The 72,089-nt window shown below is 36.8% G+C and overlaps 2 protein-coding genes across 3 annotated transcripts in view; both read left to right on the top strand.

Moving 5' to 3' along the window:
• The first annotated feature begins 18,054 nt into the window (after nt 1-18,054).
• On the top strand, nt 18,055-52,079 carry LOC140146191 (trafficking protein particle complex subunit 5-like). Of its 2 annotated transcripts, none has more exons than XM_072167966.1 (7): nt 18,055-18,163; nt 25,062-25,150; nt 29,051-29,177; nt 30,512-30,569; nt 32,169-32,228; nt 48,004-48,068; nt 49,000-52,079. In XM_072167966.1, the coding sequence occupies exons 1-7, from the start codon at nt 18,098-18,100 to the stop codon at nt 49,096-49,098; spliced, it is 564 nt and encodes a 187-aa protein (XP_072024067.1). In that variant the 5' UTR covers nt 18,055-18,097; the 3' UTR covers nt 49,099-52,079. The 2 variants fall into 2 exon arrangements, with proteins under 2 accessions (XP_072024067.1, XP_072024068.1); XM_072167967.1 differs by having other exon boundaries at nt 32,169-32,232; nt 48,008-48,068.
• A 5,616-nt stretch (nt 52,080-57,695) lies between these two features.
• The window catches only part of LOC140146189 (sushi, von Willebrand factor type A, EGF and pentraxin domain-containing protein 1-like), a 24,193-nt gene continuing 9,799 nt past the window's right edge, over nt 57,696-72,089 (top strand). Inside the window, exon 1 of the mRNA XM_072167965.1 lies at nt 57,696-58,441. Within this exon, the coding sequence (XP_072024066.1) occupies nt 57,749-58,441 (693 nt within the window). The 5' untranslated portion in view covers nt 57,696-57,748. The remainder of the gene's footprint in view (nt 58,442-72,089) is intronic.

Raw genomic sequence — 72,089 nt, 5'->3', positions numbered from 1 at the left:
TGATATGAAATTGTTTAATTGCGTACAAATGCGTCACGTTAGCGCGGATTCAATCGATCAATCAATCAACCAATCAATCACCCAAACAATCAATCAGACAATCAATCAATATATCAATCAATCAATATATTAATCAACCAATCAATCAACCAATCAATTAATAAATTAACCAATTAATTAATTAATAAATCACTCAAGCGACCGATCGATCGATCAATCAATCAATGAATCAAATAAACAATCAATAAAAGTAATTGTATCAATCAACCATACATGCATTAGACTTCTTTGAGTGCACTTGCCCATGTGAGTGTCATAGGCTAGGCCTACTCCCAAAATGACCTAAATTTTGTAGGTCTTTGGGGGAAATGTGTACCTTCAATAAGGTCAAAATTTTAAATGATCGTCGGCTTTTCCTCCCAGCTACGCATACACATATCAATTATCATTAGATTTATGAAGTTTACTTCGAGGACTGTGAAATATCAAAAATTTTAAAAAAATGCTATAACATTTGTACTATAGCGAATTTAAAATAAATCAAAATTAGGCCCTATTTGATATCAGAAGGACATTCCTCGTATTCAGAATGTAATTCGATATGTGCTCTCATGTCCCAGAAAAAAAATACTGTGCAAACGTTGCTATCCCAGCCCTTAACTGGTAGATCCCCATATCAAAATTGTTTTAGTTTAGTGAGCCCGCATTATAGTTACATGCCAATACACTGCATTCGATAACATACGTATACTTAAGTTACTAATTATATAAACCTTATTTTAAGACCATTTATTGAATACTTTACTTGCGATAAACACAGGGATAAACATCACTATATTTTCAAGTTTAAGTGAATGCGTTCATCATGATTGATAATATATTCTTTTATTTATCAAAAATCGACTATGGCATAGTTTATACACGCATGTGAAGTGAAGCGTATGAAACATAATTATCGAGATGAAATTTGCCATAGGTTTCAACATAAAAAAGTCCAAAGTTTTGAGATATTTTCTCAAAATATCAAGAGCTCACTTAAAAACCACTGAACCAATACTAGGCTTGTTTGTACTCATTTTAATGCATTTTTCATGCTGGTTCCAAATATGGTCATGAAAATTTACAATTCTGAAATTTTTGAATTTTAAAAACGTTTGAAACTTGTCGTCTGCAGTTGTCACCCGCGTACAGAGAGTTGAAATTGCGAATAGCGCCTTGCGGGGCTGTATTGTGCACGGAAGTAGTTGGCATTTTGAACTGACAACAATAATTATGAAAAAAAAAGTAGCACAGCTGTGATTTCTTGTTTATATTTACATAATATCGTCAGCAAATTTCAGTCTTATATGTTATATATTGAAATAATTTTCAGTTGAATTTAGGCCTTCGGGTGAACATCACCTCCAAGCACGGAAGACACAGTTTGTAAAACAGGAGACATCAGCATCACAAACTTCCGACCACGAAACTCTCAGAAAAACATAAAATGTCAAATTTAGCAATAAACAGTTATTAAAAACAATGGTTACAGAGCCAGCGAGCTTGCTCTGAGCATCAGCACCTGTCGTTCTGAGGAAGTGGTTTGCAATATTATTCAATATTATCAATGTACGTTAAACAGATCCAGTGCGATAAATAGATTTATGAGCCGAAGATGTTGTTTTGCTATCTACTGTAGACGAGTCTTATTTAAGTTATTCACTACTATACGAGCCAAAATGGTATCGGATTTCCAGCGGCATAATTCTTTAACCTGCATTTAACAACCATACCTCAAAATTTAACCTCGATTTATGGGGACAAGTTTTTGTACCCATCCCGATTAAAGGTCATATTTGTATATGTAGGCTACAAACATATTGGGGTTACAGAACTGTGTCATATGGTCGATGAGAATGTACGAGCCTATAGTCATAAGCCTGAGGAGAGCGTGGCGAGTGGGCACACGGGGTCTCGGGTTCAACCACCGGAAGTGGCTACAGCTTGCAGCTAAAATGCAGTGGTGATGGCTTGAAAAAAATAGGTCGAGGACTCATCACACTTTATTTGGACAAAAATGAGATTTTGGTACCAAATTTTACAGAAAATAATGGGCGTGGCAAGAAAGATTGGTGTCCGTCTTCAACGGCAATGGGCTATTATACAGTTGAAATCCACACTACCCCAGTGGAAGATGTTTTTTAAATCTAATTGGTCAGGATTAATCATTTTGAAACCCATACTCCCTCTGGATTATGTCCTTGCCACTGACAAAGACCTATAATGTGGGCAGAATTCTTACGTAATTTTCTCAAAATGGCTAAATGGAGACCGAGCGGTCGATAAAATATTTTTATAGACTGCCACGACGCCTACTGTCACTTGAGGAGCTTTGTGCGGTCAGTTTTATGCTCAATTTATTGCTCATCGCTATGATTATTGGTTTATAATATCTTGAATATCGAAATAAAATAATTTCCAATAGAAGAATCCGTTTTAGACCCGGAGGTTATTTAAGTTGCTCGGAATCTTAAACGGATTATTCCAGTTGAAATCCTTACACCCCCTATGGAAGACATGATCTTAATCGTCTACAAAGGGAGTGTGAATTTCAAATGGGGTTACCTGAATGGGTGACTCCATTTGAAATCTACACCCCTGTGTGGAAGAGTAAGGTCATGTCTTCCACAGGGGGTGTATGGATTTCAACTGGAATAGCCTACGGTAATGGTTAATGTACCACAGTTTTGTACACATCCTACACATTTTAGGGCGGGTTAAAAACGGTTAAGCTAATCAATAATCGCCACGCCACGCGTCACTAACAGATGATTGCAATTAACATGCTCATTTGGAATGTAATTTGGTTGCAAATGCACAAAGAATGTGAAAACTGGGGGCTGGAGAAAAGGTAAATTTTGCCGCCCCTTCATCAACAGCCCGAAAAGGTTGACAGAATTGTTTTCAATGATTAGAAAAAAAAAAAAAAAAAAAGGTTATAGGCGCTAGCGTCCAAAAGCACAATGTTTACCATTTTTGCCGCCCTTCTCCTTCTTCCGCCACCCCTGTTTTGCCGTCCCTGTTTACCCCCAAATCCCCTCCAAATACGCGCATGATCAAAGGTATGTTTCTACTTGTTTATGTTTCTACTTGTGTTTATGTTTCTACTTATGTTTATGTTTCTACTTGTGTTTATGTTTCTACTTGTGTTTATGTTTCTACTTGTGTTTATGTTTCTACTCATGTTTATGTTTCTACTCGTGTTTATGTTTCTACTCGTGTTTATGTTTCTACTCGTGTTTATGTTTCTACTTGTGTTTATGTTTCTACTTGTGTTTATGTTTCTACTTGTGTTTATGTTTCTACTTGTGTTTATGTTTCTACTTGTGATTATGTGTTCAATCCTTTCCACGCGGATGTCGATGCAGACGATAAGTTACACTTTTTGGACTTAAAAATTGCAGAATTGTAACTTGTCATGACCATATTTTTTCGATATAGTTCTTGATATTTTGAGAAAATATCTCAAAACTTGGGACTTTTCATGTTGAAACATATGGCTCGCACGCAGAGCATTAATTACTATGCATTATATACCTGATTACCGCCATGCATTAGAGTAGACCTTTTGTTCACGTCCTTTTTTTTTGCTAATTCTGAATTGTTTGATGATGGATGACTTTGCATTTTTCATAAGTACGTCATAATGATATCGTAATAGTAAAAGTGTGTATCTTCTAGTTACATCACCAACAATGGGCTATTCCATTTAAAATCCACACCCCTTGTGGAAGATTTTGGAAATATTTTCCACAGAGGGCGGATGTTTTTCAACTGTAATTGGTCAGGGTTAATCATTTTGAAACCCATACTCCCCTTGCTTGTATTTACCGATCTCCCACAACTGGAGTAAGTATTTCAAATAGAAGTTAGGCCTACCCAATTGTCTATTCTATTCATATCTCATACTCCCTCTGTGGAAGACTCTAGCTAAATCGTCCACAGGGGCAGTGTGGAATTTAAATGGAATAGCCCAATTTACTTACTTTTGTCATTATTTTTAATTTTTTCTATTATTTTACACATGTGGAGAAAAGGTAGGCCTATAACATACAAAAAAATCAAAACAATGGGACATTCTGAAATCCATACACCCCGGCCCCCTATGGAATACTTGACTTTAATCTCACACACAGAGTGTGTCGTACTTCAAACGGAGTCACCCATTCAGGTAACCCCAATTGAAGAGTCACACTCTATGTGTGGAAGATTAATGCTCTGCCTGCTGGCCATGCGCTTCAACGGAAAAAGTTCAAGTTTTGATTTTTTTCTCAAAATATCAAGAGCTATCTTAAGAACTACTCAACCAATACTAGGCTTGTTTGTACTCATTTTAATGCATTTTTCATTCTTATTCCAAATATGGTCATGAGAAAATACATTACTGAAATTTTTGAATTTTAAATTTTTTTTGAAACTTGTCGTCTGCAGTCGACACCCGCGTGAAGAGAGTTAAGCTAGGACATATTTTCCATTATAGGGGTGTATGGATTTCAACTGGAATAATCCAATGTTACTGCCTTTTACTAAGTTACTCACTGTATGACACGTACTTTGGTAAAATAAAGTATATTCCTCTTACTGTCTTTACAAGTTACATCTTTGGTCATCAAAAAGGTCATCAAAAAATTGACCAAAGCAATGGCAAAAGAAGTAACGTGGCAGTGAAATAAATACAAGATACACCCGTTTGCCATATCCCATCACCACATACATCGCAGCATACTTTTTGGATATCAATTCTGAGAATTAATACATTTATTTTTACGACATTTTTCCTAATTGCTGTTTTAATTTCATGCTATTTTCCTAATGACGTACGTACGTTAGTACATCATTAGTTCCCTGCATTTTCTATATCAATCTTCTTTAACCTAATATTTCTCACATGTCATTATTGTATTCGCACCATGATCGGTTTGCTCTTTCATTGTATTATAACTTTGTCCATTTATTCTTCTATTTTATTTCCTTTTTCTTTTGATTCTTATATTCAAAGGCTATTGTGTCATGTATATATTCATGTAGTGCCATGTACAGAGCACTGGTCTCGCAAACCAGCTATATCTACTGCTGATATACTGGTATTGGTGAAGTAGCTAACTACTGCTGATACTGGTATTGATGAAGTAGCTATCTACTACTGATACTGGTATTGATGAAGTAGCTATCTACTGCTGATACTGGTATTGATGAAGTAGCTATCTACTGCTGATACTGACATTGATGAAGTAGCTATATACTGTTGATACTGGTATTGATGAAGTAGATATCTACTGCTGATACTGGTATTGATATGAAGTAGCTATCTACTACTGATACTGGTGTTGATGAAGCAGCTATCTACTACTGATACTGGTGTTGATGAAGCAGCGATTTCTTCTTCTGATACTGGTTTTGATGAAGTAGCTATCTACTGCTGATACTGGTATTGAGGAAGTAGCTATATTGTTGATACTGGTGTTGATGAAGTAGAATTCTACTGCTAATACTGGTATTGATGAAGTAGCTATCTACTGCTGATAGTGGTGTTGATGAAGTAGCTATCTACTGCTGATACTGATGTTGATGAAGTAGCTATATACTGCTGATACTGGTATTGATGAAGTAGATATCTACTGGTGATAATGGTATTGATGAAGTAGCTATCTACTACTGATACTGGTGTTGATGAAGTAGCTATCTACTGCTGATACTGATATTGATCAAGTAGCTATCTACTGCTGATACTGATGTTGATCAAGTAGCTATCTACTGCTGATACTGGTATTGATGAAGTAGCTATCTACTGCTGATACTGATGTTGATGAAGTAGCTATCTACTGCTGATACTGATGTTGATGAAATAGCTATCTACTGCAGATACTGATGTTGATGAAGTAGCTATCTACTGCTGATACTGGTATTGAGGAAGTAGCTATCTACTGCTGATACTAGTATTGATGAAGTAGCTATCTACTGCTGATACTGGTATTGATGAAGTAGCTATCTTCTGCTGATACTGGTATTGATGAAATATCTATCTACTGCTGATACTGGTATTGAGGAAGTAGTTATATTGTTGATACTGGTGTTGATGAAATAGATATATACTGCTGATACTGGTATTGATGAAGTAGCTATCTATTGCTGAGTGGTATTGATGAAGTAGCTATCTACTGCTGATACTGGTGTTGATGAAATAGCTATCTACTACTGATACTGGTATTGATGAAGTAGCTATCTACTGCTGATACTGGTATTGATGAAGTAGCTATATCTATAACTATATCTACTGCTGATAGTCGTGTTGATGAAGTAGCTATCTACTGCTGATTCTGGTATTGATGAAGTAGCTATATACTGCTGATACTGGTATTGATGAAGTAGCTATCTTCTGCTGATACTGGTATTGATGAAATATCTATCTACTGCTGATACTGGTATTGAGGAAGTAGTTATATTGTTGATACTGGTGTTGATGAAATAGATATATACTGCTGATACTGGTATTGATGAAGTAGCTATCTATTGCTGAGTGGTATTGATGAAGTAGCTATCTACTGCTGATACTGGTGTTGATGAAATAGCCATCTACTACTGATACTGGTATTGATGAAGTAGCTATCTACTGCTGATACTGGTATTGATGAAGTAGCTATATCTATAACTATATCTACTGCTGATAGTGGTGTTGATGAAGTAGCTATCTACTGCTGATTCTGGTATTGATGAAGTAGCTATCTACTGCTGATACTGGTATTGATGAAATAGCTATCTTCTGCTGATACTGGTATTGATGAAGTAGCTATCTACTGCTGATACTGGTATTGAGGAAGTAGCTATATATTGTTGATACTGGTGTTGATGAAATAGCCATATACTGCTGATAATGGTATTGGTGAAGTCAGCTATCTACTGCTAATACTGGTATTGATGAAGTAGCTATATCTATAACTATATCTACTACTGCTGATAGTGGTGTTGATGAAGTAGCTATCTACTACTGATACTGGTATTGATGAAGTAGCTATCTACTGCTGATACTGGTATTGATGAAGTAGCTATATCTATTAATATATCTACTGCTGATAGTGGTGTTGACATGATGAAGTAGCTATCTACTGCTGATTCTGGTATTGATGAAGTAGCTATATACTGCTGATACTGGTATTGATGAAATAGCTATCTACTACTGATACTGGTGTTGATGAAGTAGCTATCTACTGCTGATACTGGTATTGATGAAGTAGCTATCTACTGCTGATACTGGTATTGATGAAGTAGCTATCTTCTGCTGATACTGGTATTGAGGAAGTAGCTATATATTGTTGATACTGGTGTTGATGAAATAGCTATATACTGCTGATAATGGTATTGATGAAGTAGCTATATCTATAACTATATCTACTGCTGATAGTGGTGTTGATGAAGTAGCTATCTACTGCTGATTCTGGTATTGATGAAGTAGCTATCTACTGCTGATACTGGTATTGATGAAATAGCTACCGTATCTTCTGCTGATACTGGTATTGAGGAAGTAGCTATATCTATAACTATATCTACTGCTGATAGTGGTGTTGATGAAGTAGCTATCTACTGCTGATTCTGGTATTGATGAAGTAGCTATCTACTATACTGATACTGGTATTGATGATGTAGCTATCTACTACTGCTACTGGTATTGATAAAGTAGCTATATTTATATCTACTGCTGATACTGGCATCGATGAAATAGCTATACTGCTGTGCTGATACTGGTATTGGTGAAGTCAGTTATCTACAGCTGATACTGGTATTGATGAAGTCAGTTATCTACTGCTGATACTGGTATTGGTGAAGTCAGTTATCTACTGCTGATACTGGTATTGATGACGTTATATCTACTGTTGATACTGGCGTTGATGAGATAACTAGATACTGATGATGAAGTACCGTAGCTATCTACTGCTGATGCTGGCGTTGGTGAAGTAGCTATATATACTAATATAACCAAAATCCGGCTACATGCCCATTTTTCTTTATAAATCGGAATGCAACATATAATGGCAAATCACTTGAGTTGAGAGGATATGAAATCATATTATTTCATCTGGTTTTAAAATGTCAATTTTCATTTTGGACGGCAGCTGTTGGCATGTTTTCATCAGTGTGTGTCTGGTGATATTTTATTTCATTTTTATATAGATTTGTGAGCGTTGGTGATTAATATTTTTTTCACGATTTATAAGCGATATAAGCACACTCGTTCTATCTCTTCGCTCATCTCTCTCCTCCCTCCCTCTCTCCTCTCTCTACCCCTCTCTCTATATATATATCTCTCTCCGTCTCCTTTTATTGTTTAACTTTAACTCTTACCAATTGCTCATTTTTATAAATAAAAATTTCAGAATTGTACATTTTTGTGACCATATTTGGAAGCAGCATGAAAAATGCATTAAAATGAGTACAAACAAGCTTAGTATAGGTTCAGTGGTTCTTAAGATAGCTCTTGAAATTTTGAGAAAATATATCAGAACTTGGATTTTTTTATGTTGAAGCCCATGGCTAGCACACAGAGCATTAATTTTGTCTGTTTCATTTTTGCTCGCGGGAAAGCTTGCTACAGAGGTCGGTCGGTTGACACTAACTCGCTACCGCCCACGCTCTACACCATACATAAAGCTAGTCTAGACTTCAGGTGCATTTTTAGATTTTTTACTACTCACTACTACTACGACTATAGACTGTCTCATAAAAAGCAGAAAGCATCTAACAATAAGCAGTACCATAACATATATTTTGATACAAGATACCACTAAAGGCGCACCGACGGGGGAGGCAATTCCCCCCCTTGAACCCCATTGGTTTTACATGGGGTTCTTTGTAGAACAACATGGTTATTTAGCCAAAAAGTCTTTGTGCAGAACCGCTTGTAGAACCTTTAAGAAACGCTTAATAAAGAAGAATCATTCAAGGGTTCTTTGTCGAAAAGAAACAAATCTTTAGCCAAGAAAGTGGTTTTGTAGAACAACTTTTCACGACGTAACGGGTCCTTTAATTAATTAGAAAGTACCTAGGCCTATTTAAATCTTTAAGGTTCTTTATAGAACTTTTTAAGGTTCTTTATAGAACCTTAACATTGCTTAGGGTGCTGTATAGGCCTACGAGACCAAAAAGGTTCTAAGTTGCACTTTTTCTAAGAGTGTAGGCTATCCTATCCCTAACCGTAACCCTAATGCTCCCTAACTCTAACCCTTTTAGGACTAACGACCCTTCTGACTAGGCTATTTAGAGGTTAATAACTGCGCATTGGTTATTTGGAGGGCATTGTGAAAAATCTAAACCTTTTGCCTTTGGAACCGAGGAATATCCCGAGGGGCGCAGCCCCGAGGGATATTCCGAGGTCCAAAGCAAAATGTTTAGATTTTTCACAATGCCCGATATATAACCGATGCAAAGTTATTAACCTCATTCATAACCGTCACTTTGATCAATTAACTTTACAAAATAACACAAAATTTTCCTCAAAAGTTTGTAAAAATAAACAATTTTTACATCTTCCCTTCCCCAAAATCGATCAGGCTAAAACAAAACGACCAATAACAAAAGTGCGTATCAGAGTCTGTGCAAATATGGTAGCGCGCAATCCAAATACGGCAGCCAGCGCGTGCGCAGTTCGTTGGACGCAAAATACGGCGCACGCAGAAGTCAATTGTGTGCGACTTTGGAACAATTACGCATTTTGCGGTCAATTGTGAGTTATTAATGACCTCGATTTGCGTTCGCGTTTTCACAAATAACTAAATGTAATTGGATCGCACGCATCGCGTTTATTAATGAGGTTATGAATCACCATAACATCATGGGATATTCCATTTAAAATCCACACTATCCCTGTGGAAGATTTAGCTAAAGTCTACCACAGAGGCAGCATCAATGTTGAATAGAATAGACAATTGGGTAACTTCCATTTGAAAAACTCCAGTTGTGGATCATAGGTAAAGTCATAATACAGGTGGAGTATGGGTTTCAAAATTACATTTGCTCCCCCCGTGGATGGGATATTTGCAGATTCTTCCACAGGGTAGTGTGGATTTCAACTGGAATAACCCAGTTTGTCGATTTTCCAAGGCTTTGCCTCCCTCGCACTAAAATCCTGGCTACGTTACTGGTTCTTAACGCTCGTACTGGTTCTTACGTTATATATACAGCCTGACATTATTGACGGTGAATTAAAAGTTTAACCTTTCTCTCTGATAAGTACCGGTACAACATATTTGAAACAGTTTGTATAACTACGCATTTACAGCGTAGATATAAAAGCATTCTCGCCTCCGGTTATACATACGAGCTGACTGGCTGGTGCTGGCTGGCTGCACGGTTGTGAAATTAAACCCCATTGATGAAATAAATTACTACGTTATATTATACTACGAGCGTTTATGTGACTGCAACCAAAAAAAGCTCTAAAAATTAAACAGGCCTACTACCTAACACTACACTGTAAATACAGATGAACAATATAATCAGAATAAGATTTGAACGTTCGTTCGTTCGTTCGTTCGAAGGTTAGTTCGTTCGTTTATTCATTCGTTCATTCATTCATTCATTCATTCATAATTCAATTCGTCGTTCTACATTCATTCATCGTTCATTCCTTCGTTCGTTCCATCATTCCTTTCTCCATGCATTAATTCACTCACTCTAGTATAGTGAGGCATCTTTGTAGTTCAGAATTTCGTGCGTCATTTTTAGACACCGATTTTAAAATAAGGCCATGCAAAAAGTAGCCCCTATATATAGCGTTTCCCTGGAATAATACTAAAACAATCAAATCTATAACTCAATTGAACCTCAAAGCATATCCAAAAGCGTGGCACTAATTATGATCATACGCGTATCAATATGTGCTATCTACTGTAGATAGCATTGTTTTGAACTCTCTCCATGCATGCATGCGGGTGTCGACGACTGTATAGATGACAATTTTTTTAATTTAAAATTTATAGAATTGTAAATTTCCATGAACATATTTGGATTCGGTATGAAAAATGCATTAAAATGAGTACAAACAAGCCTTGTATTGGTTCAGTGGTTTTTGAGATAGCTCTTGAAATGTTGAGAAAATATCTCAAAACTTGGATTTTATGTTCAAGCCTACATTATGGCTAGCACGCAGAGTATTGGAATTTACCCTGCATATTAACAGTGTATCCTTATACTAAGCCATATATAGCTTGCAGCATATATACATACACATAATAAAGGTAAGCCAGGGAATTGACAGACATTTTCCAATTTAAACCAGCTAATTTGGTTTTGTCTGGAGATCTTATTACTATCTGAAGTAAAAAGGTGTCAGTTACCGAACCCGAGAGAAGTAAAAGCCCAGTGCAAACTCATTAGCCTATATATAGTACTTTCTAAAAGTTTATGTTCGCGTGTTGGCCATAGGCTTCAACATAAAAAGTCCAAGTTTTGAGATATTTTCTCAAAATATCAAGAGCTATATCATAAGAACCAACCACTGAACCAATACTAGGCTTGTTTGTACTCATTTTAATGCATTTTTAATGCTGATTCCAAATTCTTTCTTTTATTCTTTCTTTCTTCCTCTTTCTTTCTTTCTTTCTTTCTTTCGTTCGTTCGTTCTTTCTTTCTTTCTTTCTCTCTTTCTTCCTCTTTCTTTCTTTCTCTCTTTCTTCCTCTTTCTTTCTTTCTTTCTTTCTTTCTTTCTTTCTTTCTTTCTCTCTTTCTTCCTCTTTCTTTCTTTCTTTCTTTCTTTCTTTCTTTCTTTCTTTCTTTCTTTTCTTCCTATCATAAAATTCAATATGACTACATCCGATCATGACTGCAACATCCTAGTGCATTTCAATCTGAACAGAGACACAGAATGGTTGATCGAGTCTTACGTAAGCTGTCAATCACACACACTTAAACCGGGCCACTGGAATAAATTTGATAAAAGTAGGGGCCTAATCCAATGTTTTGATTTTAAAATTACCGTTCACCTTCAGTTGAACCCTACACATATACCAGCCTGACTTAATTTCGTTTCAATATTACTACAAAGTTAAAATGCTTTTATGAAATTAAATTTCATTTACATGTTTGGCACCGATGGGCTGTTCCAATTAAAATCCATACCCCCTATGGAAGACATGACCTTAATCTTCCACACAGGGAGTATGAATTTCAAACGGAGTTACCTAAATGGGTGACTCCATTTGAAATCTACACACCCTGTGAGGGAGATTAAGGTCATGTCTTCCATAAGGTGTATGGATTTCAACTGAATAGCCCAATTAGATATTTAAGGGGTACTACACCCTCGATAAATTTGTGTCTATTTTTTGCATTTTCTCAAAAACTAATAACACAGTGGTAACAAAAGTTATGTATATTATAGGGCAAGGAATCCAATTACTACACTGGAATTTCAGTGACTCAAGACAAGGGGTACGTTATTTATGATAAGAAAAGAGGTACCGCTAGGATGTAGCCTACCTCATTTCCTATCATATATACTGAACCGCTTGTCTTGAGTCACTGAAATTTCAGTGTAGTAATTGATTCCTTGCCCCAATAATATACATAACTTTTGTTACCAGTGTGTTATTATTTTTGAGAAAAATGCAAAAATAGTCACAAATATACCACAGGGGTGTAGTACCCCCTTAAGTTAAACATGCCTTTACGTCCGCCTACGTTAACTGAAATGTTGTGATGACCCACATAAATCACGTATCAGCCTGTTTTGGCAAAACCTCGTAACTCAATAGCTGCTATGTGTTTAAAATGTACAGTATTGTAATATTGTATTGTACATAATTAACACATAGCAGCTAGTGGAGTTAACGAGTCCGAAACTGAAAACCACTGCGCTAGTCCGAATCTGGAAAACACTCCTTCAGTCCGATAGGCCTACTGCGCTAGTCCTAATCTAAAAACAAAACAAAACACTGCGCTAGTCCGAAACTGAAAACCTGCGCTAGTCCGAATTTGAAAAACACTGCGCTAGTCCGAATCTGAATTTGGGAAACTAGTCCGGTAGTCCGATATTCGGACTGTGGTTTTCAGTTTCGGACTAGCGTTATGGATTTCTGTATCGGACTAGCGTAGTGTCGGACTGAAGAAGTGTTTTCCAGATTCGAATTAGGGCAGTGTATTTCGGATTCGGACTAGCGGCGTGTCGGACTGAAAGGTGTTTTCAGATTCGGACTAGCGGCGTGTCGGACTGTTGTCAGTGGTTTTCATTTTCGGACTAGCGCATGCTTTTTTCGGACTATCGCAGTGTTTTTCATTTTCGGACTGACGCACCCCTAAGTATAGGGAATTTGTGTAGTCGGACTAGCGGTCCAGTGTGTCGGACTAGAGACGTGTCGGACTAGTGGCGTATCATCATCATCATCATCATCATCATCATCATCATCATCATCATCATCATCATCATCATCATCATCATCGACATCATTTCATCGTCATCATCATCATCATCATCATCGTTGTAATTGTCATCTTCATCTTCATCGTCGTCGTCCTTGACCTTCTTCTTGGCTACTCCACCAGTGGTCAGTTATGTCACTGTTTCATCCATTACGATTCATTTTTGCTTCATTGGACACTCCACGCGACGTTTCAGTTTTATTTAATTAGTCAGTGCATAGACTGGAAAAAAGGTCGGTAGATACATACGCTACATCGCCACAGACCAACAGCCACAGACCATAGTAATCGTTGCAATTATTTAAAACACATCGATTTATAATGACAATTTTCTCAAAATTGTCAAAACCACAAGAGCATGAACACCTTTAAATGTTGATCATATCTGAGACTAGACGAATATAACTAAATTCGTTTCAGGTTTATATTATACTCCTGGTATGCATTTAACATTTTACATTTGTACCGATTTGTTTTGCACGTTAATCGAAACAGCATACAATTGTCGAAAGTGAGGGGTTAGTCGGCAAAAATTCAGCTTGGTTTCAAGTCACACATTCTGTATGTACTGATGTATAACATGTTTAAAGGCTTTTTGAATCGGTTCCAAAAAGGCCTATGGGATTTAACGAATTTTGTAATGGAAATTTTGTGAAGCAATTGCTAACCAAGCAAGCTACACTATAATTTGCTCAGTAAGAAACTGAAAGAACACATACGAAAATAGCGGAATAGATAAATTGATGAACTACGTCTAGCTAATCCACAAATCACCAATATTTGCTGGCATTTTCAATATCACACATGCTCGAATCTCAATGCTTGATGCGTAGATTTTGATTTGTGTGGGAAATTCCATTTGAAATCCACCGTCACTCCCCCTGTGGAAGATGTGGTAAATATCTTCCACAGGGGGAGTATAAATGTCAAATGGAATGAACCCATTACTTAAGGCAGCTCCATTTCAATTTCATACACCCTATGAGAAAGAAATAACCTGACTCTTCAACAGAGGGAGGGTGAGTTTCAAATGGAGCAGCCTAAAGTGTTCATTCCATCTGAAATTCTTACTCCCTCTGTGGAACATATTTCCAAAATCTTCCACAGGGTAGTGTGCAGATTTTAAATGGAAAAGCCCAATTGATTATTTTTTGATATCTCTGGTTACTGACCCTCTCCCCATCTTTAACGCCTTCGCAATAATTTCAAACTTTCGCTGTTATTTCTCGTCTCATATATTTTAATATTTAGTATTACATCTCGGTTTTTTATATATCTGTCTATGGTGATGATGACCGCGCAGCCTTGACTGTGAAGTTCAGACGGCCGATAATAATGTGATTGCCGATCGTGCTTCAACTTCAAGCTCTTCTGTCGATTTTGCTTTGAAACCCTTTAATTGCGAAAATCGTGTACTGTTTGTTTACATTTTTATCATGAAATTTAATACAAAGATTTTATTATGTTTACTTTAGACTACTAATATTCTGATTCTACTTAATTAACGCGTTTCATCTGATCAATTCAATATCACATCGGGCAAAACATTTTTGAGATAATGACCGTAATTAATTTCACCTGTGGGATAATTTGCGCGCCAGACAAATCCGTACTCAAAGGGTTAATTTCATGGCGTGATAAACAGTAATGCTGATTGGTCGATGTAAATTATGGTGCGTATCAAAACGAGGCTCGGTAATGTTTAATGTAGCAGGGAAAATTTCCCGCTCTTTTCTTTCACTATAGTCTGCTCCTGAAAGTTCAACTAGAATTCATGCTTCTTTCACATAACTTTTTCATTGAAAATCTTGTTACTCCGGCAAAAGGCTAGAGCAAAAATATTGTACCTTTCAAAAGACGTAGGCCTAACCTAAAAGTCTTACAAAATGACATGTCCAAAAAGACAACCCCTGAGCTCCTATTATGGGTTGTGACAGTGAAGTTCTATCATTTAAAACATGTAGGTCTACCAAACAAATAAACATGATTTATGCTAAGTGATTGCTATTTTGAATTTAAACGCAATTTAAAAGCAAAAAAGTATAAATAATAAAAATAAAATGTTGGTATTTATAGAGCGCTTTTCACATGTGAACATGTATACCAAAGCGCTTTACATTTATTCCGCCGTCGTTAGAATATGTCAGCTGCCATAAAATGCCCAAGGCATTCTCATACCTTTGGGCGGCGCTCAATGGACAGTATTCATAACAGCTCCCCATTTCACACCTGGGTGGAGTGGAGTAATCGAGATAAAGTGCCTTACTCAAGGGCACAACACGATGGCTTCGCCGGGGCTCGAACCCGCAACCTTCCGATTATGAGTCGTAGCCCGTTCCGCTCGGCCACCGTGCTCCCACAAATACAAGTAGCCTATATATGCCATGCTTTAATAGGCCTATTTACTCAAAGCCGAAATTGAGTCTGGTAAACGACCATATCGTATCATGGTATAGCATTATGTAACAAAGCGGTCATACCGTAGTTCTTATACGCTGGCGAAGTTACGTAATAATCGGATTAACTACCATAGCAATAGGTGAAAACAATTTTTGAATAGGCCTATACCGCGCTGCACTGATACTTTCACGCGGTACCTCTGCATTGAACCCTATCTTGCTAATCACTTGCACCTGTAAGATTAGTATCTATGAAAAGACCTGTATTGTGTTCAATCTATGATTGCAGACATACACAGGTGATTAGTTCAACCTGCTTGTAGTGAAGCGCGATATGTTCAAAATTGTTTTCACCTATTGCTATGGTAGTTAATCCGATTTATTACGTAACTTCGCCAGCGTATAGAACTCTTTAACCCCCCGGACACTACTGGTCATCTAACATCATTTCTGATTGGTTGATAACTTGAAAATTGAAATGCTTATTTCAATTGTCAATTATGACTAGGCTTTAAACTATTTATGGTCAAACTTGCATTGCAGATGATTTTATTAATACCCTCCTTGATTGGTTCAAAATTGGACACAATATTCATTTTGGCCAATCGGCAGGTAGGGCCTAGTTCTCATTGAATGGAATGGAGCAAAAATCAAATAACAAAAAGAAGATGATATTACGTGACTGTCAAATCATATAGCATACTCAAACATAAGTATTAACTCTCTTCACGCGGGTGTCGACTGTAGACGACATGTTTCATCATTTTTTTTTAATTCTAAAATTTCAGAAATGTACATTTTCATGACCATATTTGGAATCAGCATGAAAAATGCATTAAAATGAGTACAAACAAGCCTAGTATTGGTTCAGTAGTTCTTAACATAGCACTTGATATTGAAAATATTTTAAAACTTCAACTTTTTCCGTTGAAGCGCATAGCTAGCACGCAGAGCATTAAACATGATTAACTAATAGGCCTATAACACAAAATATGCAATTAAGTTACACAGTCTAGGCAAGTTCACGATGCGCGTGCGTCAATGGAAGATGACATGTCTGTCACATTTTACCCCAAGAATAAAGTACATCTTGAATTCCTAAATGCACTAATATAATGATTTAATGTTTAACAACCTGACTTGACATAAACTACGTGCCGCATTTGTACTAAGTAATTTGTCTGGCTCACAGTCAACTCAAGTAAAATATATAGTAACATAGCTATGTGCACTGTATCGTCTGATATCAGCCGAGGGTTGACCAATTAGCCTATATCTTACAGCATTTTCCCCTTAAGTCTGTCTGGGTATAAATGAAAGAAAATATATAACATATCTAAAAAGAGAGAGGTACTAGAGGCATGGGAGTGATGGTAAGGCCTTTCTCTTTCACCAACTCGCAGGTGAGTTGCACTTGATCGCATGCACCTACTATATAGATTCTACCGACATCGACAGTCTTTGTAATGAAGTGTAAATGAAATAAAAAAGTACAAAAGCACTAAAGCTTGGAATGCTATGTAAAATCACATCATGCGATTGGTGAAGCACAAAAGCCCTGATGAAAACATGACCGGTCACTAATGTTTTGGTTTGAGTCTCGGCTCAGACGAGTAGGTTGTACTACATGCCTTTGATCCATTTCGTCTGTAATCTAAAACTTATAAATGGGTGCTCCGTTGAAAACGATACGACCATAGGCATTGTACTATTGTAGAGTGAAACCGCGCCAAAATAAGCTCAATTACATTAAAAAATAGGTCAAAAACAGTAACTCCTAATATTTTTTTTAAACGGTGAAAATTTGTTGAAAATTGAACATCCACGGCTTACAAAAATGCCGGCCGGCGTTTACAAAATTATAATTTTGCTGGAATTGGGGTAACAATTTAAAAATAAAATAAAATTAGAAAAGAAAATATTGTACTTACAATTCAGTAAGTAAAAGTTGCAGTTTTTCCACCGAAAGACTAAGAGATTTAGTGCGAATATGTTTTCTACTGGTACCTGCCTCCGACACACCCAAATGCCCAAATACTACAATGTTATGGTTTTTACTAGACGTAGTAAAATTCAGTGACGAAATGAATGAATGAATGAAATTATAGTAACGCATGCGCAGATTGCTTTGTAGTATTGTATTGCGGCTGCGCAATCCAATTAGTTGGTCTTTTTGGGTGGTTTCCGCTCTAATGGAAATGTTGATGTACAAGAGAATAAAACGGGAATATCACCTGTCACCGAAAGTAAACATGGCGGATAGGAAAGTACAAAAAGCGAGTGTTGTTGATCGGCCGCTAAGCAAAGGAAAAGGAGAGGTGAGTTTTTGTTCGACGAATTCAATAGTGTATTATAAGTAAACCAGTTGTGGAAATTTCAGTCACCACAATGCAGCGTTTATTCATTTTCAGCTGTCTGAAAGTTGGACACCGAATCGTAGACTGCAAAATTCAACACCCTTGCAAAATTTGCAATGGCTTGCACTATTCATTGTATTTTAGTATAAGTTGCAGTTGCACGATATGAATTAATGTATTTAAATTTTAGTATTTTGCAATGACTTTCGCACTGGGCCAAATTAGCACAGGCATGCAGGCTCTGTGCTGTACTCTATCCCTATTCCACCACCTCGGCCTTGCTACGCTTGGTGCTCGCTTCGCTCGCTATTCATGTATTCGAGAGGCATAGCAGTTTGTGTAGGTAACCTAGGCAAACCTTAGTTAACACATTTACTAGTCAGCGAATTCGCTGAGACCGGGGCCCCAACACAATGCATATTTACATAGAAATTTGAATTTTTTTCGAGAATAGGTGGGTGAAGGAAACCTACATAAATATGTTTTCTATACTTCACTTGACCCAAATATATGATTTTTATGGTGATAATCAAGTCGCACATGGAATTTTAGAGGATTTTGATAGCAGTTCCATTAAAAAAGCTGCTATCGCCATGAGACTAAGATCTGGTCGTATGTCATGAACTGGGTACAAAAAATATTACACACTGAAAAATGACATAAACGTCACTAATAATATGTACTGAAGTAAGCATAACTTTTATTCCTTACATTTAAAGTGTATACAAGTATACATTTTTGGAAAGCTTATACTACATGGATGTTAGATATGGCAAAAAAAGATCCAATATTCAGGGTGGGTAAAATTCCTATAGGGTGTAATATAAAAAAAATACATATTTTGTAATTTTGATATACCTGGGTCATCTTTTTTTTTTTTTTTGTGCATGTCAAAACAGATGTGGATATTGAAAGATAGGACAATGGCCCACAAAAAAAATAATAAAGTGGGCGACTGGTGGTGTTCTGTGTTGAACATACAGGGTGGTCAAATTTGCCTAGATATTAAAAAAAAAAAAAAATTATTTTGAAGATTAACTTCTTTATTCAAGGAGCAGTCCTATATTTCATCACTGAAAATGTAAATTAGAAAGAGAAATACATATGTCATGGGTTTCTGCCCACAGTTATACTCAAATATTAAGTATACAGGGTGATCAGCATATTATACAGGGTGATCTGTGTATGTTTGACTCGTTAGTACGAAATTCATCAAAATCAAACAGGTTTAATGTAGTAAGTGTAGTTATGGAATATACAAACTTCATTTTCTTCTATGTAATTAAATGGCTCTTTGTACACGGTGCAAATTGTCATCTCTATGCAAAATGGTACTATACAGGGTGACTTTAAATATGGTATATTATTAGGCGGATATTGAGCACATAAAATTTCTTCATGGTCTTGAACCTGAAGTACAAATTTATTGTTTTCATGTATCATATATATCTATTCCAACATAAAGAACACAACCTGTTGGAATAACCACATTTGAATCATGCTTAGCTTGATACACCCTTTCCTGTTACATACTGAATTCCCTACACTTGTCGCTCAAATGCAACAGATTTGATCTCAGGTGACAAACAACTTCCACTGGTCATTAAATTTGATAATAAATGCTTAATTCTTTATCTTAAATATTTTAAATATCAAAGTAATTAAAAGGAGATGGATTTTTATGAAATAAAGTTAAAATCAAGTTAATCCAAGCTTCTACATTGTTTTGTGGGATATGTGTGAGCGCAGAATGGCCGGACAAGGCGGACATTGCCAAAAGGTGGTCAAAATTTGTATCTAATTAACATCCAATTAACTAATTAATTAATTGCATTAATGCACATTATGTTTGCATCATAAGTTAGATCTATCATTCAGTGAAGTGCATGTGAAATCAGAGCCCCACAGGTGTTTCACTTCTCTACTTATGTAAATTTATAGGCGACTCATTTTAGCCCTGTTTGTGTGCAATGTCTATGGAATCCCCACTGCCGAATCCCCCACTGCCAATCCCCGTTACCTAATTGAATATTTGTTACTATAACTCTCACAATACTTGTCCAAATGGGCTGCAAATGGTTTTATTTTGTAGAGCAGACTTCTAGGAAAACATTGATACCAAATACTTTGAACATAGCCAAGTACTTTAAGAATAAACTAGAACGAAACTTGAAAAAAAAAGTTGAATTGTAATGAATCCCCCATTTTAGCGTACCCAGTTCATGACATACGACCATCTAGAAACACCCCCGAAATGCCGTTTTGGGGAATTTTGCTAGCTGAATCTTTTTGATGAAAGTCAATCTTTGAGAAGATGTAACTTTGCTACGGAAAGTGCTATGAAAAAAAGGTTTTCAGTTTTGGCTTAGTTACTCAAGGGCTTTAATTTGATATATAAAACGATGCAATTTGATGTCAAATTTGAATTCACCTAGTATACCTAGTTTGTGGAACGGGGCTAGTTCTAGTCCAAATCACGCGATGCTAGACAGCCAGTGTTGAGCTGAGGGATTGTCATAGCATATGCATGCCATAGCCACCCATCATGCCCATATTTCGCAACACAAACTTACATGACTTTAGGCCCAATCAGTGATTTTCTCATCCGGACGATTGTAAAAATCATCAAAATTCAGATTTTGGTACCGTACCTTTGTCATTGTCATAAATGTAGGTATGAGTCTAGTACAAGGAACTTATACGATGTCCTCATTCACAAACTGATACTATCTGTCCATCGTATAAGCCTGTTACCGTACAATAATGTGGTGAAGGAATATTACACAGTCAAGAATAGGCTCCATCATTTTTTTGTTCTGATCCCTCCCAGTCTCCCAAAACATCAAAATATCAAAAGCGTTGCACATTTACTTCTACTTAAGACTGTCCTTTTCATATAACGCAGACAAAGTAGGGCCAAGCTACCTAGAAATGGTCAAATTTTGGCAAGAAATATCTCTGTGTAATCCTATGTAAGTCCCATATCACATCGTTATCGGCGATCATGTTTTTTTTCTGAAGTTTGGCTGGTACCTACCAGCGCGGCGTCATGCACATGACGTGACACAGCTAAAATAATCGACCGGGAATCAGGGATCATTAAAACGTCAACGAATTTCAAAACATAGAAATCAGTAAACTTAATGGCGAGCGGTCCGAATTTTGAGCCATACAAGTTTACGTGGTGAACTAGTATGAGTCATGAGAGGCAAACCTTTAGGCATGATCACAAAATTTTCAAGTAGGTTTTTTCACATGGAAATTATTTTGTTAAAAAAGTGATAATTTAACTTAAAAATGATGGGTCAACCATGTCTGTAGCTCAAATATCAACAAAGTTATGGGCAAATGTCTGTTTTTAACATTTTTCATTTTTCTGCGGCCATCATTGATGACAATGCCTTACAATGACTTACTGTACAAAAAAGCAAGTATTGCATCATTTTTCACCACGGCGATCCGTTTTACACAAAAGGCGATTTTATTTTATGAAATTATCTAACTATCACTGCATGATGACTTCTGTATCAAGGATAAAGTACCGGCACTTTTTAGACTACGTCTCCAAGTTTCTGTTGTCCAAATTTCAAAATTTTGTATTTTCCTATTTATAGGGATTACACAGTTAAGCCATTTCCTGTGGTCGCAACTTTTTGAGCTTTTTGATTTGAACGTCGCCCTCTATAATAAGCAATGTGGACATACCTACCTTAGTTAACACATTTGCTAGTCAGCCAAATTCGCCTAGACCGGGGCCCAAACACAATATATATTTACATAGAAATTTAAAAGAACAGATTGGACAGGCTGGTCAATCAAGGAAACCTGTATACCGTATATGTTTTCTATACTTCACTTGACCCAAATATACAATTTTTATGGTGATGAGACACCAAGACATGGAATTTTAGAGGATTTTGATAGCAGTTCCATTAAAAAAAGCTACTATCATCATGAGACTAAGATCTAGAAACACCACCAAATGCTGTTTGGGGAATTTTGCTAGCAGAATCTTTTGATGAAAGTCAATCGTTGACAAGATGTAACTTTGCTACGGAAAGTGCTATGACAAAAAGTTTTTCAGTTTTGGCTTTCTTTACTCAAGGGCTTTAATTTGATATAAAATGATGCAGTTTGATTTCACCTAGCATACCTACATGAAATAAAGTGTTAAATTATGCTGCTAGTGGTTCAGCCGAAAGCTGTGTATTTAAAGGTCATATATTGCTTGGACAACATCATATCATTGGCAAGCTAATATTATGAGGACAATGAAAATGACTCTTTTTTTGAGAAAATAAGACATTTAAAATTGATATTCCGCAAAAACCAACTTAAGGGATCTAAAATGAGCGTTTATTGCGTTTCGACAGTATTTTCTGTGGGACATGAGAGCACCTCAGACCTATCGAATTGCATTCTGAATACGGAGCATGTCTTTCTGATATCAAATAATTTTCATTTTTTGAAAATTACAATATAATACAAATTTTATGACAAATTATAAAAATTTATATTTTTCATATATAACAGTCCTCGAAGTAAATTATATAAATCTAATGATATATTCTTAAAGTGTATGTAGCAGGAAGGAAAAGCCGACGGTCAATTGAAAATTTTGACCTTTTATATTGAAGATATGGATTTTTTCCCAAAAAGACCTTATTTTTTTTGGGTGTTTTGGGAAAAAAATCCATATCTTCAATACTGAAAGGTCAAAATTTTCAATTGATCGTCGGGCTTTTCATCCCACCTACATACACTTTAAGTATAAATCATCAGATTTATAAAGTTTACTTCAAGTACTGTTAAATATCAAAAATATCAATTTTTAATGATTTGCCATAAAATGTGTATTAAATTGCTAATTTCAAAAATCAAAATTATTTGATATCAGAATGACATTCTTCGTATTCAGAATGCAATTCGATATGTCTGATGTGCTCTAATGTCCCAAAATAAATACTGTCCAAACGTTCATACCCCAGCCCTTAAAGCGATGAGTTCCTTCGAACGAGACAGATTTGACCTAGAAAAAAGTTGACGTCATGAAATGAGATGTGCCTGCTTTGCAAGAAGGGACTATAAACATTCTCAATGCACAGAACATATACTGTTGTTGTTCACAGAAAAAAACTCTGTATTAAGTACTACAAATTTAATGGTTTTAAACATATGGATAAAATCAGCGAATCTTTTTTATATATTAGTAAATTGTGATATTACAATTCATATACCATGAGAAATATTTGGACTAAAAAATAAAAAAATAATTTGAGCTTAGAATTTCAGCGTGATCAATCTGAGACTAGCATATAAACCGTGTTAAGTCTACAAACTCATACATCTGATTTCCCTGTGCGATATTGCAATGCTAAATATATTTTGTCTTCAATTTTCTTTAATTGATTTTATAAAAGGGGTCAAAACCTCCAACATATCTAAAAATCATTTTTTGGTAAGTTTTTGGCCTGTAACGCAAAATGGACCACCTTATGACATGCGACCGTTTAAAGTTGTAATTTTGTGTTTCGATGGCAAAGATCGGATATTTTTATTCCCGATTCGAATTCTGCACCCTTTGCAAGGGTGCCAAAAGGCAAGCACATATTATAAATGCATGGAAAGCTAATGCATTTTAATATGTATGATATGATTTTATTGGCACAAAATCGCGGCCCGGAGGCCGAATTACATTGTACACAAAGTATAAGCAGAAAACAACAATGAGAAAAGCAATATATATATATAACAACATAATAAATAAATATAAACAACAAATGAGGTCAGAACTCAAGGCAGCCAAAAAGAAACAGGATCCACAGCAAAGCAATGCAAGGGATGAACCAGGATTAGGATGGGTTGCTGTATATTTTTTCATATACTAGTCCAAGCCAAACACACCCACGCGTAGACGCCTCGATAGCCACCAGCCATCCCTCCCAATGCCACTGTTGATGTGATGATCGCTGATGAGCGATCATCACATCAACAGCAGCCATCGAAACGTCTGCACGCAAGTGCGCTCAACCTGGACCAGTATATGAAAAAATATACAGTTTTATGGAACAGTCCTGATGAATTTGATCAAGAGGATGGGTTGCTGTTTAGCAGCCTAACAAAGTAAGGAACTGGACTCCTAGCAAACCTGTCAGTACGGGCACGGAGTTGGGAGAGATTGAGAGAGAGCCTGACCTCTGCTGGGAGGAAGCAACTTGGTGGTCCGATCACACTTGGACAATGTACGAGCAAATTTAAGGCAATGTTGCTCCCTCCTATCAGACAGCTTATCAAGATTACACACAACAAGAGCATTGTCATAAGATACATAATTGGACCCAAGGATAATTCTCAGAGCTCTTTTCTGGATGTTCTCAAGCTTGATGGCCTGCTTGGAAGTGAGAGTGGAGTGCCAAATGACATCGGAATATTCAACCAGGGGTCTAATATATCCTCTGTAAACGGTCACTAACTCATATGTGATAGATGAAGAGGTATAAACATTACGTTTGTGGTTTGCATATTAAGAATAACAAGTTTGTTACAGTTTACTGTAATTTTTTCGTAATTTTTTTCCAATTTTTTATTCAAATTAACTGTGAATGATCCTAGCACTTCAGAATAGGTCCAGTGGTTCTCCAAAGTCGCCGAAAACTTTAACAATTTTTTTTTTTAATCTGATATTTTTTTTTACCAATATCGGACCGGATATTGGCCGATATTTAAAAAAATGGATATATCGGTAGACAAATGCCATATCGGTTGAGCCCTAGTATGGATTTGAACTGGAATAACCCATTTAATTTCAAGACATTAATTGACTGATATTTAAAATTTTTATTTGTTTGAATACTTTTAGATCAACATCAGCACATTTGCTCTTCTGTTCTCTGAGATGGTTCAGTATTGTCAGAATAGAGTGGCCTCAGTACCAGAACTACAAAGCAAGTAAGTTACTTACAATGAATGGATTGGTTCTTGCAGAGATTCCCAAAATCTTCCACAGAGCATGAACTACTACCTTCATGCACAGAGGCAGTGTGGATTTAGGGATTCAATCATGTTTCACCGTTGTTCATCACCGATAAACAACGATGCATCCGCGTCGTCTGAGTGGTTTACTCAGAAGTAAACCACGCAGACGCGCCGGACGCGAGTTGTTAATCGGTGATGAACAACGGTGAAACATGATTGAATCCCTTTCAACAACGAATCAAGCTAAAGATGTCTAATTCACATGATTCTTTCATCGGAATGTCCGTTTGTCATTGCCACCCAACCTTACAAAAAGATTGCGGTATCATCAGCAATAAAACTAAAGAATAAAGCGGTAATATTTAGCTGCTACTGCCAACATAAGAGAGTTCATGTTTACGCATTATGTTCCAGTCATGACGAATTTTACGCGCTCATGCGTAACGCGTACGCGTAACCTTGCGTTCGCGTATACGCTACTGAACTGTGGATTCATCACAGATTAACAACGGTTGGCTCCTGTAGAAAGGTATAGGAAGAGTTGTTGAATATGCATTAGCCCATTTTAATGATTTAACAACCACAGCAAAAGCAGCAACTAGAGTAGAAGTAATAAAATAAAACAAGTCAAAAATAAAAATGACAGCACTGTAAAGAAAAGTATTCAAATTGATTGTAACCCAATTATCACCTTGGCATATCATAACACACCAAATAATGAAATTCTTAGAACTGACACATGGCTATGGTTTATTTGGCTATTCCAGTTGAAATCCATATGCCCCCTATGGAAGACATGACCTTAACCTTTCACACAGGGAGTGTCGGTGAATTTCAAATGGGATTACCTGAATAGGTGACTCCATTTGAATTCTACATTCCCTATGACTGTGGGAGAGATTAAGCAGGGCATAGGAAAAATATTTTCTGTCTGGGAACTTAAACTATGTTGCTTTAAATTTTCTGTGAAATTCATGAGCGCCTTGTCGCTTGCCCTTAACGATTGGGGTCCAGGGGCTCAAAAAGCCTTAAAAACTCATGGATTTTAGACTTTTTAAAGTAAGAAATCACCATTCTGAGGCTCTAATTCTGGCATGAGAGTGGGCTTTGATAAAAAAAACTCTGAAATATTATCCATGTGAGTCAAGGAGGCGCCCCTGCGGGGGTCGAGGGGGCAGAGCCCCCCGCATGGTCGAGCCCAGGCGATTTTAGCAGATTTAGCACCCCAAAAGAGGCTATTTGTGACATAAAAAATGCATATATCTACGTTAAAGTAATTCTTGGCCTGTTTCAGACGTTTTTGAAAAAAATGCTTCCTTCATCCTAAAAAAGTGGTTTTAAATGTTCAGTTCCCTATACTTTTGTACATGAGAGGCATTCTTCAAAGTTTTTTCTTTGCCTAATAACATGGCCTACATGGCTGAAATTGACATATTTAATGCACAATATAACAACGATGATTCATAAAATTGTTGATACCCACTCTTCAGGTATGTGGGGGGTACTATTAATGAAGAATGCATTGTATGATAAGAGTAATGTGTAAAATACCCTACATTTTATGCTCTACAATATAACAATGAACAAGAGTTGAGTGTTGGACTTCCTCAAAAGAGAATTAGGGGTGAAATTGATTTCACCCCAAAATCGGACCTATATAATATATAGCATCTTTAGTATTTTTAAATGCATGAATATATAAAGTTTCAATTACTTTATTTAGCCTCATCTCACCAAAATAGCTATTTTTATGGCTTATTATGGGAAGGAGAAAGCTTTCACATAATTTTGGAAATTTAAAAAAAAATCTAAAATTCTGAAAATACCAAAAAAATACATTTAAGTGCATAAGCTTTTTTCTTTTGGGTAAGAATTTTTTTCTTGCATGCAACAGCCTTTTTCTTGCAGGTTAGAAATTTGATAAATAGGTCCATGCATGCATTTTGTATATGATGACCTATTTATCAAATTTCTACCCTGCAATAAAAAAGCTGTTGCATGCAAGAAAAAAATTCTTACCCAGAAGAAAAAGGCTTATGCACTTAAATGTATTTTTTTGGTATTTTCAGAATTTTAGATATTTTTTTTAATTTCCAAAATTATGTGAAAGGGTTCTCTTTTATTTTGTTAGCAATAAAAATAACAATTTCCATGAAAATTGAAATGAGGCAAATTTTAAGTTATTAAAACGTTATAAACACATTCATGCAATGCATTTAAAAACATTAAATATAGGTCAGATTTTCTGTTATTTTCAGGTGAAATCAATTTCTACCCTAATTCCCTTTTGGGGGTAAGGGCAAGGGTTTGGAGTTATGTTAAAGGTTAGTTGGGCTTGAGTGGTTTGAAAACATGCAGTAAGGTTTGTGGGTGTGTAGGAAAACATTTAAAAAAAAACTTAGAAAAAATTTAAAAAAATTTCTTACCGCGGATTTCGAGGGCCTGAGATTAAGGTTACAATGATTTCCATTTGGGTGTATGTGTTAAGGGGTACTACACTTGTGGTCAATTGTGACTATTTTTGCATTTTCTCAAAAAATATAACACACTGACCAGTAACAAAAGTTATGTATATTATTGGGGCAAGGAATCCAATTACTACACTGAAATTTCAGTGACTCAAGACAAGCGGTTCAGTATATATGATAGGAAATGAGGTACATCCTAGTGGTACCTTATTTCTTATCATTTATAATGAACTGCTTGTCTTGGGTCACTGAAATTCCAGTGTAGTAACTGGATTCCTTGCCCTTATAATATACATAACTTTTGTTACCACTGTGTTATTAGTTTTTGAGAAAAGTGCAAAAATAGACACAATTTATCGAGGGTGTAGTACCCCTTAATCTGGAAGAAACCCATTTGTAAGTTCAAGGTCAATAAAGTGCATTTCCCTAGTTCAACTTCTCGGAATATTTGAATGTGATGATGAGAAAGTAGTCTGCCAAATTGTCAATCACATTGGATGACTGCCAAATGTGTTCTTCTTGCTGAGGATGACACCCTCAAAGTTTGTCAAAATTCTTTGATTTTTACATGATTGTAATGTATGCGACTGAGGAGGTTCATCAGGTCTGTTAATTAATCAGCTATTTAGAGTTAATTTGTCAAGACCAAGTGAAAAATTTATGTTTTTCTGCTGACAGTTTCGCCAGAAACCTTCTGGCTTTCTCAAAGCATTGATGATGTTATTGATCCATCTGCTTGGAGCGGGAACCTTGACCGGATGTTTTGATTTTCCCGGAAGTAGTATTCCTGTCTCCAGCGGTGGTCTTGAGCAGAGGATCAAAGATGTGACTCAGAAAGAACGTGCCTGCAGCAGCAGCATTGTCAACATCAACATGTTTGTCATCATCAGCATCATCATCATCATCATCATCATCATCATCCTTATGACAGAGTATTTTTTACTCAGGAGCATAGCCAACTGTCTTGGTCGGGGTATTCTGACCAAGGCATTAGCCAGAGGGGTGTCCAGGTGTCATCTGGACGCCTTGTTTTCAATTTGGACACCCTAAAATTCTGATTTTTATAATGGAGTGAATAGGGAGTGGACACCCTGATTTTGTAGAATAAGGTATTTTTGACCATTTTGGACACCCTAAAGACACCCCTCTGGCTAATGCATTGATTCTGACCCCCTGCAAAGCGAAGCAAGTCCTCCTTTCTCTGAAAGTTGTGGAAGGTCTCTTTATAATGTATTGTTTCCAATGGATGTTGTACACTGCCTTGCCCCTAGTGCATACTAGTATGTGTAACTGTCATTCTGCTCTTTAGATATTAGGAGTCATACTTGTATTATATAAATGCATGTATAATAAATAATAATGATAATAATTATCATTTGAACTGATTTGTTTTGTCTCTTCGCAGACTGTCCGAGTTGGGTCAGCATGTTGGTGTTAGAATCCTAGATCTTCTTTTCATCCGAGAGAAAGGCCTGAAAAGGGAAACAAAGTTGTTAAATATTCTGCTCTTTATAAAGTCAAATGTTTGGAAGGTATGTATAATCTGTATGAGCCATAATGGCCTCAATTACAAGGGCACAGTTTCTTACCCTCCATTAAGTAGGCCTATCATAGCTCAAAAGTTGACCTCAAGTCATGGATGATGAGTTTTTGTATCAAATACATTCAAAGTTCATTCTGTGTATGTAGAAACATATTGGGGTTAAAGAACTCAGTGTGTCCTGGACCATGAGATCCTATTCCTGATTCCAGAAAAATACAGAACTAATTTTTGCCCCCATATAAGGAGCTTAGGGACATTTCACAAACACTTGTTGGGGTGGACTGATGCAAAAATATTTCATCGCGGACATTTTTCAGGGGCCCCCTTTTCAGATCTCACAAATTTCAGGAAAATTTGTGGTCAATTTTTTCAGCCCCCCCCCCCCCTTTAAGAGGGTCAAAACTTGTAAGGGTCCCCCATTTTGCATCAGCCCCCCCAACAAGTGTTTGTGAATGGTCCCCTATCATCCAAAGGTTGTTTGGCTGTCCGGTTCTTTGTTTCTTTGTTTGTCCTCCACTCTAAAAGCAATAACTTGGTATGGTAATATGATATGATGACCTGATGTGCTGTATAGTTTTGTGTTTTGCATAATTTTATGTTGCCTACATTTTCATTGATCCACTCTGCAGCTTAACCACAATAACCGATCAACTTCAAACATGGTATTGTGATAGTATATGGGCTTTTTGCATATTTTATATTTTACTTACATTTTCATTAATCCGCTCTCAGCTTAACGAACAAAATTTCCACTGTGTGATGAGAATTTTCACTGCTGAGATTGTAAAAACCTGGCTTAGATTTCAGTTTTAAAAGCATCGCAGCATCGCATTGCACTGCGATGTGGAGTCTGACAATATGCCCCTCATAGACAACTGACACTGATGTGCCACTGAATATGTTTTGCCACTTGTTTTTGACCCCTTCAAAAGGATAATTTACAAAGAAAGCACTGGCCAGGCTCAAAACTGGCTATTGGGCTATATTCCACAAATCCACAAACCCCCTATGGAAGATATCTAACCTTAACCTTCCATGCAGGGAGTGTGAATTTCAAATGGGGTTACCTGAATGGGTGACTCCAGTTGAAATCTACACCCCCCCAGTTTTTAGCACAGTAAAATTAAATCAAGAGGGACTCCATATTTTTCAAATTTTGAAAATGATGGCGTCCACCTGTGCCCCATCATTTGAGACTAAAAGCGTGATAACTGTGTCAGAGTCTGTGTCCAAAGGCCCCCAAAAAGGTCCAACCGGACCTCAAAATATTTAGCAGGAACCATGGTTGAGAGTGTCTTAATTTCTTTTTCTTTTCTTTTGTAGGTGCTATTTGGAAAAGAAGCAGATAAGCTAGAACACGCAAATGACGATGAAAGAACCTGTATCCATTTTATGTTACCGACAGTAGCGGCACCACGTGGGGGGGAGGTAGGGGAATGACCCCCGTCAGAACCCTTGCACCCTGTTCTCCCAGTAAAAACTCAAAATTGCAAAAATGTCCACTTTTTGCAGCAATTTTGTTGATTTTGCCCCCCCCCCAAGAAATTCCCTTTGCCCCCCCATGACCCCCCCCCCCCAAAAAAATCCTGGTGCCAGGGTTCTGACTCCCCGACATAAATAACCAGATCTAGACGCATCGTTCCCGGGACCCACCGCTAGGTGGCAGCTGATACGACGATAGCTTTATTGGAACACCTTAATTACTTTCATATGCGAAAACCTGGTAATGCTCTGAGCCCAGATATCTATGATGTAGCCACAATTTTGACATTGTAGCGCATGGAATGGCTTAGGATGGTTTCAGAAGGGTTGGAAACGCTGATAAATATACTGAAACAGCATAGATCTGGGCCAAAACAGTGCATTTAATCAACAGCTCTACTGGACTACTGGCCAGACCCCACCAACGGCATCTATCTCTAGTTCGAAAAACTCTGGATAAAGACTGAAGAGGTGTATATATTCTGGTTACCGAAATATATACACCTGTTCAGTCTTTATCTAGATCTGGATATTTATGTTGGTAGAACACCTATAAAGGCAATATCACCAACTTCAAGCTGCTAAGTGGATGGACGCGGCTGCAAAATTAATTTATCTGGAGCTGAATTGCTCTCTTAAATCTGGAAAGTGTTGGTGACTCGGCGACTTTTTCTCTGGTATACTGTTCCATTCTGGTATGGTTGCTGGATAGAAGGTGTTCCTGTACCATCTGGTTTTGTATCTAATCTGGGTTGGTTTTTTTGTGCCCTCTTGTTGCCCTAGTCTGGCTGTTTGATGTGGTATGATGAGTCTATATCTACCAAACCAGTTGATCTTGTGGAACATAATGTTATTTTGGACTTGACGCCTAGTCTGCAAAGACTTCAATTCCAGTTCTGTAAGAATTCAATGCACTTGTACAACTAAAATTCCATTAAATACAGTATTCACAATTTGTTAAGTGCCTAGGCAGTTAATGGAACAAATATGGTACGTGAACTACATGATACCATGTTTTAAACACTTAAGCGATCTTGATTTAATAGTTTGTCTCAATGCCCCTGCGTGCATTAGTAAAACCATCCGCATTTTGTGCATTATACCCGCTGGATTGAGTCAATTTCAGGTTTTTTCGCTGTTTTATTTTTGTTTCCAAATTCACCAGACAAAAATTTCACGTCCGACATTGTCAGATGTCAAAATAGACTAAATTGCAAATCTCAATTAAATTATTCAAGTAAATCTCAATAAAATTCATCTTGACCACAGTGAAACCTCCTTGAGAGATGAAAAGGTGGTCTTCTTGTCAAAATGCTCATCCCACAGATTGAAAAAATTAAAGTAAAAAATAAAAAACGTAAAAAAATGCATCCCGCATTTCGTTGAAAATAAGGTTTAGGTTAACTTGGTAAGGGCTTTGAGACGAACTATTAAATTAAAATGGCCTTACATGGCAAGAAAGAATGGTTGCATTTCCTTAACTAGATATATCATGTAGATTATATAATTGAAAAGGAGTCGTTAGTCAACAGATTTATATCAGTGCCCAAAGATAAAGGTAAGTACTTGATAGCTAGTATGCAGCAGAACCCTAAGCAGCCTCGTACATTTTAACCATCACAGCCAGGATCAACTCCCTGGAGAAAGGGACAGATAGAATACAATCCAATTTCCACTGCAGAATGTTTTTCTTTTCTGCAGATTTCTTCACATCCCTTTCTCGAGGCAGTAATTTAGGTATTGTTTTTAAAAGTATATAAAAGTTCACATTTTCAGAAAAGAAATGACTAGGGAATCCAACTAGCATAACAGATTCCTGTAAAAACTTCTGAGCAGTTTTTGAGAAAATCACAAAATTTTATTTTACTTTATTTTACATATCGAGGAAGGCATACATACTATAGGACGATTCCAATAAGCCAAGTGATGGTCAGAATTCATTCTGCCATTACTGGGTCCCCCGCACCAAACTGGTGTTGTGACTGCCCAATAGAGGTTGTGCATATGACGTATCATACAGTAAATATAGCGGATGACTCAAATGCATTCAACAAAAGCATGATTGCAATCTACCGCGACAGTTCGTCTCACACACATAACAAATGCACTACAATCAAATAGGTTGATGACAACATTTGATTGAATGGACTGCACTGCTCTATGGTTACGGTGAAGGACACGGTTCAAATCCTTTGTTTGGAGCCAATCGATAATTTCACGCACAACCCCATCTACGGCTGCCATTGAGGTGTAGGAATGCATGAAAATGGATTCGTCTGTTGGCTAATAATCTTAAAATGCAAACATGAAAACATATACCGTATTTAGTCAAATAAATGCCCCGGGGTGTTACATTTTCCCAAGGGGGGGCGTTTATTCAAGGTCAATTTTAGAACGATAATTCCCGGTAAAATCATTAGGTAAACTTAAAACACACGCTAAAATGACGAACTATGAACTAGAAACACTGACTTCTGGCTCACTTCCGGGTTTCTGATGACGATAATATCGACCATGTGCACAACTTGGTAAGCTTACTACACAAGATAGCATGGAAATATCGGCATTTTTGAAAAAAGTGGTGGGGAGCGTTTATTTGAGGGGGGGCGACTATTTGACGAAATACGGTAGAAATGTTTCATCCTGCTTAGATGGAGGTGTGCATTGCAAATTACAAGCCTACACTGGTGGTGTGTAAAAAGAAAACCAATTTTCTCATCAGATAATGTACTACCTCGTTCAAAGTACTGTGAAGTGGTAATTTTCACTCAGAGGAGATATTTTACTCTTCCCAGAATCCTTTGCAACATGATGCATCACCTCACTATAATGAAAGACAAAGATAAAAACAATTTATCGCGTCTGACGTCATCTGTCAATCAAATTCAAGCACGGTTTGTTTACAAGTGTCGTGATGATGACTTGCTGAACGCGGATTTATAACCGGGCGCCTTATTGTTAATTTTGCACCTTGACATGCAAACCATCTCAAAAGTTAGGTCTTTATAGTAGGAAACTTTCTTTGGCAAAGGCACCATGTCCAAAATGCCTAGAAAAGCTGCTTTTTGCCTTGTAAAAGTACGTAATTTTCGCCATTTGCTGCTATTCCTTTTCTCCGATCAGCACCGGATAGATCGGCCTTCCTTTTACGCGCTGATTAACCTGTGTAAACTAATCAAGGATCGTAATTGACAGTGACATCAGACGCGTTTTACATAGTGACGGATCTTAGATACGTCAATATGTAAAACGTCGGGTAATGTCATATATCAACATCCGTCATTTGCATAATTAATTAACTAATTAATTATGCAAACTTGAGCTTCAAATCTTGGTAATATTATACTACTCACTATTTGAAATACACTGGCCAATTTTCATAAAAATGACAAAAATCAACATCCGTCACTATGCAATGGACCCAACAATATATTTCGCTACTTACCTTGTCTTTAAATTTAATATTTCATAGAGCTGTAGATACAAACAAGCAAACAAACAAATATAAAACAACACATTCATACATTTCATGGTAGCTACATTGAGCACAAAAAGTGCGAACATTAATGTTTTGTGAAATTTTCCACTTTTACATTCTATGGCTGATTACCCTGGGGCAAATAAAATGCTCAGTTTAGTCTGTGAGCCCAAAGAAGATATCTTACACTTCACACAATGCATTTCTTCCATTTGAATTTTCTGTACTGATTTGCTATCTAGTGCAAACATACTTTGTCTATAGTGCAACATGGGTCAATAGTGACGAAATATACCTCAATGAACAGAGCACATCCAGATCTTGCAAAATATGTTTATTTCTTAAACCATCGACCCATATTTAGCCAGTCTATTCTCAACATAAAAACAAAGAGAACCTGTACAGAGTAATAGGAATGTCCTTATATGTAATGAGGTGATGGATCATGTTGCAAAGGATTCTGGGAAGGGAAGATATCCTCTCTGCTGTGAGCCATTAATCTATCTGGGAGTGACAGGTATTTTCAATCAGGGGCCAACTGGGCTGCCCTGGACTACTACCTGTACCAATGTCAGAAAAATACAATGTTAAATACTTTGAATTGCCAAAAATATTAGTCAGTTTTACTATAGGAAACATAGCTCAATCTTAAAAAACAGCAAAAATGAAACATTATCCAATGGGAAATACACAAAGTTTTAACTTTTTGCATTATTTATTTTTACCCACATTGGATGTTGTGTCACATTTTTGCTGTTTTTTAACCCTCTGTTAGTGTGACACACTTGTATGTATCCTTATGGATCCATCCTTTGGTTCCCTGTATGTCAGTTGGAATAGAATTTTCCAGGTTTTACACTTAAATCCTTTAGTTTGAATTTCTTCTCATCTTCTCTGGTTTGACCCAACTGGGAATAAAAGTTAAAATTCTATATTAAAAATTTTGGAATACCAGCCCATGTCTTCAAGCAGAAGGTATTTCAGTTCAGGGATAAACTTAAATACAGATGGCAGGTTGAAATCAGTCGCCAGCGTATGGACAAATCCCCCTTCTACGCATGTGTCACACTGCGGGATTAGGTTAGAGTGCGTGATTCGAATTTGCCAATACGAAATCCATCATGGGGTTATGAGACGAGAAACACTACAACCCATGTCTTCAAGCAGAAGGTATTTGAAATTGGGGTGATTTTATTCATAGAAAAGTGTTTAATTGTTCAGTAACTACCAACCACAGTGTTTCCCATTAGGGCGTGTTCACACTATGACTGTTTTGCCCTGGGTCCCGGGTTCAACCCGGGTTAGACCCGGGTTGGTTATAAGTGTGATCAGGAAAAAACCTCAAAAAAATCGATGCGGGTCAATTTTTTTCAACCTAGGAAAGAGTAGGTTAAAACCGGGTCAAACCGGGTATGACCAGGTCAATTGTAGTGTGAACAGAAATTCACTGTTTGACCCGCATTACTAGAAGTAAACGCAGCCATTATCACCCCATTTCTATTGTTTCTGTCTGCACTGGGAAAAGAATGATTCAGTTCTTTGGCAATAAAATCAATAAACATCTATTCCTGAGATAAGAAAACTATTTTCATGCAAACAAATTACTAGTATTATCGAATCAAGAACTAACAATTATTTTTGTGAGTTTTTAACCCAAAACAGCAACTAGAAGCAACTAGATAAATTACATAAGGTGGAATTAGGAAATAAAAATTAAAAAAATTAGCATAATTACTACGGTCGTGAGCCTGCATATCTACCGGTAATGACAGAATATGTATACGCCTGCATTTTTCAGTAGGCTTAGGCAAAATAATCAACCCGGGTCAATTTTCTTCATGAGAGTGGCTATAGTGTGAACAGAATTTTTTTCAACCCGATTAACTTGGGTCCCGGGTAAATAATTCATATGTGAACATGACCTTAGACTAACACCCAGGATAGTCAATTCAAGAAGTTTTTGTTGGTGTGAAATACCGGCCCTTGTGTATATTCAAGCAGAAGGCATTTCAAATTTGGGGTACATTTTCCATGAGTGATGTTAATTGTTCAAAACCTATCAGACCATCTTGCTATACCCTTAAGGTTCAGAATTGTAGATTTGAGATTTGGCACACTTGTCTGTAGATTGACTGCTTGATAAAATACTCTAATGGGCTATTCATGTTGACATCCATATACCCACTGTGGAAGATGTGGTATTAATCTTCCACACTTTTCAAATGGGGTTACCTGAGTGGGTGACTCTATTTGATAGCGTAGCACGTGTGTGTGGGTGTGTGTTGGGGGGGGGGTAGGGGCATAATGGGCCCACCTAACAAACAATGAAAGAGAAAAGTGCCCCTCCAAGAGAAAATCAGAAAGGCAAAGAACAAGAAAAGGGGCAAGGATCCCTCTGATAATACTAAGTCAAAATTATTCAACTGGGAATTTTTTTTGCTTTTGCCCCCCCCCCCAATTTTTTTATTATTTTGTCCCCCCCCTGGACCAAGAAAGCTGGCTATGCCCCTGAATATACACCCCCATGTGGGAACAGGCTCAGGTCCTTTGTTCGAGATGCCCTCGAATAGGGTGTGGAGTGCACATTCAGGTAACCCCATTTGAAATTCACACTCCCTGTGTGGAAGATTAAGGTCATGTCTTCCATAAGGGGTGTATGGATTTCATCTGGAATAGCGCATTCTCTGGCTCTAGTCCATGTTACAAGTCCATTACTATAATCATTCTCTTGTGTAAAAGTATTTCCAAGAAACTTATCAAATAAATTTGAATCTGGACAGTCAGACATAGACATACCTTGTTGGGGCAACCCAAGTTGCATTTGCTTCACATGCTGTCATATCTCAAAAGGCTGCCTTGTGTGATTTTTTATATTTTATTATCATCTTGTGATGAGATAATGCTATAAAATAAACTTTAAATACTAATTGTGGGATAGTATTACAATATTATTACAATCACATACATCTATTCATAAATGAAAGATACATGCTGAAATATAAAATAATAAGAAATTTACAACAGTGATAATAAAAATCACACAAGGCAGCCATTTGAGATACAACAGTATTTGATGCAGACGACAATTTGTAACTTATGAATGCACCGTTGTTTCTGATGGACATTTTATGAAAAGACCAGGGAAAGGGCATACATACATAAATGATCATTTGTATAGCCCCCTCTAGAAACTACTAGTGCCTTGCAGGGGACTGTCCAATGCAGAGGAAAATAAGAGTGGCAAAAGATCTGACAAAGTTGAGAAAGGAGAAAGAGTGAAAAAAAGTAGAGATTTATGAGAGGCAGTAGATTTGTGAGAGCCAGGCCCGTACGCAGGGGTGCTGGCAGTGTGACGCACCCCCCTAAAAAAAAAAATTTGGAAAAGTATACAAAAAGTCCTAAAATTTCAGAATTTGGGAGCGTAGCAAGCAAAAATTGAAATTGCACTTGTTATACTTGTTTAGGGATGTATTTTCAGACCTCGTAAATACTTGTTTAGGGTGCTATTTGAAACTTCATGGCCACGCATGATACCCCCTTGTCAATGACCAATGCCCCCCCGGCCTTGCATACATACTTGCTTGATATGGTTTATGTGCAAAGTTTAGTACAATTTTATTTTAATGGACCTTTCCATTACATGTTTAATGATTATGTAGATGAAGATTAGAGAAGGCTGGAAAAATTATGGTATAATTTTAGCCCATTTGAAGTACGCATTCAATTTTGTAACAGAATGAGCACATAATGTGGTTCACCTGAATGGGTGACTCCGTTTGAAATCTATACTCCCTCTGTGGAAAATTAAGTTCATTTTTCAAAAAAATTCTGTCAAAATCATTCCATTTCAGTTAAAAATGGAAGTTTTCACTTGCATATATGAAAAAAATCCCAACAATGTGAAATCTGGGTTAGTTTGGCTCAGGAAAGGGGATTTTTTTGTCACCTAAAGAAGGGGTTTCCCCAGATTCAGAGTTGAAAGGAAAATGGAAAACTGTTCATTCTTGATCACATCACCTCACATGTTGGGCTATTCAAGTTGAAATCCATACACCCCCTATGGAAGACATGACCTTAATCTCCCACACAGGGAGTGTAGGTTTCAAATGCAGTCACCCATTCATGCTGCATTTGGAGTCGCCCATTCATGCTGCATTTAAAGTTTCAAATTGTCTTCTTAAAATACAAACATTTCAGAATTGTACATTTTCATGCCCACATTTGGATGAATGAGTACAAACAAGCCTAGTATTGGTTCAGTGGTGCTTGAGATAGCTCTTGATATTTTGAGGAAATATCTCAATACTTAAAGAGTTTATGTTAAAGCCTGCAAAGCATAGCGGAAGCAGCGGATTAACCTAATTGCATTCAAATGTTTGTAAAGAAGGGGTTTTCCCAAAAATTTAAAAATTTCCCAAAAGATTTACTGATTATAAAGAAAAATTGAAACATTGAATATCAGGATTAGTTCAACGCTGTAAAAATGGAAATTTGTGTGCGATTAATTTTTCACATTTGGCTAATTATGAATGATTTCACTTGCTATTAAATTTGTGATTTTAAGCTTCCTTACAATTGAACTATGTACATAAGGAATATATTTGCCCGTTGTAATATTCGTGGTAACTCCTTGGGATGCGAAATGTGAGAAAATAAATGTAGCACAAAAATTTCGATTTCAAATTAAAGTTTTACCAAATTTGCTGTACTACCCTACATGTATTAGTACATGTATACTACCAAATGCAAGTCCCAAAAGTTAGTTTCACATCACAGGAGCAAACTTGGCTCTGATGGGTGAAATCAGCATTTCAGGTGAGGGGGGTGGAGGGGTGGGTGGGGGTCCACAGCAGTGTCCCACGGACAACCAGATTACAATTTCTGGTTGTCCGTCTAAGTTTTTGGTTGTCCGTACAAGTTTTTGCTATTAATATACTTGAATATCAGTGTCAGGGTTTTCTTTAAGCATTTTGCTGAAGGGGTATTTTCAAATTTTTTTGACCCTTTCAATTGTGAATTTTTGCTCTGAAGGAGTCAAAAACATTGCCCAAGGGGTATTTTTATAATATTATTTTTGAAGACATTTTTAACAGTATGTGTGTTTTTGGAACCATAGGCGTAGATCCGGAGGGGGTGGGGGAATCTCCCCCAATATTTTGCCAGGGGGATAGTCCATACAATCATGTGAATCATCCCCCAATGTTGACGCCTGTATGTGGTTTTCTGACCAAATTAACCTCATATTTGGCCATTTTAGCCCCAAAAGTGCAAATTTTTGATTTATTCCACTTTTGCACCATATTTCAACAGTTTAGCTTCAAAATGGCAAAAATTTTTGTACCATAAACCTATTCTTTCTCCAAAAGGTGCTGGATTCACTATACTTCAAGGGGTGGGGGCAATTTTAGAAGAAAAAAATAATATTTTAAAATGCCCCCTGAGAAGTAAGAAACTAAGAAGCAATTTGGTGGATCTTTTTGGCAATATTAATGTGTAAAATTTTAGTTTAAAAACCCGAACATTTGTGAAATGAGCAGTCCATAGAGTTTTTCGGAGTGGACGGCTCTTTTTTTTGCTTGATGTCTGGTGACATTTAGAGCTATTGTGTGTTATTTGACAACAAAAGACAGCAAACATGGGCATAATTAATCCTCCGAGATGTGCCTGTCTGTCTGTCTGTCTGTCTAGGGCAGTGCAGTGTCTACCTGAAGTTATATGATAATGGAATTGTTTATGATTATTATAATGGCAGACAAAAGTACGATGACACAAGCCCTTGAATCCTGTGCCCATCATACACACACCACCATTACTACTAGCATGATTTTGCATGGAGAGTATGTAATATCCAGACATCATGGACTTCATGGGCCAGTCGTAAAAAATAATGATGGTCAACCTATTGTTTTCGGGGTTTTTCCTGGTCAGAGAGATCAGACTAGGGCTAATTTCATACGCCATAGCTGTCACTAAGAACTGCATCGCTCCTGTGAAGAAAAAAAATGTCTTCTAATGGTGAATATAGTACACATCTCAATGTGGCTGGGATTGGGTGGCGTGAGATCTTTGTTCATTTCTGCATCTGTCCATAGCCTGAAATTGAAAAATTTGATGTCTCAGTAAAAGCGGAAAAAATTATGTTCGGCGCCCCCCTAAATTTTAATGCTTCCACTGCATTGGACAGCACGACCCAGAGGAGCAAAAAATAAAAAAAGAAATAGGCACACATATTGCTTTCATTTCATTTATTTGGAGAGGCTTATCTAGCCCATATCTCATAGTCAAGTTCAACTTTATAGATGTGGTATGTCCCAGTAATGTCACTTGAACCCTTGATTGTAATTGAACATAGCAGGTTGTCATGTGTGGCCTTTATCGACTTCCATGGATAAAAGGTAAACTCCTCAGTTTCAGCTTAAAATACATATAAAGCAATATTCTAAAATCCTCTCACCGTCAACTGTGTCATCTCTGCTGCATTGCAAATGCAAGGTAAACGATTCACTACCCACATATTTAACGGGGGGCAAAGTCCAGAAAAACTTTTTTGTGACCTTGAAGCTAGCTGCATTTTTTTAAAGTATTTGATCGCTTGCGTTGTATTGTAGTTTGTCACAATTTAAGTGACTTCCGCTGTGGCCCACTATAAAATAATCTGTTGACTATTACTAATGACTGTTTTACCTCATTCCTAATGTTTCTACAACTTTTGGATACCATTAAAATACCTCTATGATGTCACTTTATCTATTGCTGAAAATTCATCTTCAAGGTGCAGAATTCAACAGGTTTTTTCCCATGATTTTAACAATTTTTTTCTTTAAAATTTTCACATGTAAAAACATGTTTTGATTTTTTTTTGTAAATACTTGTTAGGATTGTGCATATGACTAACATTCCACTGGTACTATTTTGACGTTATCATGGGGTACAGCAGTTCTTGGAATAAAAAAAATTAAAAAAACAACGATTCAAATAAAAAATATCCGATTTAAATTTTTTAAAATCCGATTTTTTTATATTTTTTTTTAATCAAAAAATCAACAACCCTGGCAAGAAGTAATTTGTTTGTAGCCCTGAACATGAACTCTGCCAAATGACTGTTTCTTATTTTTAAATTTGGCTGATTCCAATCAAATATTAGTTGGGACATGTGTAAACATTACAAAATATGAAAATGAATCAGAATTCATTGTAAAAGATCTCACATTTTGTCTTTAAACAAACTTCATTCTGTGCTCAGTTGAATCAATGTTGGCAGTAAGATCCGCAGACCTGTTTCTTTTTGGCTGTGAAAAGTTTGGTGGTTTCCTTAGGTGTTGAGTTCCTGTTGATGTAACATACATACATAGTTCATACAGGGTTTATTTTAGGACCCTAGATGAAAAATGGCAGGGGACTTATGTTTTTTGATTTGCTATATGTGGTGTGATCTTACAAAATCAGTTCATATTTAATTTTCAGTTTCTTATAGGATTGTAAACATCATTTGCAAAACTACATTTTGCATAAAACCTCATTGAATTTGAACAACCAGTTTAAAAGATACGAGCAGTTAAAGCGTTTCCAAAACAATAGGAAACAAAAGGAAATACTTCCTTTGTTTGGCTATATTTCAAAATCAACATTTCCGACTTCCGAATGATTTTACTTGATTACAATACATATATATTATATTAGTGTGGGGTGTATGGGGGGGTGGGTGAGTGTGTTATATGTTTTCTGCCAAACATTTTTTTATGAAATTTACCAATTCAACCGTGGATGTTACTGCAACCGGGGACCATCCTTGTTTAGTTAAGATATGCAATCAACTGCAAACACCCTAAAAATACAACCAACCCAAAAAAACTTATCATGGTGTTCTTATCATTTCATTCTCAATGTGCACTTAAAAAGCTACATTTTTGTGTAATTTTCCTCACAAATTCTGATTTTTGCATGATTGTACATGTATACTTCCTTGACAATATATTCACAATAACCTGCAAAAAAATAAGGCGTTGATGTCATTATCGTGATTGATGTCATTATAAAATCCGAGATTTTGTAATCATATGCCTGGGATCAGATTCGGTGATACACTCATTAATGGAATGAAATCGCTACTGTCTTTCACTTTATCACATTTGAAATCCATACCCCCCCTGTGGAAGACATGAACTTAATCTTCCACACAGGGGGTGTAGATTTCAAATGGATTCTCCCATTCAAGTAACTCCATTTGAAATCTACATCCCACCCCACCCCCATGTGAAAGATTAAGGTCATATCTTCCACAGGTGGTCAGTGGCGTAGCATGGGTCATCACATGGGGGGGGGGGGCACCGACAATGATTGGGGGGGGGCACAAACCATTTTTAGGCAATTTTCCTATGAGATTTTTTACACTTTCAGATCGATGGGGGGGGGGGTTGCCCTGTGGCCCTATGATGCTACACCACTGCAGGGGGTGTGTGTACTTCAACTGGAATACCCCAATTTAGGTAACATATCTGATACTGCCGGATAATATAGAACATTTGAAACAAAAACTTTCTTCTGTAAACTGGAATGAAGAGCTAGATAATAATGATGCTAACGATTGTTACAATAAGTTTGTGAATGTTTTCACCAAAATATATGATGAATGTATACCTATGAAAAAATATAGGTGCAATAACAAAAGAGAACCAAGGCTTCCCTGGATAAGCAGAGGCTTACTCAAAAGCATAAATACTAAAAATAAGTTGTATAAGAGGTATGTACAGAAGCCATGTAATGAAAGGCTTAATACATTCAAGAAATACAGAAACAAATTAAACAGTTTAATACGAAAATCTAAAAGGGAGTATTACAAAAGGAAATTTGAAACAGTAAAGCATAATTTACTAAAAACTTGGAAAACAATCAATAATATCATTGGCCGTAATAAGAAAAAGTAACATTCAAACTCAATTCACAAGTACACAAGGTCATGTGATCTCTGATCCTCAAATAATTTCCGTTAATTTAATGACTTTTTTACAAGCATTGGGCCAAAATTAGCATCCACAATAGTTACAGACGGGAAGAACTATTATGATTACTTGAAAACACCATCAAATAATAGCATGTATATGAAACCAGTTGTAAAAGAGGAAATTGTAAAGATTATACATAAGTTCAACCAAAATAAAAGTGCCGGTCATGACGATATAGGCAATTTTGTTGTCAAAAGGATAGCAAATGAAATATCAATACCTCTCACTGTAATTTTTAATATTTCCATTACTACTGGAAAAGTCCCTGATGAATTGAAGATTGCAAAAGTAATCCCTATCTATAAGAAGGATAGTCATGACGTGTTTTCCAACTATCGACCTGTCTCTGTTCTTCCATGTTTTTCAAAGATTCTTGAAAGACTAGTGTTCAACAGATGCATGAATTACATTAATAAATACAATATTTTAAATGAAAAACAATTTGGTTTTAGGTCTAATCATTCTACGTATATGGCAATTTTGGAATTAGTTGATAAAATCAGTACTTCAGTTGAAAATAATGAAACTACAGCAGGAATATTTTTAGATTTGTCTAAAGCCTTGGACACAATCGATCACAGCATTTTGTTATACAAATTAGAGTATTACGGGTTCAGGGAAAATGTATTAAATTGGTTTACAGATTATTTGTACAATAGGAAACAATATGTATATTACAATTCATGTAAATCCAGCTATATGAGCATTTCATGTGGTGTACCTCAGGGGTCGATTTTAGGCCCATTACTATTCATACTGTATGTTAATGATATTATAAATACTACCTCTGTTCTAGAATTTGTTTTGTTTGCAGACGACACTACTATTACCTATTCACACCCAGATATTATATCTAAATTTGATCTCATTAACAAGGAACTAGAAGAGGTCAATAATTGGTTTAAAGCAAATAAGCTGTCTGTAAATGCAAGCAAGACAAATTATATGCTACTTGGTACAAGTCGTAAAACATGTATTTGCAATGATAGTGTTAACATTGTATTGGATAAAACGAATTTGGAAAGAGTTAAAATACAAAATTTCTTGGAGTTACAATTGACGAGAACCTGACATGGACAAATCATATTGATAACATTGCAAAAGAACATGTCTAAGGGTATAGGAATCATTAACAAAATTAAACATTTCGCACCTGAGCATATTCTATATTCATTATATTGTACACTGGTACTTCCTTATGTTAATTACGGTATTATAGCATGGGGCAGCACTTGTAAAACATACTTAGATAAACTTTTCAAGCTGCAAAAGAGGGCACTTCGAATTGTATCAAATAGTCATTACCTAAGTCATTCAGCTCCTCTCTTTCAGAACTATAAAGTACTTAATGTCTACGATACCTATAATCTTGAATTAAGTACTTTTATGTATAAACATTTTACCAATCAACTTCCTGAAGCATTTCAAAAGTATTTTGTAAGGCAGAGTACTCTGCACAAGTACCACACGAGAAACAATGAAGATTACCAGGTTCCTAAATCTAAAACGAATTTCGATAAAAAAAAAAAAAAAACAGCGGGCCCAATTAAGTGGAATTCACTTGAGAAACATATAAAGACTATAAAGACGATCAAGCATTTCAAAACCAAAGTGAAAGATAATATTATTCTTAATTACATTTAGTATTTTATCTAACTTCCTTGTACGGCTTAAAGTAATTTAATTGTGTATCGTATTATCTGTAATATAGTTAATGTAGTATTGAATTTATCTCGGTAATTTCTTGCATATTCTTGATCACAAAACAGGCTCTTTTGGTTTTTGTTAGGGTAAATGGGGGGGGGGTGTTTTTGACATTTTGCGGTATATTTTGTTGTTGTTGTTATTTTGAAACATTTTTGTTGTTGTTAGGACAGGGAGTTCTTTATACAGGCCATCCGGCCTTCCGAGAACCTCCTCATTCAATGTATGTGTTTAATTGTTAATTGTTGTGCTGTTATATTTTATATTTGAATGAAATAAAGATGAATGAATGAATGAATGAATGAATACTGCAATTTATTCATTTTGTCAAAATCCAAAATTGACAGAAAAACAGCAATTTTACAGGTTGCAAAGTTAGGCAATATTGTGATTTTTTGCATATAAAGCGCCAGGTTTTGGGAAATGTGAACTGATTTTTGAGATGTGCTGAACTTGATGACCTCCCTGAGAGAGTGTGCTAAAGGAAGACCTAGTATCCTGTGTGGTTCTGTCCAGGGTTGCCAAAAGATTTCAGGCCGAATCGTGGGTCAAATAATCAAAAAGTCGCCCAATTTTTCTCTTTACCATTTGTTTCTATGGGGCAGGAAACTATCAAAGTTGCGGGAGCCAATGTTGAAAAGTCGCCCAATTTTTTTCTTAACCATTGGTTTCTATGGGACAGGAAATTGTTTAAAGTTGCAGGGAAAATCTTCAAAAGTCGCCCAATTTGGCTACCAAATCGTGGGTTTGGCAACCCTGGTTCTGTCTTCTGTCATTATGTAATGATCACTTAGCATACATCTACAGTGTGTCACAGAAAAAATGTCCAAGTCAGTGTTTTAATTTGGACATAAGTCGAGAATTACTAGAAATAGGCATGGCATGGGAATCAAAAAATTAAGAAAGCAGTGCATAGCTCATTTCATTTTTGCATTATATACGCAAATTTTATTTTATTTGATTGACTGGTTGCGAAGAAATGAGCAATTACATAATGTGTGCATCAATACAGTTCATTCAAATTTTGATCAACAGGCTTTTTTCATACTTGCTTACCATAAAGTTTGTGTATCATCTCATTAATTTTAGTCCTTTAAGACACTTTTATAATCCAATGCTGTTTTGTCAGTCATGCTTTCTCTTAGCTTTGCTCCAAAGCCAACCTATTTTCCATCCAATTGAAAGAAAAAATGAAAAACCATGCCATATGCCCTCTGACACTAATAGTAAAGACCAGCTGTGGACTTTCGCGGTTTGTGGGTTTTGTAGACCAATATCTTAGGGAGACAGTGATCTTTACTGCATAGTGGTCCTACTGCATAGTGGTCCTACTTACTTGTTGGTGACTTATGTAGCTTGCCAATAGTGAAGCTTGCCTTCGGCAAGCTCTGTACCATGTACATGTACTGCTGGGAGTGGTATTATTTTTTTACAGAATGGTCTAAACCAGGCAGGGATTGGCCTATATACATTTTCTTTAAAAATAGCAGTCACTTGCTTGGGTTTATTTTACTTGGGGATCACTGGATCTTCTAAGGTACTGCGAGGGCTCTGATCAAGAGCTAGCTTTCTCTATGAATGTAACTTTGCCTTCAGATTGATACACTGTGATTGAATCAGGATATTCCATTTCAAATCCACACTCCCCCTGTGGAAGATTTTGGAAATATCTTCCACAAGGAGAGTATGAATTTCAAATGGAATGAACACATTTGCATCTCCATTTGAAATTCACCCTCCCTCTGTGGAAGATTCGGGTTGAACATGCGCTCAATTAACAACGAATGAAGTAACAAATTAACAAAAGACTTTAAAGGGGCATTTCGTCAATCACATCCCCCCACTTTTCTCCAAAAAAGTTAGATTTTTATATCACTTGAAACCTAGCTACATAATGTTTATGTACAAAAAACTTCTTGCAGATTAATTTGTTTAGCCAAAATACGGTCAAATTTGAATTGGTACACCAGAACGAAATTACAACACTGTGGCTATGGAGCAATCCCGGGAGAGCAGTGTAACACACCTAATCATGCATAACTCGTGAACGCAAAATGGAAATCAACTGAAATATTGGGAATGAGCTTTTTCATGGATATCTTCTGAAAAATGTCATAAAAGAGGATGATAGGATCACAAAATACTCCTTTAAAATCCTTGATTTATAGCTGTATATAATCATAACATGCACTCAATTACACTGATTGGAGAATATTAAATATCAGACAGCTACAAACTCCTTGATTTATAGCCGTAGTAATTACCTTCAGAAAAACTGATTTAAAGGTACAGAAGTGTTAACTGTAACACATGTAAAGAAAGATATGTATAACCCAAATCCTATAACCCACGCTAATTATAACCCTAACCCCAATCCTAACCCACCCTAATATAACCCTAACCCAAATTCTATAACCCACGCTAATTATAACCCTAACCCTAACCCACCCTAAATCTAACCCTAACCTAACTGAAACTCTAACCCTAAACCTAATACACAGGGTGCGCAGGGTATACCATAATTATACTGAATTAAAATGGTTACAATTATTGGCAAAGCAAGAAAATTAATTGTCCACTTCCGCAATAGGCTACATTGAAACTCCATGGTAAATAAATTGCCTAACTTTACAGCAAATGTTTACAAAGTTTGCTTACTAATACTAGGTAAATTGCCTAACTTTACAGCAAACTTGGGAAATAATTATTTTGGTGAAATAATAATAACAGATGTGTCCCAATGTGACTTAAATAGTCCAAATTTGGCCATTGTTTTCTTTGTCATCATGTAAGAAGCTTATTAATATGAATTTTGAGTTTCAAGAGGGTTCACTGTCATCAAAAAAATCTAAAACTGTCAAGCTTTCATCAAGATTAGCACTGACTTCTTCAGGGGAAAACTACTGGGAGTTCTGTATGTAGACTGAACCATGGTCTTCCTCCCTCCCATTCAATATAAGAAATCTGCAACATCTCATTCTCTGGGGCCAGAAATGCCCAATGTGTGTCAAATTTGGGGAGTTTTGTCCCCCCACCCCCACTTTTTACTTTGCCCTCCATCCCCACCCCTCCCCCAAATGATTCTAATTGTATGTCATGTTACATAATCACAGTATTATATTCTTGTTTTTTTCTCTGTCACTTTGCAGGCAGTCTAAATTGTGCATCGTTTACGGCCGGTATAGTGGAAGCAATATTATGTGGGTGTAATTTTGTAAGTATTAATAATCAGATTGGAATAATACCCTGTGGGGCACCCCAATACCCAGAATTTCCTCAGATCAACCGGACTGAAACCGGATATCAAAATGGTCAGGTTGGAATAGTACCCTGTGGAGCACCCCAATACCAGAATTTCCTCAGATCAGACCAAGCCGGACTGAAATATTACCCTGTGGGGTACCCCAAAACTCCAAACTTCCCCAGACCCGATCAGACCGAAATTGGATATTGAAATGGACAGATTGGAATAGTACCCTGTGGGGCAACCCAAAATCCTGAATTTCCCCAGATAGACTGAACCGGACTGAAACCGGATATCAAAAAAGTCAGATTGGAACCCTGTGGGGCACCCTAAAACCCTGAATTTCGCAAAACAGACCAGACCAAAACCAAATATTAAAATAGTCAGATTGGAATAGTCCCGGGGGAGGGGCACTTCAATATGAAATGGACATTGGTATTAAAGGGGCATTCGGTGAGAGCAAAATGTAAAAAATATGGGATCATTTGGTGATAACATGACCTTTTTTTGATATGGAACCTTTGGGTGAAAGCCGAAACAGCGCCACAGAAACCTCGAACTGTTGAACATTGAATTCTAGTTCTAACTTCTAAATGGCTTCAAATAACTAACAAAATCAGTGATAAATGAAAGTTGCTGTTCAAATTGAAAAATAAGGGTCTTTGGGTGACAGATCAAATGAAAAAATAAGGGGTGTTCGGGTGACAGAGCATGTATTTGTAAACAAATATGGGGTCTTTGGGTGACAGGTTTTTTTAGGCTGTTAAAACAGCCCTATATACACAACACCTCCAAAGTGGGAGAGCCCCCCTACCCCAGCCCCCCACGTAGGGGGAATAGTATCCTGTAGGGCAAGGATTTCTTGCACTAACCTTTCAACTGAATTGTTTTGTCTTGACAGCCTGCGAAGGTGACAGCTCATTGGCATAAAGGAACCACCTTTATGATCAAATTTGATGATTCCGTAATAGCTAGAGATAAGACCGTGGACCAGCGATAACGAGAAGGACGCCATAGATGGGATATGTGGGATGCTGGGCGGGGAGGGGAGTGGGAACTACTTTATGATCAAGCTTGATGAGAGAAAAACAGTGGACCAGTAATGCCAACGTTGCTAAAGTGCAGACAGAGGGAGTAAAGAAACCACTTTTGTGATCAAGTGATCCACAGATATTTAAGACAGTGGACCAGCAATAACAAGGAATATGTGGAATGCAGGGGGGGTATTTTATGATCAAGCTTGATGACTGGTATAACCAGAGACAAACTGTGGACCAGTGATGCCAACGATGCCAGCGGATACGGATAATTGGGATGGTGGTGGTGGTGGTGGTGGTGGGGGGTAGTATAGAAACTACTTTTGGCATCAAGTTTGGCATTTCAGTAAATGCTCGACATAAGATAGGGAGCAGGGGTGGTTGGAATGAAGCTATGACGTCGGAGATTACAAAGTGAGCTGTTTTTGCATTGATGTTGTAGATATCTGTAACTTCTTCAAAAGTGAATGGTCACAGTCAAATTGGGCTATTCCAGTTGAAATCCACACACCCCCTATGGAAGACATGACCTTAATCACCCACACAGGGAGTGTGAATTTCAAACAGGGTTACCTGAATGGATGATTCCATTTCAAATCTACACCCCCCTGTGTGGGAGAATACCTCAAGATCGTGTCTTCCATAAACTGTACAAATTATAGCCCATTCCTGGCTTTGGGTTTGCATCTTTATAAGTGGTTAAAGTGGACCAAACCATTTGAATAATTAAAAAAAACATGGCCAAGAATAACAGTATTGAAGCATGGTCTTTGTAAAAATCCATTTGATGTCCAAGTATTTTACATTCAGTGGCGTATCAAGGTCATTGTATGAGGGGGCAAAGATTAAAAAATAACCTGGTGGGCATCATTTTGGCTTTGTGTTACCGTGAAAACTGGGCAATTTTTTCAATTTTACACTATTTTAGCCCAAAATAAAGATGTTTACCAGACCTTTTCAGAGGTGGGGTGTGTTAGGAAGTTGAACTTTTCTTGGGGGTTGTTAGGAGGGTCGAGTTAGTAAACCAAATCAACCCCCCCCCCCCCCACACACACACACACAAGATCACACTGCATTATTCCATGGGTATGTTTAAAGGCCAAATATAGAGTCAGATGTATTTAGGTATGACAGCCATTGCATTCGGCTACTTCCTTTGAAAGTCACACTCCCTGTGTGGGAGATTAAGGTCATGTCTTCCACAGGGGTGTATGGTTTTCATCTGGAATAACATATTTCATTAAAAAACTGGAGATTTGTAAGATAACCCTTTATTATAGGACACACTGTAATCATGGTAATGTATTAAAATTTTTCACCCAGATGTGGCAGTGACGTCAGCGCGCATTTCATTGGACGCAGCCTCAAATCGCTAGCAATTGGGCAAAGCGCTGGGGTACACACGCACATGCTTAAAGATGCTGGCATAGAAATATGCGAGCGAAAGAGTTGCATCAAAGTGTTGATGCCACTGCCACATCGGGGTGACGCATTTTATAATATAGTAGCATAACAATTTTGTAAAACAATTTTGTATATTAATTTCTTATGGTCAAATTATGTAGGTTTAACATGGTATAAGAAGATTTCTGAACATCTTGCACATTTAGAAATTGCTCCTTATCGCATTTCTTTCTTTCCCCATGTTCATATAAAAAATTAAAACCCATTTTATCGCAGAGCACAATTCTTAGGGTTTGGGGCAAAAGTCGCAGAGATAAACTTTGATTTAGTCTTGTAATCAATTTTCTGTATACAGGCCAAACTAACTTATCCAGCCATATGGGACCAAACAGTGGTCGGATATAAAGGGAAAATCTGGATAAGTGAATTATGTATAATTCTTTACTGAATGTCCAAAGTGCTATTATGTGACACGATCAAGGGAAATGAGTCGGATGTCGCTAATATTGATTTTGAGATATTGGCAAAGAAAGTGTTAAAAATTCTTTTGTTTTATATTTTTTCAGCGATTGATAAATTGACATAACTTCACAAAGAAAAGTCGTATCAAGATGGGGCTTTCAGTTTCTGAAAGCTCTAAATGTCCTCTTTAGAATCATGTGTAAAACTCATTTTCGCCCAGGGCCGAGATGTGACTCATTCCCCTTGATCATGTCACATATTGGGACAATAATATATATTGGTGAGTAGAAGTGAAAATATGAGTATAACACAGTGCTGCAGGCCCCCAATGTACACAACAAAGAGTTTTCTTTCCAATGCACTATTCCAGTTGAAACATATGTACCCCCTATGGAAGACATAACCAATAGTGTCCCACACAGGGGGTGTTGATTTCAAATGGAGATATCTATTCAGGTAACCCCATTTGAAATGCACACTACCTGTGTGGAAGATTAAGGTCATGTCTTCCATAGGGCGTGTATGGATGTCAACTGGAATAGCCCAATGCTTCAAGGGATGACACCACACGAGAGAGCGGGATCCGCATAAAACACATCAATGCAATCTCCCGGACGTATATCCATAATAGAACATTTCTGCACGGCACTCAAATAATCTGGGAAATGATTGCGTAGTGAGCGTGTGTTACAGAGTGTGTAGAGGGCGCTCATGGTAATGCCATCTGGGCACACAACAGGAGATTGCATTGATGCAGATTCCGCTCTCTCATGTGGAGTCACCGGGAGTCACTCCTTATTTTATGCTCTGAAGCATTGCGAAAAAGGAACCATTTGCATAAAGGAACCACCTTTATGATCAAGGAATGCAGATTCTGCCTTCCCCTTCCGTGTAGTATCACCCAAGGTGTCATTATTGAAAAATGTGTTTCCTATCATGAAGATCAGTGATGAAGCATCATAGGGCATGGGGGCTATGTGCCCCCATCAATGTGAAAATTTAGAAAATCCCATAGGAAAATTGCAGATAAATGGCTTGTTCCCCCTAATCAGGTCTGGTACCCCCCATCATGGTTGTAGCCCCCGATGACTCAAGCTATGCAACCGATGAAGACCATTAGGGCAGATCACTGCTGATATCTATATAAAAGAAGCCCTGATTAGGGGGAGTATGAATTTCAAGTGGAATGAACACATTGGCAGCTTCATTGAAAATGACCATCCCTCTGTGGAAGATTCAGGTTGATTCTTTCTCAAGGGGTTTATGAAATTCATATGGAGCTGCCTAATGCATTCATTCCATTTGGAATTCATACTCCCCTGTGGCAGCTATTTCCAAAATCTTCCACAGGAGTAGTGTGGATTTTAAATGAAATGTCCTATTTTACAGTCATCTATATAGTTATAAGATAGGGGTGGGTGTCACCATTTGTTTAGGAGGCGGCTTCAAAACTTGACTGCCAGTTGACCGGTGGTTGGTGGCAGTTGAATCATGTTCCATTATTTGGAATAATAGAAGCTGGCTCCAACGGGGTAGAATCGGCAGGCAACTGTCGATTGAGTTTTGAAGCCATTCCTAGTTGCTCAATTGTTTTAATGTAAATGTAATTTGTTATATCAAATTTAAAATAAATTTATCTGATGACAAACTCAAAAATTGCTGGAAAAAATATTATTGCTTCATTGTAGAATAGAGATAGTCCAATAGATTCCTGTACCCATCCAGCGAACACAAAACTATATGAAGTTATGCATGAAAAGATTATATTGTGATGTCATAAGTGTAATTTTGGCTCCACAGAGGGCAAAAATTACATTTTTTGTCGAAAATAGTTCAAATTATTTGTCTGTCATTGACAAAGCAGAAAAAGAATAGTTTGCACATTTCAAAGCAAAGCATTTAGGTCCTGCAGGGGTAAGATTAGATCTATGATGTCACAATGTTAACTCTTTTGCCCATAACTTTAATTTGATTTGCATGACTTGCAGTGATGTGAACTGAAATCGCTTACCCTATGTTTCATGTTGGTCAATGGTCATTTATTTCACTGTTAAGTAAACGGAAAATTAAAAATTTGTTTCAATTTCCCACCTTTTTGGAAAAGTGAGGAAGGACGGAGTGTGTTTTTTATGCCTCCACCAGAGGTATTGTTTCCTGGTTGTCTGTCATTCCATCCATCATTCTGTCTGTCCGTCCGAGCCTGCGAGTGCAATTTCTCGGAACTGGTAAGGCGTATTTATAGTGATGCGATTTTGTAGAGGGGTGGCAATTGGTAGTCTTCAAATTCCAGTAGGTTTTCGTTGCAATATATGGTAATTAAGAAACTAATTTGTGCATATTCTGTCATTCCCTATGTCCGTCCGAGCTTGCGATTCCACTTATTGTAACAGAATCCATTTCACATGCGTCCACCTCCCAAAAGCTCATACAAAATCATTTCAAAAGTCCCGGAAAATCCAAGTGGTGGAACAGTGCCTAATTTGCATAAATCCAAAATTGCCGATTATGCAAAGGGTGATATTTCAAAGTTGATCAAATCTAAATAAAAAAAAAACATACCAATGTATTCCTCTCGTCATAAGGATTCAGAAAAATTATCTCTGATGTACAGTCCAGGGCCGGATTTATCTTTTTGGGGCCCTGTGCGAGGCCAAAATTTGGAGGCCCACAAACTCACCGTGAGGAAGGCATGTCCACTCAAGTGTTCAAGTTTTGGCTTAGGTATAAGATCGACATTGTCGGCGCGCGGCAGAAGCATTAAAATTTAGAGGGAGACGAGCATAGATTTGACTAGGACATTTGTGCGAGAAAATATTTCAAATATTTAAAAATTTTTAGCCCAAAATGAAGGTGAATTTTGCTCTATAATGGGTCTGTGCGCGTGAAGTGCGCTAAATTTGTCAATTTTACCCCAATTTGGCCCAAAACATGGTGTTTTATGGGATAAAAAGGAAGATGCACAGGGCAATTTTTGGGGCCCAAAAAATTTGGAGGGCCAGGGCCCATCTGGCCCAATGGTAAATGTGTACAGTTCTTGAGTTATAGGAGAAAAGGTCAAATGTCAAAATTTGGATTCCACAGGGGTCAAAAATAGACAAATAAATATGGTCTCAAATTACTCCACTCAGGAACATTTAAAAAAGAATAGTTTGCCATAGCTCAGATGGTAACACTAACAAAAAAGATAAAAATCCATTGAGCCCTGTTGACCTTGAACTATTTTGTGATGTACCAGAAACTTATGTATCAAAACATCCAAAACAATGCAATTTAATTCTCATTTTGATTCATTTTTGCCAAAGGAACAATTTGGGACCAGTTGGATTAAAATTGGAGTATTTTTCAACTGCAGACGCCTGTGGACCCTAAAATTTGAGCTTTTTGCCTATAAACTCGAGAACTGTATGTTGGGAGACACGTCAAACTATACTTTTTCTGAATCCTTATGATGAGAGTGGTGTCCAATGAAATTGAAAAAAGTAAAGAATATAATAAAAAATATTTACCCATCCGGGGGTGACACTCATCATAAGACTCCGGTCAATGTGTCCTTTGGGCTGGCATTTGATTCGGAGATCGGCTTTGTATACACAAAAGATTATAGCCTATACTAGTACTGGTATGAATTATTTTATTTAACTGCCATTCGATTTGTAAGGAAAAGAAGCCGTTTCAACGAAAGAAAACGAGTGAGTATTAATTATGACTTTATATAAGTTAAAGGTTAGGCCTACGTACATGTTACAATAATATTAATGTGCGAGTTAGTATGAAATCATAGCCAATTAAAAAGAAACTAAAAAAAGAAACTGCCGTTTTATTTAATAACTTATTTATTAATTATAAATAAAATGACACATATCTAAAGTGAATCCACTCTCTATCTTTTGTATTTGATTCATAAAATTACATTCAACAATATGATTGAAGAAAAAACACGCAATGCAGACTATAGAATGGAGTAGGTATATGCCATGTCTATAGCTTTGCAGGAGTTTCGGATTAACACACTCAGAAAAATCAGTTTGAAAGTGAAGATTGCAGTGAGTAATCAGTCCTTTGATTAAATATATTTATAATGTGCTTGCCAATATCTACTATAGTAAACTATACATTGCGAAATAATATTAAATTATAGCCAATTAACTAAAAAACTGCAGCGTATTTCTTAATATTAAAAATAAGCACGGGTAAAAGGCAGAAAAGACAAAAAGACTGAACAATTTGGAGTTATGAATTTAAGAGTTGACAGGAGTTATAGGAGTTAATGTTTTTGCTGTTTCAGTGCACAGTGTGCATGTTCTCATTAAAATTTGACCTCAAGTTGTGTATGAGTTTTTGTACCCAACACACTCAAAGGTCATGATATGCATGTAGAAGCCTATTGGGGTTAAAGAACTTGGTACTGAGCATGATATTTTGTTCGTATAGGTTTCAACTGTATTTATTGCCTAGTGCATACCCATGCAATAAAAGATGTATGAACTGAATAACTCATGATATAAAATGATTTGTTGTGGTATCTTACAATTTCCTTGAATTTAGAATCAATTACTTGTGTAAGAGACTATGATAGTATTCGATGGGAGACAAAACTAATGTCAAAGTCATGGTCAAATTGAGACTGTGAAAGAGATGGCTCACTCGGGAGCAATTACATTAATAGTCAAAATCAGCATGATTATTTTGTAAAATCAACATATAAATGATTGAATTAGACTCTCGCTGACTCTTCAAATTATCTGTGGTATCTATGCGAATTTAACTAAGGATCGAATTGCATTGGGTAGAGACTAGATAATTGATGGTTTCATATAGCGGAGTATAATAACCTTGTCACCTGTGAACCGAAGAAGATATCGAACGCTTCCCATAATGCAGTTCTTCCATTTAAAAATATTTGAGTAGGCCTATACTGTACTGATTTGCGATCTAGTGCAACATCAACATGGTTAGAAAGTGACAAAAAGTAGGCCTATTGCCTACCGCAATGAATAGAGCACATCAAGATCTTGCAAAATATGTTTATTTCTTGATTATAAACCCATGTTTAGCCAGTCTATTCTCAACGTGAAAACAAATGAAATTAGTTAATTTGGTGATGCATAATAATGTTACAAAGGATTCTGGGAAGGTTAAGATATCTTCTTTACCCGTGAACTATAATCGGAAGCAATGCGTGTTTATTTATTGTACCAACACAGAGATAGATACCTCGGGCCGTATACTCATGTCTAAATAGAATATCTTGAAACATGACCTTGATTTAGTTTGAGATGTTTAATACTCAGTCCGGGTACTCAGTAGAGAGATTGCGATTTCCAAACGTAGCATCTATTCAAAATCCCGTCACATGAGAGATATTTTGAATATTTTCCACGTACGTTCGTCGTTCGATACGTACGTTTGGAAATCGCAATCTCTCTAGTATAAGAGCTCTTACTCCGTATATTGTTGCCGTCAACGCGTTTCATCGATCGCAAAAACGTGAACCGGCACTGACCGCGGGCTTTTTAAATCGGAGAGTATTATGCGTGGTTAATACTCGCACCAGCCACCAATTTTAACAAACTCGTTGAAATCTGCACGACTTGGAATTATAATTTACATTATACATTGGTATGCGGTGTTTTGTGATATGAACGGAGGAAATTCACTCAAAGAGTGTGCTGAAAGTGGAGGGAATATATCTGATATCATACCATTCACTCCAGCAATGATAATCCTTGGGAGCACACCACAGGGAACACACAGAACTGTCAGACCACCTGTGAATATAACATCAATTACAGTGATAATGAGGGGGTACAAGTTGATATAACCAATGTATAAGTGTGTTATCAGACCACCTGTCAAGTTGATATATGTTTGTAACCAATGTATAAGTGTGTTATCAGACCACCTGTCAAGTTGATATATGTTTGTAACCAATGTATAAGTGTGTTATCAGACACTTACAGTGATAATGAGGGGGTACAAGTTGATATATGTTTGTAACCAATGTATAAGTGATAATGAGGGGGAACAAGTTGATATATGTTTGTAACCAATGTATAAGTGAGTTATCACACTCGTTGGGCTGCGCCCAACTCGTGTGATAACATACACATAGTGATAGCTAACAAAAATCACTGGCAAATATCTCAGTCGCAGTCGCGCATTATTGGGTTATTCCAGAAATTATATAATTATCTATAGAGGAATAATTTTACAATAAAAATGTCTGGATTTCCTAGTTTGCAATTTCTGAAAACGACTGTAATTTCAGTTGCCATGCTACTGGAAAAAAGTTTGGAAATGTAATTAAAATGAAGGAAAAATCAAGGAGTTACCAAAATGAGCCTCTAAATTGAGAATTTTTAATTTAGAAAAATTTTTATATAACTTTGTCTAAGTGAAAGTGAACAGAGTATATGAAAACAGTGGATGTCACTTTATCAAACAAGCTCATCTTAACGACACAGTTCATTCTCCGTATTACTATTGTACATTTAAAAATAATTTTGAATAAGTTGGGGACAAAAACTGATACTCCATTACTAGAGGTCAAATTTTCAGTCGTGCTTGTTAAGTACAGGTCACATAACCTTGTAGATGGGTATGAGATTATTTTTAGTGCTAAGTTATAGAGGAAGAGTGACAAACACTATCTAGGCCTATGTTACCAGAGTAAGAGATAACAAGTACACGGTAGTGGTCGCATGGAGTTTCCAACTCGAAGAACTATGTTATGAACTACTAAAAGTCATGGAGTCAACAACGCCTGGAAAATATTGGTGTTATTTGAACAAACACTCGATGTTGATTCTTATAATGTATTTATTAGTGTGTTTAAGGACGGAGGCAGCTCCTCGGAGCAACTTATTTTCTACTTCTGGTATTCATAATAGTACTTCCAATGATCAGCAAATTTTAGATTGGATTAATTTACTTGGTGGTGGTGGTAGCAACAATAATTTCAACGCACTTGCTTTGAGAAGTCGACTTGGTAATTCTATAAGAACAAACTCCCGCGATCGAGATTTGTTAATATATGATCAACTATGGAGAGCGCACATTCGCGACTATTCGCAAACGCAATCCAAAATTGAAGTTTTAGGACAAGTTCTTAAAAAACATGTAGCGAAATTACGACAGGTGCCAAATGGGCAGGTGGAATTGGTTTTTCTTGTGGACAGCTCAGCTAGTGTAGGACTGGAAAATTTCTTTAATGAGTTAAAATTTGTGAAAAAGTTATTAGCTGATTTTACAGTGGCAATGTGGGCGACTAGAGTTTCTGTAATTACTTTTTCGTCAAGTCATAGAGTTGTTGCAAATGTGGACCAGATTAGCGATCCAGATTCGGAACGACACAAATGTTCTTTGCTTAATGAGGAGTTACCGAGGATTACCTATGTTGGTGGTGGGACTTATACTAAGGGCGCCTTGGAATTGGCAGAAGTGAGTATTCAATAGCATCTATATATATATATCATTTGGTACTATGTTATGTATGTACCACTGTAAAAACAAACGTTAACACTTTTTAAAGAAAACGCGTTTATACGGATATGTTAAAAAACACATTTTTACCTTTGTGACCCCAAATGACCTTTAACCCGATCATTATTATGTGTTGGGCTTGATTGGCGATTATTGTGGCAAGATTCAGTTAAAAACGGACAAAGTAGCCTACGACAGAGCTACATTATCAAAACAATAATGGGATTAAGATATTAATAAACACTAAAACGCGTTGAAGTGTTTATTAAGTGTTATCAACAACGTGTTTATGTTGCCGATATAAACATGGTGGTGTGTTTATATCGGTAACATAAACGTGTCCACAACTCGCCTTTCGCGGCCCTTGACCATAACTCGCCTTTCGTCCTTGACCATAACTCACCTTTCGTCCTTGACCATAACTCGCCTTTCGTCCTTGACCATAACTCGCCTTTCGTCCTTGACCATAACTCGCCTTTCTTCCTTGATCATAACTCGCCTTTCGTCCTTGACCATAACTCGCCTTTCGTCTTTGACCATAAGGCTCGCCTTTCGTCATCGGACCATATCTCGCCTTTCGTCCTTGACTATAACTCGCCTTTCGTCCTTGACCATAACTCACCTTTCATCCTTGACCATACTCGCCTTTCGTCCTTGACCATAACTCGCCTTTCGTCTTTGACCATAAGGCTCGCCTTTCGTCATCGGACCATATCTCGCCTTTCGTCCTTGACTATAACTCGCCTTTCGTCCTTGACCATAACTCGCCTTTCATCCTTGACCATAACTCGCCTTTCGTCCTTGACCATAACTCGCCTTTGGCACTTGACCATTGAACTCTCAGTAACTCACCCGTTCCATAACTCACCATTTACCCACTCCTTTTTTCATCAACTAGAGGTTGTCTTTTAGAATAGGCATAGCATATACCATAGACTCTAGAAAGTTTCCATAGAGTCTATACATTTTATTTTGGCATGCATTTAGATTCTAGAGTAGGCTATAATGTGTATGCGATGTTCGTAGGATGGTAGTTTATTTAATTCAAATGAGGGAAAAGGCCAACATCGTGTCATTCGAAATGATACGACAATTTTTAGGGGAGGGGGGAGGGCACTTCAAAATGGATATATAAGTGTAGGGATGACACTTACACAGCAAGGGGTGTTTGATGAGTTGATGAGAACAAAAATATTTAAAAAATAAGGGGTCATTTAGGTGAGAACGCCGTGGTTTTTGGCATTCGGTGAGAGCAAAATGGGTCATTGGGTGAGAGACGGACCGTTTGAAACCTAATTTAGGGAAGGGGTTTGTGTGAGTGTAACCAAAAGAAGCCTCGAACACTGAATTTCTAGTTCTTGATGGCTTCAAATAGCTTTGTTATTACAACATAAGAATCAAACTTAGTGCTAGTGATAAATGAAAGTTGCCGTTCAATTTGAAAAAAGAAGGGCCTTTTGGGTGACCGATCGAATGGACAAATAAAGGGTCATTGGGTGACAGAGCATGCGTTCGGGAAAAAATGGGGTCTTTGGGGGACAGCGTTGCTGAAAAGAAGGTTTTAACAGCCCTACGCGTCACCTTCATAAGATACTAAACCTAAATGAACAAATAAAGTAATCAATAGATGGATAAATTATTTTGTTCTGAGTATTTTGATACCTCGTTCGGCACGATGCGACTTTATTCTAGTACAAGTACAAGTTATACCAATTTGAATGAAAGGAGACCATTTCAAAAGTGACACTTTTTGGATATTTCTTCTTTCAGGACGATTTCCACAGGCTTTTGTAACGGGTTCATTACAGCGTGGCAGCTCAACACCCGGGCTCAACACTCACTCGCTGTGCTCATAATAGTGTATTTCGAGACTGAGAAAAGTCTATGTAAACTCTCACTTTTGAAAATGCTCTCTTTTCCATTTGAAATGGTATAAATTTAGGTTTAGTGTCTTTAAAGGAGGATTTCGTGATCCTAGCATCCTCTTTTTATGACATTTTTCAGTAGATATCCACGACAAAAGCTTATTTCCAAAATTTCAGTTAATTCCGATTTTGCGTTTGCGAGTTTTGCATGATTATGTGTATTACACTGCTCCATAGACAATGTGTTGTAATTTCGTTCTGGTGCACCAGAACGAAATTCAAATTTGGCGATATTTTTGCTAAACGAATTAATCTGCAAGAAATATTTGGTACATAAACATTATGTAGCCAGTGGTATCCAGTGGTGTAAAAATCTCAACTTTTTTTTGGAAAAGTGGGGTGATGAGGCTGTGGATCACGAAATGCCCTTTAAGATATTACTTTTGTTTTACGTGTACGCTTTTGCTTTACGTCGTGTGTGCCGTATAATAGCGGAACGCGACACGGCCACGGGTCAGGTGTTAAAAACGTGTTATAAATTAACAACATGATTCTTTTTCAAAGTGGACCAGGAAATAGTTCATTTTTTAAGTTAAAAGTTAAAAAAAAAAAAAAAAAAAAATAGGAATTGCACATGCAATATATTTTGATGATTTTTAAAAATATTTTTGTATTTTGTGTTGGGGTTCGGACATAGAGTTCAAGTTTATCGACGACGACGACGTCGTCGTCTATCGACGCGCGCACGGCGCCGCGGAAGCGGAACGATGGGAGTTATACGTGTTTCGTGATTTTTGTTGGACGCGTCTCGCTTTCGACGCTATTCTAGACGTACGCGGTTGTCATTTCGCGACGTCGGGCGTCGACTTCAAAATTAGGTTAGGGTTTAGAATTAGGGACGGCTATACGGTAGAGGTACATATAGGATTTAAAGGGTTATTGCGATGGTTAGATTAGGGGTATGATTGTGGGTGTAATTTTAGGGCACCCCCATTTATAAAACATTCTTCCATTTAGACAACATGGGATATTTTTATTTTTCTTTAACAAGATCCATTGTGCAAAATCACAGGTCCATTGCAATGCAAACAGACAATGTAAACAGCTAGCCCTCATTTCATATTCATAACCTTGGATTAAGGGTGTAAATTACAAAAGGTGTTACATAACAAGCATCTATGCCCATGCAGAATCATAGGTTATGTGTGTACTGTAGTACATTGTAGTATTGGGAAATTTGCCTACTGAATAGAATGCTAATGCACAAAAATTAAATGAACATCTGGGAAAAATTATATTATATTTTGTTTAAATTAAATGCAGGCTTTTTGCTAATCAATGGTTCGTTGGATGTGTTCGCCATTTCACGATGCGTCACAAATTACAAATAATTGACGCGTCATTTCAAACGGCATAACTGTGCGTATTTAGCCGATAAAACTCGGTATGCATAGTACAAGGACAAATTGGCCAATGCCAGAGGCTATATGCATACCAATGTGTGTACATCTACAAATGAGAAATTTTTGGTGGTTTGCTTTTCATTGCAAATTGCAGTCATTTTAAATTATCGCAGTTTTTTTAATTGCAACGTCCTACGCACAAAATGGCGTTTAATTTACTCGCAACATTACGCGTCATTTCGTTAGGGCCAACTGCCCGGCGGCGCACGGGGACATTCTAGTACTACTACCGCCGATAAATTTGCGGAACATTTTATAGTTAGTACAGATTTGATTTGATTTTGCTATACACTACAATTGCTACATGATCTGATGATGGAGGGCTTGGAAGAGAGTGCCGCATCATCTGGCACCAGCACAACATCAAATGCCTTTGTTAATGAACTTATGCTGAATGAGAAGTTTAAACTGTTCTTGAAGGACTTAATGCAGGAGGCAGTGCAAGAAAAAATGAAAACCCTAGTAAGTGATGTGAATGCACTCAGGACTGAGGTGGACGACTTGAAGGAGGACTTGCAGAAATTGAGAGGGGAAAACCACGACCTCTTCTGTAAGCAAGAAAAACTTGAACATGAACGCGAGAAAGATGAATTGTTAAGGGCAGACTTAACGAATCAGCTGCACTCAAGATCAAAAGCAGTGGAAGATCTGCAGCAATACACTCGCAGAAATTGCGTTCTGGTGACTGGTGTGCCTGAAGAAGAGAAAGAAAACACAGATGCAACAATCATCAAATTAGCCAACGAGAGAATGAAAGTACCCTTAAGTGAAGATGATCTAGACAGATCCCACCGGATTGGAAAGCCAACCACAGGAAAAGCACGAGCGATTGTGGTGAAATTTAGTAGATATAATGTGAGAAATAAGTTCATAATGAACAGGACAAACTTAAAAGGAACCAAAATCGCGGTTCATGATCTGCTCACCCCGTTCACACAACAACTTCTGAAAAGGGCGCAAGAACTTGTTGAGCAGTGTCACCGTGTGAAGGCGGCATGGACATGGGACGGAAGAGTAACAGTCTTGGTAGCAGCAGCTAATGGAAAATCAAGAAAGGTAACTGTAACAAGTCAAGAACAGCTCCACAAGATCTATTCTGAGAAACAGTGAAACAGTAACTCTCTCTGAATCCAGAACTCTATAAAATGACTATGTATACCTATATAATATATTTTTTTAAATCATAATTTGTAAAAATATTGTCAAAAGATATGTTAATGACAAGATAATTCCCTGCGGTTAGAAAGGTAAGAGCTGGATTGATCTTGTATTTTGTAATTTGCAATGTTAAAATGTTAAAATGTGTAATTTTTATAATGAATGTTTCCACTCAAAAAACGTTTATCAATGACTACTAAAATGGCGGTGTTATAAATTTTATACCATCTTCTACTGAGCCTATGAAGTCATGCTTACTTTACAGCCTTTACCAAAATTGCAAACATTAGTTACTATCTCAGTATGTGTAAACACTTTTAAGTATTTAAAAATACCATAATTCTTTCATATACCAATACAACGAGAAAATTGTAACAAACAGTATTATTCAGTATTACGAAAACAATCAATTAAGTGGAATGTAGCATACTTATGACTTGCCGTGGCTCAGTAGTCGATACTTGTTAATAATAATCCTTGCTGCCGGGTCGTTGGCCTTACGTTACTTTCGTAGCCTGTTGAAAAATAGCTTAATTTAACTGTTAAAATATTTTCATGATCAAGGGAAACGGTTGATTTATATATATAAACTTTTTCCCTGGTATATTAATAGATTTTTTAATTTTTTTTTTTCTTGTTTAATATACTTTTCGTTTAATGTCTGCTATTTGTAATGATGCTTGTGTGTCTTGCTCAAAAAAAGTTTACGATTGTCATAAAAATATAACATGTAAAATATGCAAAGGATTTGTTCATAAAAAATGTACCAAATTGAAACCAAAAGAACTACAGCGTATAAAACACAATGAATGGACTTGTAACAAATTGTACGATGGCTCAAAATAAAGACACAAGTTCTGACGATGACAGCGATGATATAAATATCACACATCATCTTAAAACAGCAGATATTACTGATGCCAACTTTATTAAGAAATACGATGAAATGATTTTCAATCCATTGAAATTTGAAAATAGTACTACAGATAAAGATAATATTACTAATGACAAATGTATCCACCAATGTAACTATGTAACACCAAACCAATGTTCCTTCTAAAAAAATGGTAAATTAAATTTTATGAATGTTAACATTAGAAGCCTAAAAAGAACTTTGACAAACTCAAGGAATGTATGAAAGCTATTAACCACGACTTTACCATAATAGGTATTTCTGAAACCCATTTAAGAGATAAGCCACCTGATTTTTACAAAATCGCTGGATATAACTTTGAATGTGTCCACAGAGTTGGAAGACAGAAAGGGGAGTAGGCATGTATATTTCGGACAAACTTAAATACCAGGTACGCAAAGACTTAAGTAAATCAACCCCAAACTTTGAGTCATGCTTTATAGAAATTGAAAATGTAAATAAACGAAATATCATTTTTGGTACTGTATACAGAGCCCATACATCTATTAATGATTTCATAACAGGAATAGATCCTATTTTAAAGACTATTAATGCTGAAAAAAAGCTTACCTATGTTTTAGGCGATTTTAATATAGATCTATTAAAAGTTGAGGAACATAAAGCATACCATGATTATTTAGACCTAATTTATTCCTATTCATTAATGCCAACTATATACAAACCGACTAGAATTACTGAAACAACCGCTACACTAATTGATAATATATTAACGAATAACGAAGCTGTAATTCAGTCTGCTATCATAGTTACAGATGTGAGTGACCACTTTCCAACAATCTTGTCAACAAATCTAGATGTAACTGACATTCCAAGTCCAACGGTGACACATAAAAGGGTTCATAGTAACGAAAATATTTACATGTTAAAGAAAAGATTAGCTGATGTCAAATGGGAAGAATACCTAGATAATATAAATGCAGATGATGACTACAATAAGTTTATCAGTATATTTAATAAAATATATGATGAATGTATTCCATTAAAGAAATGTTCAAATAAAAGGAAAAGGGATCCGAAATCGCCGTGGATAACCAAAGGGTTACTAAAGAGTATAAACATTAAAAATACTTTATATAAACAGCATTTGCAAAACCCAAGTGCTGAACGCCTTCACAAATTTAAAATATATAGAAATAAACTTCATGCTTTGATACGCAAATCTAAGAGGAAATATTATTTTACCAAGTTTGAGCGTTCTAAAAATAATATGAAACAAACATGGAAAACAATCAATAATATCATTGGCCGTGGTAAAACAAGACAAACTCAAAAGAAATTTAGAAGTGACAACGGCAATACTATTACCAATCCCCATGATATTTCCAACCTTTTTAACGATTTCTTTGTACATGTAGGTCCTAATCTAGCATCACAAATTCACAAATCAGGTAAAGATTATTTTGATTACATCTAGCAGTATGTATATGAAGCCAGTTGTTGAAATGGAAATCATTAAAATTATTGATAAATTTAATCAAAATAAAAGTGCTGGTCATGATAATATTGGAAATTTTATTATAAAAAGAGTTGCAAAGGAAATTGTTCAGCCGCTTGCCTCAATCTTTAATCTCTCCATTTCAACCGGTGTTGTGCCACAAAAAGTAAAAATAGCAAAGGTAATACCAATCTATAAAAAAGAAGATTCTGAAGTATTTTCTAATTATCGCCCAATTTCGGTACTACCTTGTTTTTCGAAGATACTTGAAAGACTAGTGTTTAATAGATGTATTGCGTATATAGATAGTAATAAAATACTAAATGATAAGCAGTTTGGTTTTCGAAACAACCATTCTACATACATGGCCATAACTCAACTAGTTGACAAAGTTAACTATGCCGTTGAAAGAAACGAAACCACAATTGGAATTTTCTTAGACCTTTCCAAAGCCTTTGACACCATCGACCATAACATATTAATTCATAAATTGGAACACTATGGTTTTCGTGGTATCGTACTTCAGTGGTTCACTAATTATTTAAGCAACAGAAAACAATATGTACATTACAACTCTTGTGAATCAGAACTTAAAGATATTATTTGTGGTGTACCTCAAGGTTCTATACTGGGTCCCTTATTATTCATTCTCTATGTAAACGATATTATCAACACATCAGATGTATTACACTTTATATTATTCGCAGATGACACTACTATTCTGTACTCACATAAAGATATTGAAAGTAAATATCAATTAATTAATAATGAATTGAAAGAAATTAGTAATTGGTTCAAGTCGAACAAACTATCGGTAAATGCAAGTAAAACAAATTACATGGTTTTGGGTACACCACATATGACATCAAAAATAAACTCAACTGTGTGTGATGTATCTCCTGAGATCATTTTAGATGAGTCAGTTCTGGAACGGGTTACTAATACAAAATTCCTGGGTGTGATTATTGATGAATGTTTGACGTGGAAATACCATATAAACTGTATAGCAAAAACCATCTCGCGAAATATTGGAGTTATGAACAAACTTAAATTTTATGTACCTGATCGTATCCTGTATTCTCTATATTGTACTCTTGTTTTACCTTATTTAAATTACGGAATATTGATTTGGGGTGATACGTGTAAAACATACTTGGATAAAATTATGAAATTACAGAAATGGGCTGTGAGGACAATAGCAAATAGTCATTATAGAAGCCACACTGCTCCCTTTATTTGCCAAATACAATATTTTAACTCTTGCAGACACCTACAAACTTGAATTGGGGGTATTTATGTACAAGTACAGTAATAATGAATTACCGGGCGTATTTGATGGCTTCTTTACACTACGTTCCAATATTCATAATTACCAAACGAGAAACGCAGATAAATTCAACTTAATGAAGAACAACAAAACATTTACTGACCATGCCATTCGTACTGCTGGTCCAATATTATGGAATTCATTGCCAAATTCAATAAAAACGGCAAATTCATTGAAACATTTCCGTAAGATATATAAACGTGACTTGATCTCAAAATATGATTAATTCTTGAGCATTGTGTTTCTCGTTTGTTTGTTATGCTTTGTTTTGTTTTTTACTTTTTTTGATGGTAACATTTCTTTGTTAAGGGGTGACTTCCTCTGGCCTTACTGGCCTTCTGGTCATCCCCTCCATAATTCGTTTGTTTGATATTGCCTTTGTTTTTTAAAATATATACTGTGTGATTTCATGTGAATTATGGGAAAATAAAATATCTTGTATCTTGTATCTTGTATCTTGTATCGTCTGGTAAAGCCGTGAAATTGTGCCTATTTAGAGGATATCTCATCATTTGTATAATGTACATCATCACTATACTTGTCCATGTTATCAAAGATATGGCTATATGCAGCTGTGAATTGCCAGCCCCCCCTTATGGCCAGGGCACCAGGGGGAGGGGTGGCTGGGACTTATACCCGGGCTAAATTTCAAAAATGTTAAAACTCCCGGCCAAGTCCCGGACAGACGGGAAACAACACATGGCCGGCCCTACAGGGACAAATTTTGTGTCAATGCCTGTCTGTTATAAACTGCCCGGCTATTTTTTCGGGTACTCTGCACTGCAGGCAGGGGTTGGAATGTGTCAGGGACTCAGGGTTTCAATTGACAAGTGCATTATCAACAGTCTTCATTTTCACGTGCATGAAATCTATAAGCTTAACTACTGAACATACGGGCCTATCACAGGGTCAGGGTTTCAATCGACAAGTGCATTATCAACAGCCTTGCATTTTCACGTGCATGAAATCTATAAGCTTAAATACTGAACATACAGGTGTATGTATCCCCCCCATACACACAATCATAATTACTCACATCACTAGTATCACAGGGTCAGGGTTTCTATTGACAAGTGCATTAACAACAGCATTGCATTTTCACGTGCATGAAATCTATAAGCTTACTGAACATACAGGTGGGACAGGCAGGCCCGTACGCAGGGGGTGCAGGGGTGCGACCGCACCTCCCAAATTTGTAAAAGTATACAAAAGTCCCAAAATTTCAGAATTTGCGAGCGAAGCGAGCAAAAAAATCAGTTTTTTTACGCATTTTTGGTCAAAAAAGGTCCAAATTTGGGGAAGAAAGCCCACTTTTCACAAAATCGCCCCCCCTTGAAAAAAGTCCACTTTTTCAAAATCAGCACCCCCAAAAAAATCCTGCGTACGGGCCTGGGGACAGGTCTATGTACCCCCCCCCCCCCAATACACACAATCATAATTACTCACATCACTAGTATCACAGACATTCAAATTCCATAATGAAATCTATTCGGCTTTCATAGTACACTGATTTTCAAGTTCAAACGCTAGTTCTTCAAAGGTGCTGAATTCCACCATCGTCCATATCGCATGAGTGAGTTAACATAAGGGCGCACATCACTGAAAGTGATGCCAGTTTTCTCTATAAAAATGCTGTTTAAAATCATTTAAACAATTTTTGATATCTGCCATCTGTGATACACTTGTAGGATTTAATATTACTAATCATTACCAATCCAAATTTATGCAAATTTCTGCTCATTTTATTGCTTACTTTTACTATCTATGTTTTTTTTTTAGAATAAAAATTAATTAAGATTTGTTCCAAGTCTACCATGTTACAATACTGATAATTCAATAAAAAAAAACTTTTTAGACTGCAACAAGTCTGTCCTTTTTAAACAACAATTTCTCATTCAATTAAAGCATCAAAATAAATTGCAAATTTCTAGATTTTTTTTTTTTTTTGATTTTCTATGAAACAATATGGACTTTTCATGGTCCATTTCGAAAAAAATCCTCTTTAACATAATGTGTTCCGATATCGCGATGAATTTACAGCACACAAAATGGTATTAAACCCGGTGGCAAAGCCAAGGGCCATGGGTAGGAGGAGCTGCCCTGTGAGAAGTCTTTACCTCCTTCCCCGGGCCTTCCCCCCCCCCTCCTTTATGGAATGCTGGCCGTCCGATATTTAAAAAATGTGGGCCTTTTTTTTTTTTTTAGCCCATTTTCGTCAAAGTTTGCTCCCTTAAAAGTTGCCTTGCCCCTCCCCCTTGCCCACCAATCTGAAAAAGTGAAAATGATTGAAACGAAGTATAAAGCAATAACTAAGTATAAGCCATGTGTAAGGTTATTTAATGCCACGAAATCTTATAGTTATTAGCCTGTACGTTTAACACTCTTAACTTGATGATGAACCTCAACGGAAATGATGAACTTCTAATCGGTGAATTGGTTCCTTTGTGTATTTCCTGGTACCTTACGAGTTACTATATGCCTATATGATGATGAAATAGCTGTCAAAATATTTAGGACGCAAACAGCTCAGGCGTAGGTCTACAGACCTGTAAGTTAATGTCAGTGGCGTATAGCCGGGGGCGAAGGGTCTGCCACTCTATGAGAAGTCTTGACCCTCCTGTGGGCAGCCCTGATATTTGCGACTTTATTTAAGATTTTAGGCCTTTTGGGTTCTCTTTAGATTTTTTACCATTTTCTTCAAAGTTTTCTCCCCTTAGAATATTAGAAGTTGGCTTAACCCTTTTGGGTTAGGCCTACTCCTTCGTGTAATTATACACGAAATTAGGGTTAGGGTTAGTTTAGGGTTAGGATTTATAGGGTTATGATTAGGGTTAGGGTTAGGATTAGCTTATACGAAATAATTACATGAAGGATCGACCCCCTTTTGCCCACAATATGCATGAAAAGGTGCTAGCTTTGCCATTGGTATGGAAGGCAGTGGATCAGACTTGTATACCCGAGTCCGAACCGAGTCCAATACACCGTTTTGAAGCATACGGGAATTTGCCGCACGATCAAATAGGGGGTTTTTTTGCTAGAAAAACCCTTAGACATGGGTTTGTATTTGAAAAAAAACACCACGAATTAAGCCTGATGAACTAATTTTAAACCGAATCCTATTTTTTCCGAAATTCGGATACTGAAAAATCAAATTGTTAAAAATATGGCCGATGTAAACCAAGCAGTGGCGGTGCCGGGGGGTCATGGGGAAATTCCACAGCTCAGAACTCTTTCCCCGGCCGTAAAAACATAAAATTACGAAAATTTTCAGCGTAATAATTACCCCTCCCCCAAGATAATGACGTACCTAATAACATTGGGCTACTTCAAGTTCGGCGGCATGCGACATCCGTGGGCCATTCCAGTTGTTATCCTTACTCCCTGGAAGACATGAACTTAATCTTCCACACACGGGGTGTAAATTGCAAATGGTGTTACCTGAATGGGTGACTTCATTTGACATCTGTACACCCTCTGTCAGTGGTGTAGCACGAGTCATCCTGGGGGGGGGGGGTACAAGCCGGTTTTCGGCAATTATTGTCTTATGGGATTTTCTGAATATAATCTGAAATTTCAAATCATTTTTGTTATGGGGGTGGGGCACGTGCCCCGTCCCCTATGACGCTATGTCACTGCTCCGTACGTGTTGAAGATACAGGTCATGTCTTCCATATGGGGTGTATGGATTTCAACCGGTTAACCGGATTAGCGCATCGTAAATATTAAATAAATTGTTACTACATCATGTTAAGAATAAATATTTAGGCATATAGGTCTACGTAACGTTATTTTAAGTCCCATTCAGTGATCCCAGCGCAATAACAAAAAATATTAATTGGCTATCATTACTTTTGAAATAAAAACATTGGCAAAAACGAAGAAAACAGCAGTATTGACGAAGTTGAAGTCAATAGCCTAGCCAGGATTTTACCTTTTAGTGTGCGGGGGCAAAGCTAAATTTTCGTCTCCATTTGGTCAACTTTTTGCCTCCTTTTTAGTCATTTTAAGGCCATTTTACTCTTTGCCGTCCCCATTTTATCCCTTAATTTTTCGGGGGGGGGGGGTGTCCCCCTGGCTACGCCACTATTTGATGCTCCATTCAAATACATGTAGCTAATTTATATACTGTCAGTATATAAATTAGAGGTTCATGTAAATTTCTTATTTTATCTTAAATTCACGGCTTTCGATCGTCGGGATGAGCAATCACTGAATGGGCCTTTAATGTCATTGTTAATTTGACTATACTACAGTGCAACAGAGCATAAATCCCCAAAACTGAATTTTGGACAGATTGACACATAATTTAAAATCTAGATTAAAGTGAAATATGTCACTTACAACATATTTTTATCAAACTCTGATCTTTAATAACGTTGCCAAATTTGACACGTTTTCGTTCATTTTCATATAATTAACATAATAAAAAGAAATGTATGAAAAAAATGAATTTATTTTTTTTTCGTCAAAAGTAAATATGTTATAAAAATCAAACTTACAGGAAAGATTGACTCTTGTCAAATCCTACAATTATGTCAGAGAGAAATTGTATATTTGTATTTATTTTTTTAATTCATGGACATAATATTGATTAATTAATTTGCGATAATAAATATTTTTATGATTTACCATAATTCCAAACATGTCAAGCAATATGTCAAATTAAAGCTAATGAAATGCTTTATAGATTTGTCAGAGCACATTTTGCAAAATGCATTTAGTATTTTAGTTACAAAATTCCAAACATTCTATTCCAATTTTGAGCTATACACGCACAGGAGCTGTTCTTTTAAAATCCGCGCCTAATCAATAATGAGTCTTTCATCCTATTGTCAAAGTACTGTGTTCCCTGTAGCATTATGGAATGACCAGGTCGTTTTTCAACAACTACGCATGGTGAATTTGTTCGAGATAGCCCGTGCGACTCAGGCTAGCATACAATTTGAGATTTTGAGAGCCGGCCACACTGTTTCTATTCTATGTTTTACGATTTTCGCATGATCAATATATGGCTGGCCGTAACCGCCACAACGTGGAGCTGCTACGCGTAGCTTACTTTTCGCTTCGCGGAGCTAAATTGACCAATCATGTTAGATCTTTTCATTACGCGGAGCCAGTGGATGCATATGGCAAGCTAAGCGGCTCAGAACGTGGGACTAGCTACTCGCAGCTTCTTTCTCGTTACGTGCAGCTTATTAACCAATCAGATTCGCGGTTTTAAACACGTGGAGCTGATGTAAACATCATCTCTCACAAAAATTACGTTGTTAATTTTTGTAAATGAAAATATCTGTAGTATATCAGCAAAAAATGGTGTAGGTGCTATTAAAGTAATATCTGAACAGAATGATGATTGTTCTATATTTAGGGGCTATCATTTTCTTCGGAAGGGATCCCAAATATAGGGGGTCATACTTTTTGGAA

This window comes from Amphiura filiformis, chromosome 2 (genome assembly GCF_039555335.1).
Source record: "Amphiura filiformis chromosome 2, Afil_fr2py, whole genome shotgun sequence".
Lineage (NCBI taxonomy): Eukaryota > Metazoa > Echinodermata > Ophiuroidea > Amphilepidida > Amphiuridae > Amphiura > Amphiura filiformis.
This window is presented reverse-complemented; position numbering and strand designations above follow the sequence as displayed.

Bases quoted from the DNA above. Each gene is read 5' to 3' on its own strand.
- LOC140146191 (XM_072167966.1), top strand. From the start codon at position 18,098: ATGGCGGATAGGAAAGTACAAAAAGCGAGTGTTGTTGATCGGCCGCTA. The intron at 29,178-30,511 runs GTATGTATAATC...TTTCTTTTGTAG, and splicing joins TAAAGTCAAATGTTTGGAAG to GTGCTATTTGGAAAAGAAGC. The intron at 48,069-48,999 runs GTAAGTATTAAT...TTGTCTTGACAG, and splicing joins TATTATGTGGGTGTAATTTT to CCTGCGAAGGTGACAGCTCA.